Here is a 60,948-nt window from a genome sequence, read left to right on the forward strand (position 1 = left end):
AACTAGGTTTACAGTTATTCCTATTGAAAACAATACAATAATTAATAAATAATAATACAAGAATAAACCTTGTGTTCTGCATACTCACAGGGGTAAGCCTACTTTTGCTCAGCCTGTATTGTTCTTTTAACGTGTTGCTGAATTCTATCACACAGGTACAGATGCACGCCCACATTCAATACAGAAGCGATGTGGGTCTCTGGTTTCCCCCTTGTACCTTCTTTGTCACGTTTTCCACAATTCGGCATCAGAGCTATGCTGGCTTGGTTAAAGGAATTTGGAAGCCATCATTCTCGCTGTGCGCTTTGTGATTATTTGAACTGTATTAAAACCTTCTGTTCCCTGAATATTTAATAACATTCATCTGTGAAGCTCTCTAGACCTGGCACAACCATTTCTCAATTTCTTCTTAGGTGGTTGGTGTTTTTAGGTTGTCTAGCCCTTTAATGATTAACTGCGTAATTTATTTTTTCTTAGAATATATTTTTTTCCCAAATTCTCAAACTCTTTTCTGAGTATGGAATGAAAATATTCTTACTAAAAATGTCTATCCTTGGCTGGTGTGGCTCAGTGGATTGAGCGTGGGCCTGCAAACTAAAGGGTCACCAGTTCAATTCCCAGTCAGGGCACATGCCTGGGCGGTGGGCCGGGTCCCCAGGAGGGGGCACGTGAGAGGCAACCACACATTGATGTTTCTCTCCCTCTTTTTCTCCCTCCCTCCCCCTCTCTAAAAATAAATAAATAAAATCTTTTAAAAAATGTCTAGTTTTCTTGGCAAAAATGGTGTGGATCCCATTCGAATTGGGTGGTGACTCTGGACTGGGGAACTCTTGTGGGGTGGAATGAAGGGCAGTCTGAGCTGGTACAACCCTACTCCCTCCCCGTCTCCCCCCTCCATCTACCCCACCCCTGCCCTGCTTCCACCAAAAAAGATCCACTTAATATTTGGAGTTTTATTGGGGCTTTATAAAGATTTCATTAGGGTGTTAGTCACTAGAAAAAAAAAAGCCTGAAAAATAACTGACCCAGAACAGTGAAGTTGAAATAATGCATTTGAATAAGAGTAATAATATGACAGTGTTCCTGTCCCCACCCAAAAGTTTATTCATTCTGATCATTTTCATTTGGGGGATTTTAGGAATGGGTTCCTATATTTTATGGTACCATAGCAATAATTTTTAAGAAAGACTGATGACCTTGGTCAATGAAATATGTCCTTAACCTTGTTGTCTCTTCTTGTTCCTGTTACTGCTGTTTGTTCTTTTTAAAAATGTAGGCCAGGAGAAAGGGGCCTGGCTTTGAAAGACCAGAAATGTGAAGTTGGAGGGTGGGATTGGAGGTAGCCATTGTTCCTAGAGAAAATAATTTATGTAACTTCTAATTTAACAATGACATTAGGATCATGTGATCTGTAATATAAAAAGACATGGCTGCCATTACTGAGAGGGGAAAAAGGGGGTGGGCTTGTTCAAAAGTGTTTCTCTGTCCCAGTCTGGTCCCAGTTACCTTGGGGGAAACAGAGTGGGGTTAGCAGTGTCCTTATTATTCCCAGGGTATTTTAGAGATGTCATATTATTTCCATTGCTGGAATAAACAAGACGATGCTCTAGACACATTCAGTGCCTGCCGGTTGGGTAATGCTGGGTGCTTTTAGCACAGGAGGAAGGACTGGGGCTCTTTAGGCTGGAAGGGAACGGACTCAGGGGACCAGAAGAACTAACTTCATATTCCATAGAGAGAGAGATTAGGTGCATTTCATGTAGAGGCACAAAGCTCAATTGTAACTGAAAGGTAGAAGCTAATGGAGTACATATGTTAACATCACTCAAGGAAGAATGTGCTAGTGTGGCTAAATAAACCAGCTAGAATCTGGAAGTACTGAATTCTTTGTCACTGTAGGTGTTCAAGCAGATGCTGGATAACTGGGATCAGGGATATTGGAGAGGAACTCCATGCATCCTACAGATAGTGTTGAGCAAGAAATCTGAAGCCTTTTCTAACACTGGCATTGCATGGCTCTACAAGTGTCTGAAGTTTGCTTGAATGGCCGCTAGGTGTCACTCCTGTATATTTGCACTAGTAACATTGTTTTTTACTGGTGCAAAGTATGACTAACATAAAGTGAAATTTTATTAACAAAATGTGCATCCTTATTTTATGCAGCTCACTTTTAATAAATATAATAAAACTTAGATAACACTTGAAGCAAACATTTCCAAGATCTATTCTCAAAACTGGACTTTCTAAATTCTCTTTTTAAATGTTTTCCCATAGTCTCAGAACTTAATATAACTTGCCATAAAACCACTTTTATCCACTGCCATCTCTGAACCATTCATCTGTATTTCATGCCCATTGTTTTAGACAGGAACTATGTCTTGCTCTTTTTTACACGGCACAAAACACTGATAACATTCGTATACTACTACTAATTAATACCTTACATTTCTGTTGTGCTTATCACTTACACAGTATTTGTTTATGTTTTACCTCATTCGTGTGAAATAAAGTGGTTAGGTTTCAAAATATGAATAAATAGGCTGAGAAAGGCTAAGCAACCTTCCCAAGTCATAGGTGGCAAATAGGTAAGAGAATGCTCCCCAATTTTTATTGTGCTGAAATATGGAGACTCAGGAGGTGCTACAGACTTTATGTGTCTTGGACATTCACTCTGTAGTTTAGCGTGTTAAAGGCTCCAAGAATTCCTGAAGCAAAGGAACCTGTCAAACTTTAGCTCTCAAAGTCTTCAAACAGATTTAGCCACTATGTATCTTTCTCCTTTCCTTTCCTTTCCTTTCCTTTCCTTTCCTTTCCTTTCCTTTCCTTTCCTTTCCTTTCCTTTCCTTTCCTTTTTTCTTTCCCTTTCTCCTCCCTCCCTCCTTTCCTTCCTTCCTTCCTTCCTTCCTCTTTCTTTCTCTTTTCTCCCTTCCCTCTGTCCCTCCCTCCCTTTCATCTATCATCTTTATCATCTTATTCTTTTTTTTTTTCAGAATGTAAGTTAGTAGCTAACAGAATACTAGCTTTTCTACTGGCAATTCCTATAAGTGGTAATATCAATTTCAAACTATACTCCTTAAATTTAATTTACCAGCAGTGTTTCATAATGTACAATGCATCAAGAAAAAAATAACTTCGAATTTTTTTATAGCTAAAAAGAAATTCAGCTTATCAAAACAGATTATTCCCACCACCAAACGTTCTCTGTGTGGAGATTGTATTTGTCTCTTCTTAACACTTTGGGCAAACTAAATTAAATAAAAGCCCAAGTAAAAGTTTTCACTTCCTTTGTATTCCTCTGACTCCCCTGGCGAATGCAACCGGGGTGGCAGTGTTGCCTGGGGTCAGCTCACTCTCCTGCACTGACTCTGCAAACTTAGATGCCGTGAGGACCCTTCTTCTTGCTCGCATGGTTCCTGTCTCCCTGGCTTTAGCATGTACTTGGAATGACTGCATACATTTGATTAGGGTGTTATTGTCTGGCATCTGTTGAAGCAGTCAGACAAATGGCCAAAATTCAGGATATACACTCTGAAAAGTTAAGCATTCCCTGAAAATGAACTTAGCAGCAAGAAACTATTCCAGTTAACCTGACTTGGCTTTATATGGCAGCTAGAATGAGAGGAGTCCTTACTTCACAGGGGTGAGAGCAACAGAGGACCCGTCCTACATCACTGGCTGACTGCTTTCCGAGCTACGAGGTTCCTCACAGCAGCCTTCACGTCCTTGTTCCTCAGGCTGTAGATGATGGGGTTGAGCATGGGGGTCACCACCCCATAGAAGAGGGAAATAAACTTGTCTGAAAGGTCCTGTTTGTCTGCTCCCAGTGGGTCCTTGGATTTCGGTTTCCCATACATGAAAAATAAGGTCCCGTAGAAGATGACCACGACCGTGAGGTGGGCAGAGCAGGTGGAGAAGGCCTTTTTCCTTCCCTCGGCCGAGGGGATCCTCAGGATGGTAGTAATGATGAACACATAGGAGAAAGAGATGAACAGAACTGGGGCCCCCAGGAAGATCACATTTGTCACCTCTATGCTGATCACATTGATGGAGATGTCAGCACAGGCCAACTTCAGGACAGCCAGGATCTCACAGGTGAAGTGGTTGATGATGCTGTCTTCACAGAAGGGCAGCCGAGTTAACAAGGTTGTGTGCATCACAGAATTAGCACCACCAATAGCCCAGGAGCCGGCAGCCATGGGCACGTAGACAGGCTTGCTCATGACCACGGGGTACCTCAGGGGGTTGCAGATGGCCACGTAGCGATCAAATGCCATCATGCTCAGGAGCACACACTCTGTCCCTGCCATGGCATAGGAGAGGAACACCTGCACAGCACAGCCTGAGAAGGAGATGGTTTCCTGGGGTGTCAAGAAGCCATCCAGGGCCAGAGGGACTGAGGAGGTGGTGTAGCAGATGTCCAGGAAGGAGAGGTTCCCCAGGAAGAAGTACATGGGCGTGTGCAGATGGGAGTCAAGAAGGGTCACCAGGATGAGGACCCCATTGCCCAGCAGGACCACCAGGTACATCAGCAGGATGAGCACAAAAAATATTTTCTCCAGCGTTGGGTAGGCGGAGAGGCCCAGGAGAATGAATCCTACCATGGGGGATGTCTGATTGGATTTTTCCATGTGATATCCCCTCTGTCATCAGCAAAGTACAAAGCAGTACATCAGGCTTCCCAGAGAGGAGTCCCAGGCATCTGGTGTGTGGTGACGTCCCTGCTGCACGACAGGAGACCATATGTGTGTAAGAGGAAAAATAAGTGAAAGAGGAGGTAGGGGCATCATTGGCTCAGAGCTGAGAGGTTCAGAGCTGGGACAGAGCTTACAGAGGTAGGACTTGAACCCAGCAGAGCTAATCCCCATTCAAGGAGGGCTTTTCTTCTGCATTATGTTTAACAGCTGGGAAATGCTATGAATTATTTCTTTTTAATGTAAATGTACTGAAATGTCATTTAATCTGAGCTTTCTGAGCTCCTCAAAGGGGTAAATTCCCAAGCTGAGCCAATTGTTAGAACTAGCAAACTTTCAAGCCTCTTTAAACTTTAATTGCATTTGGAAGAAACTTGTGTAAAAGTGTTAATCCACATCCAGGCAGAAACAAGCCTAACTAAAGGCTCAGCCATAAGGAGGATTACTTCTCAAGTGGGCCTGCCAGCAGCGACACAGATGTGACTGTTCTCAGCACCGGGGTCTGCCCCGTTTAGACGTTTAGACGTGGCCGATAGCAGTGCGGGGGGGAGGGGGGGAGAGCTTTATGAAGTCAGCATGAGGATTAATTGGAGGGATTGAACCCACACAAGATGACAACTATGCACCTTACCGACCGGTTACCTCAATTATATATTAATCACCACACTGATCACATCCATTGGTTATTAGGGGATATGGCATTAACTTATAATCCATCTCACAAAGGAATTTTTCTTTGTCTTTTTATGTTTATATTGGATTCTTGTGTGGTATTCTGGCTCTCTGACCCCGTTCTTTGCTCCACACAGATGGCATTTAGGAAGACTTGGATGCCTTTGTATAGAGGATTGCTTGTCTCTTACCTGAATTGCCCAGTTCCTGAATTCAGAATCCTCATTGATAATATTTCTATAGCTCCTTCTGAATTTCAGTGGTGTGTGTGTGTGTGTGTGTGTGTGTGTGAGAGAGAGAGAGAGAGAGAGAGAGAAAGAGGGTGAGTGGGTGGGTGATGGAAGATGAGTGGTTAATATTAATGAGCATCTACTTCGTGCCATATTCTTTGCAACATCCCACAGCAAAGATACTGTCATTCAAGTTTTATAAATGAAGTAACCAAAGCTCAGAGGAGCTAAAGATTTTGCTCTGTGGGATTGAATGACAGAGCTGGCATTGGATTGCAAGCCCCAATTCTGAGTTATTTCTATCAAACAGCTGCCTCACTCTCTTGGCATTCAGATTTTTGAAAGGCTTTCTCTCTTCAATACCAGCTCTACATGTTCTCCGATCTGTCTCATGGTTTGTCCAGCACACTGTTGCTTTACTCATGGTGGAGAGTGGATGTCACATGTGCTGTCAGGCAGTGCAGCTCCCGCCTTGAACTGAACCCAAGGTTTCTCAGCCTCAACACTATTGACATTTTTGGCTGCAGAATTCCTGATCATGGGGAACTGTCCTGTGCATTGCAGGGTGTTTAGCAAGTTTACCACCCTTGGCCTCTGACCACCCGTTGCCAGTAGTACCTGCTCCCTGAGTTATAACAACCAAAACTGTCTCCGGACATTGCCAAAGGTTTCCAGGAGGAGAGGGGAGTGCAAAAGTGTGCCCAGGAGAGAACCACTGATCTAACCCAGGAGACGTTTCCCCATTATGACATCATGCGTTTCCTTGCATTTCCTGAGCAAGCCTATTACCCTCCCGCCCCATCCCTCAATGCAGCACATCAGGGTGGGCCTGTTTGCTCAGTGCAGGCCCACTCTGGGCGCTCCACCGTGAAACTGCCCCAGCTCATCTCACATTCCTCCCGGCGGCTCTCCCAGCTCCTCTGGACAATGAAAAGGAAACATTACAGTCAGTGTCACAAGCAAGCTGCAACAGTGACAAGGACATGTTGTGTCAGAGAGGCCAAGGAAAGAGGGTTCTGTTAGAGAAGCCGCCCGGTCCGCTCCCATCAAACAGCTTCATCACACAGAGGCTACTGCCCATGAGAGTGTGGGGTGGGCACGAGTGATGCACAGGACTGGACCCGCATGAGAGCAGTATCCACGGACGTCTTAGTGTCTGTGATGTGGAAGTTGCTGGGTAAAAGCTGGTTCAAATGGAGTGAACGGGATAGCTGGGAAGACCTTGCACCGTGAGACCAGGGCTGTGGGACCTGCCCCTGTGTACCATGGCTATTCTGTGTAGCTGGGGCAAGTCCTTTCTCCTCCCTGGGCCTCATTTGCCCCAAGTGCATCACAAGGAGGCTGAATCAGGTGCTTTGCAGGCTTTCAATCTCTGCCATAAAGTGGCTGGTGCTGTGCCCAGCAGGCAGGGAGCAGTCCTTGGTGAAAGTGGCTGCACACTCGTGTGTGTGTGTGTGTGTGCGTGTGCGCGCGTGTGTGTGTTGGGGAGATCTGAATTTTTTGTTTCATATGAAGGGATGGTCGACAGGAAACCTAGGGCATGTCAGCCTTTGGAGGGGATTCAAGATGGAAGAAAACAGAGAGCTCTTATACCAACAACATGAGAAGAGGGAGAGGAGGGAAGGGAAGGGAGGGAGTGGGTCAGGAGGCAGGCAGGGAAAGCAAGGACAGGAAGTGAAGCTTTTACCTTTGTAGCTGCATCCTGTGGACTTGGCACCTGGGCTCATCCTGAGGACAGGGCGTTACTCGTTACTCGTGGTCTCCATCCCACCTCCTGCAGCCTGTAGGCAGCTGGAGGCAGAAGGGAACACGGTGTGGTGAAGAGCCCCGTGCACTCTAACAACACCCTTTCTGGAGAGCAGTTTGCCAGGAAAAGGAACAATGCAAAAAACCCATCACCACATCAGTTCCACCTCTGGGAAGAATTCTAAGGAATCGGTGAGAGTGGACGGCCAACATCTCTCAATACGGAGTGAAGTCGCAGCAATATTCGTGGGTGAAAATAGGAAACAGAATACCAGTCTACCAATAAGTGCCTAAGTAAATAATGCCGTTTCACATAATGGAATATTAGGTAGACATTCAAGTGACTTTATAATCTTTACACTATGGTATTATTATACTATAGTGAAAAATTTTAAAGGGAGCATACAAAATTGTATACAGTTTCGATCTCAGTGAGGTAAATGGTATATGTGGATGAAAGTGACTGGAAAGAAATTGTAGCAAAATCAAGATGGGAGGGATCCTTCTCTGTACCTCTTCAGGATTGCCAATATTTTTTAGTACAATAGGCACAAGTGTCCTTGTATTCAGGAGGAAAAAAAAAAAACAGTGTTTACAGAACGAAAGTGAGAAGAACGGAAAGAACCAGCCACAGACCAGGAATCAGACAGGCGGCGTGTGGGTCCTGGCTGGCCTGTCTGCTCACCCTCTGACCCTGGGGCAGGCCCATTCTTCGGAGAAACCTCTGCAGAATGGGGTGGGGATCCTGCCTGCCGACCTCCCTCCCGGACTCCGGACTCCGTGTGACCAGCAAGGTCAGGGCAGGGGCTTGGTCAATGGTGAGCCCTGGAGAGCGGGAAGGACCAACCGCCTCGCACTTCCTCTCAGCCACACCTCCTTCCTCCAGCATCTGCTGCAGGAAGGTTTCTTGGAGCAGAGGCAGGGCGAGGGGGAAAGTCCACCTTTGGGAAATGCTCTGCAGAAGGTGTGACCACTGCCTTTGTCCCCACCACAACCCCGTTCTCCCCACCTGCATCCTGCTGTGGCCACTTCTCTGAGATCCTGATCCCAGACACGATTCTGAACTGCTCACTGCACCCAAGGCCACACCCTGGATGCCAGAGACAGTCCCCAGACATTCCCCTGCCTGACTTTCTTTACCTCTGAGACTCTGTTTCTTCTTTATCCTCCTAAATCCTTGTAGAAACAGCCTCTGGTGGGCTTTCCTTTCACACTCTTCCTCCTTGTTGTGCCAGCTGAGTTCTGGGCATCTCAGCTACAGACTGTTCATGTAGAGGACCCGTCAGAAATCGCAAGAAATCCCAAGGGTGCATTTCCCCAGCAGTGAGAGGAGTCCACGGCAGCCGTGGACATCAAAAGGGACCCTGCTAATCCCAGAAGCAATTTAAAGTTCGGAATGTCAAGTGTGCACAGGGTGCAGGCCCTCAGCATCACTGGGAGCTCCTGGGAGCACATCCCCCATCCCAATTAGAGGCATAAACTAGGACACGGCCAGTGGGAGGTGGGGAGGAGCACACAGCGGATGTCGGCCTCCTCCTGAGCTTTCCTTGGGGTCTCGGGAAAGCTAATGTTCACTTCAGTATGTACAGAGCAATTGTCCCAAGTTGAAGTCCTAGGTATTCAGAGCGGGGAGGCAGGACAGATGTCTAAGAATAGCAGCAGCTGCAGCAGCAGCAGCATGAGCTGCATTCCTTGAGGGTTCCCCCATGCCAGTCAGCACAACACGCACTTTACACGTATATGTTCAGCACCGCCCAGCAATGCGTGTGTATTCAGTATCCATTTCCAGTCTTCCCTCGGTTATTGTGTTATTTTCTCTCTATTTTTTCTTTTATTTGAGGGGAGGTTTAAAAAGTTAAACAATTTACCAAAGGCCATGTGTCTTTTGAATGGTGAAGCTGGAACTTCAACCTCAATGCCTGTGATTCTCTTTGTCATCATCATCTCATCATCATTGTCATCATTATTATGATCGCTGTCATCATTATTAGTAGGTATTGTATGTTCTTGCAATAAAATTTAAAAGGTATAGGAGGGTAGATGATAAAAATTAAACCTCTGTCTCCAGTCACCCTCGAGGCTCTGATATTAGCAGTTTCTTGTATGCTTTTGCCCCCAGAGAGAGCTTGTACTCACACTAACAAGTATTTTGGAGACAAACTTAGCACAAATGCACACTTTCTTAATGTGTTGCTTTTGTCAGCTTAGCAATATACTTTGGAGAGGTTTTCTGGAGAAAAAAAACCATAGTGCTACCTCATTCTTTTATTATTATTTTTTAAACAATACTTTTTATATCAGACATAAGGTGAAAATATTTTTCTTTTTTTTAAGTATTTATATAGAGAGAGGAGAAGGGAGGGAGAAAGAGAAACACTGATTGGTCGCCTCCTGCAGGGACTGGACCTGCAACCAGGCACATGCCCTGAGTGGGAATCACTAGGTGACCCCTTGTTCTGTGGGACAGCACCCGAACAACTGAGTCATGCTGGTCAGGGCTGAACGTATTTTCCAAACAAAACTATAAGTGAAAAAAAATACAAACAAACATGAGAAAAGAATATCTAAGAATCATGAACATTCATATTTCAATCTTTAAGACTGTTTTTTGAATTAGAAGCCACAAAATGTTGGAGGTGCTTAAATGGCAGCTACAGCTGCAGCTTATGTGGTGACTGTGAGAGATGCTTACGGTGAGGAAGAAGCCCTGGCTGGCGTAGCTCAGTGGATTGAGCGCGGGCTGCAAACAAAAGTGTGGCAGGTTCTATTCCCACTCAGGGCATATGCCTGGCTTGCAGGCCACGCCCCTAGCAACCGCACATTGATCTCTCTCTCTCTCTCTCTCTCTCTCTCTCTCTCTCTCTCTCTCTCTCTCTCTCTCTCCCTCTCTAAAAATAAATAAATAAAATCTTAAAAAAATAAAAATAAAATTAGCGCTCCTTAAAAGAAAAAAAAAAAAGAACCTGCACCCACACAGAGTGAGTGCTTCCTGTCAGTGACACAGTGCACAAACGCGAGGAACGAACGCCAACACCTAAGGCTAATTGCTCACTTACCACAGTAAATTGTTTGACGTGGATGGACTCATTGAAGAGGATTAACACGATTCCCGTTTTTGAGACATGGAAATGTTAAACAATTTTCCCAAAGCCACACAAGTGATGAATCCACTGCCTCATTCTTTTAAATGGCTGCACATATGTATTCCATTGTAAGGATGTGCCATTGTGAATTAACCTGTCTTATATTGATGGACATTTAGATTTTCCAATCTTTTTTATTAAAGATTTTATTTATTTCTTTTAGACAGAGGGAAAGGGACAGAGAAAGAAGAGGGAGAGAAACACCAGTGGATGGTTGCATCTTGAGCGCCCCCTACTGGGGATCTGGCCAGCAACCCAGGCATGTGCCCTGACTGAGGATGGAAGTGGCGATTCTTTGGTTTGCAGGCCCACACTCAATCCACTGAGCCACAGCATGGAGGTGATTTGTGATGTAAATTATGGAATCAACTTATGAAATTGTACAATAATTAGTTTTGGGATTTAACAATTGGAATTACACTGACTCTATAGATCAATCTGGGGAGAACTAACATCTCTATAACATTGAGTGTTCCAACCCATGAATGGGAAACATTTCTCTATTTTATTTATTATCATGCCAAACATTTTTTAATGTATAATTTTATGCATAAGGATCTTGGAGCTCTTTTGCCGGATTTATCCTTATATGGTGATATTTAATACAAATTTATAAAATATATTTTATGTTTAAATATATAAGTATATATTTATATTTCTTTGCATTAAAAAATATTTCATAACTTATTGTGGGAATATGGAAATGCAATAGAATTTTTGTATATTGATTTAGTGACTGTGGACCTTGCTTAACTCTCTTTTTAATACTTGTATCTCTAACTTATTTAAATTTTCTACATATAGGTAATAATGACATCTGTGAGTAATGACAGTTTATTTTTCTTCTTTCAAAAATGTTAGACTTGTCTTTTTTTCTTGCCTCACTGCACTGGGACTTCCAGTTTGATGCTGAAAATGTTTATCATGAGAGGGTGTTGTTTTTTCAAATGCCTTTCCTGTCTCACTTGATACAATCATGTAGTTTTTCTTCTATAGCCTGTTACTATGGTAGATTGCGTTGACTGAACTTTGAATACTGACCCAACCTAAGGTGTTCAACCCCCCAGCTTGATGAAGCCATCCAGACTCGTAGCTGGAATTATACCATTGCTCCATTGTCACTGCTTACCTCTGTGTGGTTACCTCTGATAACTCTGTCATATATTAATCTTTGCAGTTTTGGTGTCAAGGATTAATTAGAGTTTATTGGCCTTATGTGTTTCATCTTTCTCTGCTGTGTTTACATACAATGTCTATCACATACTTTCAGTTATTTAAAAAAATGTTTATTAGGAGAACTTTCTAAATATAGTTTCTTTTCTGGAAAGATTCTGTGGGGGTGTGCTGTTTCTATGTTTTCACATGAGAGCGAGTGTCTTTTTAACCCTTGCATCTGTTCGTGGTCAGCTGTGTGCAGAATTCCGGACTCACAACCCATTCCCCTCAGAGCTCTGGAGGCCTGGTCCTGCTGACTTCCACATCCGGGCTGCAGGCAGGAGGCCAGTGCCCGTCAGGTCCTCATCCCTGTTAGGGAACCGGCTTTTCTTCTGCAGAAGAGTCTATAGAATGTTTTAGTGTACATTAGTACTTATTCTTGGATTTATATAGGTAAGTGTCTGGCCAAAATTCTTGCCTCCTGATTGATAAACCTTTTATGAGCAGAATATCTACAACATCTGTTCAGTGAAATGCATTTTTCCTCTTTATCATTTGTCTTTCATCTGCTTTGTCTTCTCCCCATGAATTGTATAATGGACTCTTTTGGTCTATCTTTCATGCCTTTCATTTTTTCTGAAATAACTTAAACCTCTATTTTTTTCTCTGAGTCTAGGAGAGCAAGTTATTTTTCATTTTAAAATTCATGTTAAAGCATTGTCCTATCTACTTGTAAATATTTTTACTGAAATTTATTTGATTAATAATGTAGTTTTTTTTTAAGATTTTAAAAAAGTTTTTATTTATTTATTTTTAGAGAGGGAAGGGAGGGAGAAAGAGAGAGAGAGAGAGAGAAACATCAATGTGCAGTTGCTGGGGGCCATGGCCTGCAACCCAGGCATGTGCCCTGACTGGGAATCGAACCTGCGATGCTTTGGTTCACAGCCCACGCTCAATCCACTGAGCTACACCAGTCAGGGCAATAATGTAGTTTTTTTAACTTAAGAAAATATTCTTATCTCTCAGTCATCTTTTCTCCTAGCCTCTTTTTTTTTTTTACAGAATATGCTTGTTTTCCTGATTCAACAGCCCCTTGAATTTCACTGAGAACACTAATAAGAATTTTCTTTAACATTTACACTGTCTTCCTGCACGAACTCTTTTTCAGCAAAGACTGGTTGTTTTGGTTGTTAGTTTGTTCCCTCTCTATTGAACTACAAGTTTCCATCAGCTATCAGAAGTCTTCCATTCTGCTCATTCTTTTCCCTGGACTTCTAGATTGCTTAGTATTGATTAGTTGGCCTGGAATTCCTCACCTATTATGCGGGTCTTACGTGTCTCCTGGTGAGCATCACATCCACCTCCCTCTGACCTCATGTGGCTTTGGGGATTCTTACAGAGAAAGCAAGTGGTGGTGGCTATTGGCTGCATGCTTGGTCCAACAGGGTCAGGTGGTTCATAGAATTAATTGGATCCTCCTTGACACACATCGGCTTCCACATTACTCTGATGACCCATAGGAGGCCAATGCTATCTAGGGACAGAACCCAGAGATGGAAAACATTTTTAGAAAGGGAAAAAACAAGAAGCCTGAACCTTTGACTCTTGCATCTTTGTGGCCACATCTTCCTCACCACCCTCTCTGCTCCCAGAGTTGAATGTGGGGACCTTGATTAAGGAGAAGGGAAAGGGGCTAATTATGGAGACATAGGGAGGAAACAATTCAGAAAACAGTTTTAAGAATTAATAAGGAGAAAAAACAATGAACACAGAAATAAAAATATTAGTACCATTTAATATAGAATAGGAAGAGTTGAACACTAGCATAAAAGTGAGGACCCATTCAATATATTCAAAGAAAGCCAGCAAGGAACCATTGAGTCACAGACCTTTAGACCAGAGCTTTTTATAAGTTAAACAATAAAACTTGAAGAGTTGCTTTTCCTTGACATTGATTTGTTCACTATACATTACAGAGAGAGAACTATAAGGCTTTACCAACTGGAATAAACTTTTGTGGAATTGCTTATAGGATGATGTGAAAAAAGTCCCATAACATATTCCCTTTTCACAAACAGCCACCCTGTGGAATCAGATTTACCTGTGTAACCCCTGAGGCAGTTGGCCCTGCATCTGGTCCTCTGAGATTCTCAGGTGAGAGCAACCAGGGAAAAGAACCATCAGAACTTCTCCAACATCACTGGGCGAAATGTTTGCGAAATACCAAGTTTCGCACAGCAGCCTTCACGTCCTTGTTCCTCAGGCTGTAGATGATAGGGTTGAGCATGGGGGTCACCACCCCATAGAACAGGGAAATAAACTTGTCTGAAAGGTCCTGTTTGTCTGCTCCCAGCGGGTCCTTGGATTTCGGTTTCCCATACATGAACAGGATGGTCCCGTAGAAGACTACCACGACCGTGAGGTGGGCAGAGCAGGTGGAGAAGGCCTTTCTCCTCCCCTCGGCTGAGGGGATCCTCAGGATGGTAGTAATGATGAACACATAGGAGAAAGAGATGAACAGAACTGGGACCCCCAGGAAGATCACATTGGCCACCGTCATACTGATCACATTGATGGAGATGTCAGCACAGGCCAACTTCAGGACAGCCAGGATCTCACAGGTGAAGTGGTTGATGATGTTGTCCCCACAGAAGGGCAGTCGCATTGCTAGGGATGTCTGCACCATGGCAGTGGAGCTTCCAGCTGCCCAGGAGCCGGCAGCCATGGGCACGTAGGCAGACTTGCTCATGATCTCCGGATACCTAAGGGGGTTGCAGATAGCCATGTAACGATCAAACGCCATCATGCCCAGAAGCACACACTCAGTGGCTCCCATGGCAAAGGAGAGGAACATCTGCACGGCACAGCCTGAGAAGGAGATGGTTTTCCTGGGGGTCAGGAAGCAGTCAAGGATGAGGGGGACTGAGGAGGTGGTGTAGCAGATGTCCAGGAAGGAGAGGTTCCGCAGGAAGAAGTACATGGGCGTGTGCAGACGGGAGTCAAGGAGGGTCACCAGGATGAGGACCCCATTGCCCAGCAGGACCACCAGGTACATCAGCAGGATCAGTACAAACAATGTGCTCACCAGTGTTGGGTGAGCGGAGAGGCCCAGGAGAATGAACCCCACCACCGGGGAGGTCTGGTTGGACCTGTCCATTGTGCATCTACTGTCACCTGCAGGAACTCAGAGAGCCAGCTTCGTGGTTCTCTGACGCCCAAAGTGGCCAGAAAGCCAGTGAGGAAACTCACTTTGCCGAGCAGCTGGAGAACCACTCTGGCAACACGGGTGGTTCTCTTTGCTGTTCTAAGTAAAATGCAGAGAATTACATCAAAACCTACTTGAGATATTTGGCTATCCCGTAGAAATGTTTGAAATGTCACCTGATTGGATTCAACATGCCTAATCACAAGATAGGAATTACACATTTACTTTATGTTACGCCACGTGTGGCTGATTCCTTTTAATCAATTTTGTGAGAAGTGTTCTATTTCATTTGTAGTTTTTTCCCTTTGGAACATAAACCTGGTTCAACTAACTGGGTTTCATCCTAAATTCCCAACCATTTCCCTCTCCGGGCACTTTTGCATATGACTTTCCTCCTCTTTCACAGTTCACTCAGACAGCGTACAGGCCCCTGAGCTCTTCACTTGCTCCTGCCTTCACTCACGTCCCAAACTCCTCTGGAGCAGCTGCCAGAAGAACGGGCCTCCGCCCATCCCTCCGTGTGCAGCGATCCTTAAGTCCCCTGTCTTCTCTGGGCCTCGCTTCCCTACTAATACTCACTTTGGAATGTGTTATTTTTAGCAGTATTCCATCCCAGGGCCCAAGCGACCTCATGAACATCTCATTTTCGGACTTTCTGTCATACCACTGAGGTGTCCTTTCCCTTTCCCTTCAAGTCACCCCTCACGCCACATGGTCTCGAGGGACGAAGCCAGCAACGGGGCTGGGACCACAAGCGTGTACACATTCTTTTAAATGTGCTCTCTTACCTTTTCCTGGTAAATAGGTGGATACAGAAGGTTACTTCTCTGAAAGTACACAATCTGGTCTGAAGTGGCAGTCAGAGGAGTTACAGCCTGAAATGGGTGGAAGTAAGTTTTCTTGCCCTTGGATGAAATCCACGTAGGACCGTCTATTGTGTACCTGAAGCCACTTAAAAACTGCCTTGCTATTGGGATTATATGAGTCTCTGAAGTAATTTAAAGTTTAGAAACGAAAGTGACAAAGTTCAGAAACTTTATACACTCGGGATTATGTCCCCAAGATCCAATTTATTCTGAAGTCCCTCCAGAAATTCTCCCCCCTCCCTCACTAAGAATCCATCCTGCTGTGCTACTGGACGCACCAGAGAAGAAGGGTCATTCCCGTGCTGCCAGAACGAACGCCAGCCCCCTATCAGTGACAGCTAGCACCCGGCGCCTGTTAGAGCCTCATAGATGCGAGAGGACGTGACACCCTGGTGCAGGACAGATCCCTGGAGCTCAGGAGTGCCCTTGGCCATTTCCACATTCAGGATCTCAGGGGTTGGAAAGAAGCAGGTGACCGGAAGGTGCCCTCTTGTCTGTGTCCCACCCTATAGATTCTGAACCCCTACCATAGGCCAGGCCTTTCAAGGGCATTGGGAGGGTCATAAATGAGCCTGGTCTGGGCTCCTCCCAGGAGACTTTCACAGCAGCTGTGGACTTGCAGAAGGCCCATTGATCGCAGAAGTGATGTCCTGTTGTCTGCGTCTTTATCACCTGTGTATGCACGAGTACCCCATAGCTGTGCTTCTGTGAAAGCAGGGCTGGTTCTCTCTGCTGGGATCTGTGTCTTCCACCTCCAAGATCCCAGTGGAGAGCTCTGACCACCCAGGCAGCAGACCAAAGCTCCTTCAACCAGGAACACTGTTTTCTGAGATGCTATAGTTTCTCAGCCTCATTCTAGTTTCCCTCTTCTGTTCAATACCAGTACTGGAGATGATGGGTGGCACATGTTAAGCTCTTGTTCCACAGATGTCCTTAGTGTCCAAAAGGAACTTGCCCAGTGTCGGGAACAAATAAAAGCCTTGGGCGATCCCTCCCACTTCTTTCACAAGTGACACACACCTGCCACGTGCATCAGCTTCTAAAAATCTTACAATCAAGTACATGCCGCACTCACGGTCATGAATCATTATACCTTGCATTGATTTTTTTTCTTCTGTGAAATATAAGGAAAAGTGTAAAAACTATATGTGTAATATTTAAGGAAAATGATAAAATACACACCACGTACCACCACAGGTTAGGAATTTGAATGTTCCAGTGCCTTAGAATCCCCTCTTATTTCTCACTCCAATTACAGTCTCTCTTGTTTTTTCCAGGGGTAATCGCTATGCTGACTTCCACAGAAATCATTTTATTTTAGGCCAGACTTAATGGTACCTACCTTACCCCATGATCCCCATACTCTGATGATTCAAACACTAGCCTCTAGGTGCTGCTGTGAAGAGATTTTGTCAATGTAATAAAAGTCCGAAGTCAGCTGCTTTCAAGAATATACTATCCAAGTGGGCCAGACCCAGTTAGATTAGCCCTTTAAAGCAGAGAGTTTTCTCTGGCTAATAGCAGAGGTAGAAGACAGATAGATTCAAAGCATGGGGAAGTATTTCACCCGCTATTTCTGGATTTAGGGATGGGGGTGGGGACCATGGCAAGGATAATTATTCCGAGAAGCTGAGAGTGACTCCCACCAATAACCAGCAAGGAAACCAGTACCGTAGACCAACAGCCCCCACCCCCCAAACTGAAATCTGCCAACAATCTGAATTTTCTGAGAGCTCACCCAGACTTCTCCCTTACAGAACTGTTAGGTAATAACTGGATGTTGTTTTAAGCTGCTAGTTTTATGGCAGTTTGTTATGCAGCAATAAAAAAGTCAATATATGCTCTCTTGATTTTCTTCATAGTTTCACCACCTACAAATGTATCTTTGTATAATGCATGTTCCCTTTTATAAAACTTAATAACAATTATAAGCCTAGCTTTTGATGTAAAGGAAAAAACTGCCACTATCCGGGGGAAGACTCACCTGAGAATACAAGTTTAGGGTTTTCACCCCTTCAGGGGAAGTCAGGCATGGCTGTTGTGTGGCCAGACACGGGACACCTGGTGGAAACACCCTCAGAGGAAGTGGTTGCTATATGTGTTCTGCTGCTAAGCTCTCACTGTGCTTATTTCCCACTCTAGGGACAGGCCAAAGTGGAATATGTATATGGGGTGAAATGAGTGTCCTCAGCCAATGCAAGCAGCGAGCCATGGAGAGAGAAGAGGGAGTTTTTATCAGTGCATGGTCGAGATAGAGCAAGTACAGGAAAGAATGTGAGAGGGAAAACCAGTGTCCCAGCTCAGAGGCAGTCAAGAGGAAGGAGTTCTCTCTTAGCCTCTTTGTTCTATTCAGGCCTTCAACTGATGGGTGACACCCACCCACATGGAGCAGGAGAATCTGTTTTATTCAGTCCATCAATTCAAGTGTTAATCTCATCCAGAAAGATCCTCACAGATACACCCAGAATATGGTTTGACCCAATATCTGGGCACCCCATGGCCCAGTCAAGTATAAAATTAACCACCCTGGTATGGTATGGAATTCTAGGAACTTACTGGAAATCATCTTCCTTCTGAATTTGAAGCCCTGCTGGTGCAAAGTCAGAAGCCTTTCCAACTCTCCATCCTTTGTAATGAGAGTTGTTTCCTCCCTGGAAGGACACAGTTCCCAGGCTCTCAATGGCGCCGTTGTCCCTCAGTCCAGAGAGCTGTTGTTTTACCCCTGCAGGAAGCAAACCTTTTGTTGGGGTAGACATGGGACAGTTGGCCAATGTTATGGAACGAGGGAGGGGTTTAGGGACTGTGTTTTTAAATATATTTTTCATTGAATCCTTCTTGTTTTAGTAGTGCCCCCTTCTCCCCAGTCCCAAAGGTGACTTCCACTATGTTAGAAATCTGGTTGTTGCCCAGCCCTCCTGTAAGAGGGTACAGCCAGGGGGTCCAAAAGAAGGATTTGTATTGGGGTCCAGAACTCAGGGTGTCCAGGAAATATTAAAAATATGGGATGTCCTCAACCCCACCAGTCTGAACTAGGGGATGGGACACGGAGAGCAGGGCCACTGAGAGTTGTTTTGCATAGCAACAGTTTTGCAGATAACCTCTAGAATGGTCATTTAACATATCTATAACCTTTAACTGGTTTCATAGTATGTTAAATAGCTCTGGCCTTGCTCTGAGCCAGGGAGATGGGAGTGACTTCCACCCATAATGTAACTGGGAAGCAACTCCCCCTCATTACAGAGCCTGCGTCAGAGCTTGGAGATGATTGGCTCCATGCTTGCCCGGACTTACTAGGGCAGCTCAGAAAAGCTGGAAAAACATGGGAATGCTGGCAAGTGTAGTCGATTGTGGGAGGAGTTGGAAATGGGGCTGCAGAGGAAGACTAGCACTGGGATTTAAACCCAGGCTTGGCAGCCATGACAAGAATCACCACATGGCTCTGATAGAGAACCATGTGGCTTTGGGGCTCCCTTTGCCATGCAGCTTAGGAAGCCAGAAAGCAAGATGTAGCAGTGATGCACAGCTCTTTCTTAGCAGTTTGGAAGAATGCAGGAGAGATGCTGCAGGAAGGCAAGGGGTGAAAGGACTCTTGCTGGTGAGCCATGAGAAGGTGCCACATGATTTTGGATTGAGAACTAGAAACCCCGGCCACACAACTGATGGTGCTGGGAACTGAGGGAGGCCTGCCAGCTGAGCACGGGTTACTGGGAAGAACCAGGGGCTGCCTGAGCCACAGGCTTCCATTTCTTTTCCTGAGATACGGTACCCCGGACTGGGCGACGTGGGGAAGGAAGGACTGTGTGTGTTTGTGGGTGTTTTAAGGGACTTTGGGATTTTAATGGCTCAATTTCATTGAGCCATTACTCTTAGTCTGTATAACTTGAATAAATAATTCCTTTTCACCAATCTTTAACATGGAGAGCCCTGGTGATGGGCAAGGCAAACCTAGTGCAGGAGGACCCCAGGAGAAGGGGGGTCCATTCAGTAACATTGTGCTACCCCTTCTCTGGTGGCCAATCAAGGAAAATCATGGGAGACCACATGTGCAGTAGCTTTAAAGTAATACAACTACTTGTACATGTGCAATAAAAATCCGCCAAAACTAGCCAGGAAGGATCCGCCTGTAAGAATAAAATCCTTTCAGCCCATGAGGTCAATCTCTCTGCTTAGAGTTGGCCTGCTCCCATTTTCTCTGCTACAAACTCTGTGTTCGGTTCAATTCTTTGTCCTGATCACTAAGAACCTGGTTACCTGTGCCCACCTGTGACACTCCTAGTTTCTGGTTTAGGACTTGGTTCTATCAAATCCACTATGGAAAAGACTACTTATCCATACATTTTTCCACCCTTCAAAATGTTATCATTCTGATGTTTCCCTTCTTCCTTTTAACCTTGTGGATTTTGTCATTGCAAAAAATTAAACAAAACAAAAAACACACCCCACTTTATTGTAGTTTTTGTGGGTTTCAGGAAGGAGCAAAATCAGATGTATGTGTTCAGTCCTCCTTTATGCCTCAGTCCCGATTCCATGCAGTTTCTAACATCCTCTTTTGTTTTCTTATTTATGTTAGTTATTGTTTCTTGTCTGTTTCTCTCCTGCTAGGACGTAAGCTTCACAGAGGCAGGGCTTCTTCCTGTGTTGTTCACAGATGAATCCTACGTGTAAAAATAGGGCCTGATGCACAGCAGGCACTTAACGAATAGTTGCTGAATGAATGACTGAATGAATGAATGTTTGATCCACGCCTGTTTTCTTCTTTGCCCCATGTTAGCTCTTCTTTTTCTGTTTTATCTTCTCTTTACCTCATTGATTTTAATTTCTAGTTTTGTACACATTTTAGGACGTGTATAACATTAGTACAGTAAAATATTTATATGCTTTATAAACAAACCGAATTGTAAGGAAGCATGACTTTAAAACCCAGCAGGCCCTTGACCCCAGGTACCCAGGCTACAACACAAATGCTGGGATAATCTGGGATTCATTTCAAAATAATCCAGCAGAGGGCAAAGTAATCCATGAAGGTGTGGATGAACACGATTGGCCATGAGCAGACCATTGTTGGATTTGAGAGATTAATACCTAAGGATTCATTTTATTTGTCCACTTTTCTATAGGTTTTAATTTGCCCATAAAACAAAAGAAATATAACTCCTCCAAGTTGTAGCTCATTCATGTATTGCAGCCTCTACTTCTTATTCACGTGAGTTCAGTTCTCTTTATGCGTCCGATTTGTCATCTCTGCAGACCAGCTTTCTCTCTCTTACAAGGCACATGGCCACATCAGTTCTGGATTTATATGGCTCCTCAGTTCAAGAGTCCTATGCCAACTAACAAGGGTCTCTATATCCAAACCCCAAATTCCTTGGAGAAAAACTATGATGATCCAAATTTTGGTTAAGAGTCTAATCTGTGGCCAGGAGCAGGGGTATGACCATCCTTTCACTGGGTGCTGGGGAGGAGACATTCTGCCTCGGGCAGGGCTTCCCAGCTCATGTGCCCCAGGCTCCCAATATGCCCAGCTCAGAGACCCCCAGGATCACTAAGTAGGACATGTGGTGACCTAAGTCCCCAGGTGAATTGCTTTCAGCCATTTATAGACTCATCTACTTACCCCAGGGTGCCATTCAAATCCCATTATTTTCTACATATTATTACCAAGAAAAAGATTGGGAAATATTGAACTAGGGAGGTGGGCAGTGTGGGAGTGGTAGGCAGATGCCCAGGAAGTGATCTACACAGTATAAAACAGATTATAACCATATAAATAGGGGAGCTGGAATCTAACCAAGGTCTGTTTCCAAAGCTTCTGTTGCTAACACTACACTATACTGCCTTACCCAACCATTCGATGTGATTTTTGCTAAGTATTTCCAGTGTTCATAGATTACATAAAAAGAGAACACGTGTTGCTTGAGCATTGGAGTAATTGGTGTAGGGGCAAGCCGTTTACATCCCTCATCAATCAGACATTGGATACAGGCTGCCCCAAGGAAGGGGTACGACGTTGGGAGATCAGCTTTCTTTTAGCTAAGAGCCCTCTTTAGCCAATTCCTGATGATGGACAGCTGAAGGCCATCTACTGGCAGTACTTTCAGCAGTGGAACACCTCCTTCAGCCCTGTAGGAAGACCTGGGTGGGATAAGGCATAGTTTTCCAAGTCAAAACTGGCGAAATGAACTATGTGGAAAAGGAATTTTGTTCTGCAGGTATGCTTCATTTTTAAGCCAGTTCTTGACGTGTAAAGGCTGGAAATAATGTCATCCTCTCCGTGGTGAGCTAGAACTGCATAGAATGACTCCATGCTTAATAGGGAAGGCAAAGTCACACCACGTGGGACAGATAATGCTGTCTCTGAAATGGTGAATCAGGAATGTGCCCCACGTGCTCACTCTTACTGGCTGAGACTACTTTAGAGCCCACACAGGCAGGGACCAGTGTGCATGTTTCTGCCAACATGACCAGGAGAGCTCTGTGGGGCCAAAGAGAGAGTTGCTAGCTACATCTCAGGCAGGAGGAACCCCAGTCACCTAAGCAAGTCAGGAAGAGAGCTTTTTTTCCCTCTTTTTTCACTAAAATGTTTTGATTCTCAGGAAAAACAAAATGGTTTTCCAATTGCAAGGAAAAAGAAATGTTCAAAGCTCTCTGCTTCACAAATTTTGCCCTTGTTAATTTCACTACTGAGATCCTCACACATTTTATAACAGTGGGGAATTGTAATCTACCCCATCATTCTTTTGAATTGCTTCTGTAAATGCTTACTCTGGCTAAGATGCAGCTTATAGATAAACAGTGTGTTTGCATAAGGCTCCAAAAGATACAGTTTCCGAACTGCAGTCATTCCAGCTCTGGGAGTTTTGCTAACCTTCAACCATAAAACCAGGAGGTCTCACCCCAGACCATCACTTGACCAGTTTTGAGGTCCTTGTCTGAATGGACTGTGCTGCTCTGCATGCAGAGAACTTTCCATCCCCCTCCCCTTGATCTCTTTGTTCTGCTTTCCCCCTCCCTCGGTACAAAAACCTCTGCCTGCACTGAGATGTTAAGATGGTTTTTGAGGCATGAACCTGCCATCTTCTCAGGTTGCTGGCACCTCAAATCAAAACACTTTCCTTCTCACTGGCACCCACCTGTCTCACAAATTTGACTTTCATGATAACAGGCAGCTGAACCTGTGGGATCATTTTTCCCAGTTTCAATTTTGCCTCTGGACCTCTTGTCCAGGTACCTTACTTCACCTTCTGCGGGTCTTCCTATTCTGACTCCTGCTGTGGCACCCTGCTCTGCTCTGTCCCAGTAGGCCCACTCTCTAACTCTCCAGGCTATAGAAACTGACTCTGTGCTTAAACAAAGCTTACTGAGCGCAGAAAAAAAGGAACCTTAAACCTGGATGGAATTAATGAAATCCAGCTATGAATGTTCCCAGGCCTAGATGCCCCACATGTGTGTTACAGAATCCAGCTAACTTGCCTTCAGAGGAAATGCCTGACAGGGAATCTACATGGTTTCAACTTCTCTGAGTCTCAGGGAAAGGGAGAAGGCCAGCTTTATTTTCCTCTCCACATTTGGCCCTGCCTCCAAGAAAAATAAAATTTGAAGATGTGCCATTTCATCCATAATAAAGATAATCTTTTATACTGTTTTGTCATGAAGTTTTGCCCCACACTATCTCCAAAGTAGGATTTTGAATCTTTACGTAACACAAAGGTACACCAAACTGTTTTTTCTCCAAAACAAAGGAGCAACCTGCTTACAAAGGTGAACTAAGACTTGCCCAGAAGATTCCACCTGCGTTCTCTCAAGTCAATTTCCCATCAGGGTTTAGGTTTTATTGTTTACAAAAATAGGCCCAGTTACAGCTACAATTCTCCATTACACGTATAATTTGATTTTCTGGTAATTACTCTTTACATGTATATTCTTTGGGAGATTGGTATGTGAAGCAAGCCAAGAGTCACAGAACAACAGGGACGTCTGTTCTCCAAACATCACTGAGCGAAGTGTTTCTGAAGAACCAGGTTCCTCACAGCAGCTTTCACGTCCTTGTTCCTCAGGCTGTAGATGATGGGGTTGAGCATGGGGGTCACCACCCCATAGAAGAGGGAGATGAGTTTGTCTGAAAGGTCCTGTTTGTCTGCTCCCAGTGGGTCCTTGGATTTCGGTTTCCCATACATGAACAGGATGGTCCCGTAGAAGACGACCACGACCGTGAGGTGGGCAGAGCAGGTGGAGAAGGCCTTTTTCCTCCCCTCGGCCGAGGGGATCCTCAGGATGGTAGTAATGATGAACACATAGGAGAAAGAGATGAACAGAACTGGGGCCCCCAGGAAGATCACATTTGTCACCCCCATGCTGATCACATTGATGGAGATGTCAGCACAGGCCAACTTCAGGACAGCCAGGATCTCACAGGTGAAGTGGTTGATGATGTTGTCCCCACAGAAGGGCAGCCGAATTGTCAAGATTGTGTGCACCACAGAAGCAGCACCACCAATAGCCCAGGAGCCGGCAGCCATGGGCACATAGGCAGACTTGCTCATGACCATGGGGTACCTCAGGGGGTTGCAGATGGCCACGTAGCGATCAAACGCCATCATGCTCAGGAGCACACACTCGGTGGCTCCCATGGCAAAGGAGAGGAACATCTGCATGGCACAGCCTGAGAAGGAGATGGTTTCCCTGGGGGTCACAAAGCCATGCAGGACCAGAGGGACTGAGGAGGTGGTATAGCAGATGTCCAGGAAGGAGAGATTCCCCAGGAAGAAGTACATGGGCGTGTGCAGATGGGAGTCAAGAACGGTCACCAGGATGAGGACCCCATTGCCCAGCAGGATCACCAGGTACATCAGCAGGATGAGCACAAAGAATATTTTCTCCAGCGTTGGGTGGGCAGAGAGGCCCAGGAGAATAAATTGTGTCATAGAGGCTGTCTGGTTCGCACTTTCCATGGTAGGTCTCCTCTTTCAACTGAAGAAAATACTGAGATTTAAACTTAACATTCTTTGCCTCACATAGGCACAGGCCAATGGGTCTTGAGTTCAATCAGGCTGAGTGATTAGAAAACAGTTCTGAAAGCCCATAGTCTCCATTTCTTTCCAAGGAAAAGAAGCAATAGGGTGTCAAATTTACAAAGTTGAAAATGGTGATTCTGATAACTTAATGTTTTTAATCAGAGACAAGACACATAATGCATTCATTTTAGTGATTCTACATCTTACATGGCAATTTCTCAGTAAACTTCTATCGTAGAAAGGACTTTAAGTTTGCTGCATGTTCTTCCACTGTGCAGGTACTAGTGATATGATTAGTTGTGAATACTTAGTTTATTTCTTCTCTCCAGATGATTCTCACAGAAAACACACTCTCATTGTTCCCAATATCTCCTTTCTCATGGTCAGCACCAGCTCCAGGGCTTTCCTTCCTTCCATCCACCCATCCATCCATCCATCCATCTGTCCATCTTTTTGTCTGTGTCTGAACATCCATCCACCAAAACACTTATTAATCACCCAGTATGTAGGTATGACCATTCCTTTGAGGAACAAGGGGGACTCATGGACCAGGCTTAAGTGGACTCACAGTCTGGCAGGGAGGAGAAGCAGCAGAGTTTAGGAGAGGCCAGAGCATCTGAAAGGGCATTTGGGGTATTGGTGGGAATAGGGATCATGGAAGGCCCCTTTGGAGTTACAGAATGCAGCTAGGATTTTAAGGACAAAAGGAGACTGGACATGGAGAGATAGAAGCGTCTAAAGAGGAGAGGTCTCCATGGTAACTCTGCTCTGGAAATGCTGATAGGACCTTAATAGTTTGAATGTGATGTTCCAATAAGATGGACAGGACAAGCTCCAACAACCCACAGTGGATCACAGCTTCTGGAAACCTAGTTCTCTTAGGTAACTAAAGCAGCGCTTTTTTATCTATCATCTTACTGGCTCACCTTCCCTCTGGATTAGTGTCCACATGAGGATTAGTGGACATTAATAGTCCTTGAATCTTTAGGCTCAGCTGCTTAGGTATGCCACCCAGACTAATATCCTGTCAGTAATTATGCTCCCCAAGTAATCTAGTCCCACGCTCACTCCCATTCTAGGTCTTTCTCTGCACCATACTGAAGCATGGCTTTTTGGTTTGGGCTTGATATCTTCTAACAATAAAGAATATACATTACCAAACAGTGTACTCCATTATTTGCAGAGCTCTGGAGTATTAGACAATTCCTTATATTGAACCAGGCAGGCAGCTTTCTGAGATTTTCTCATTCATATGATAGTGGTCAGCTTCCTTCTGGAACTGCACTGAATTTGTGGAAAGTCATCAGGTCTGTAAGCCACAGATCGCGCTGTATCCTGCTTAACCTTCTAACCTGCTGTATAGATGTCAGTACTTCTTCCTTCTCTTTGACCCTCAGGTTGCCTTCTTTGAGTTGGGACTGGAAGAGATGAATGATGTTCAAACTCTTTAAGAAAGAGAACTTTAGTTTTCTTAAATTCAGAACCCTCAAATATAAAACAGGTTCCTTTTGCTGAAGTAGAGAAGGAAAGCTCAAAAAGTCTGGGCTGCTCAGCTTGTGAGGCTGCTTCAAGCCCAGGCCACAGTGACACACAGCTCCAGGAGATGACACTTACGACATTGTAGACAGCATAAATGATACCCTCTGGGGCACAGCTCCAGGACAGCTCCAGCCACTTCCGTGGCTCTAATGAGAATGGTACTCGCAGGAGTTGTGCAAAAGGGGGCTCTGAAACCATGGGACCCTCTCATTTCTCAAAGGCTCTCTGAAGTGTTACGAGTTCATGAAAAGAGACTCGAAAGTTTCATAGGTTTCTTGCCACCTTGGTTTTTCTGACCCAGGAAAAAGGGTTCTGCACGGCCCTCATTCTTTGTAATACCGCTGAAATTGTTTCATTTCTTCCCTTCTCAAGCCCCAACCCCTTTGAGAAAAAAATCCAGAAGCTGAAAATGTCACTGTGCTCATAAAAGATTTAGGATTACTCTTGTAAGAACTCTCACTTACCTTGATCAGGAGCCTATTGAGAAAGGGTCCCTATGTCTTGGGAACAGACATGGGCCAGAAATAGCACCACTGGTTTGAAAGGCCCAGGCTGAGATATCCACCTCTTATTTGAAGAAGTGGTGAAGCCAGTTTTTCCTGCTCTGCCTTGGTTCTGTGTTTTAGGCAAAACACCCAAAGGAACGCCAGCATATGTAGAAGGAAACTTGAAATCATCCCTGTAATTGGAACGACCGTGTTCCCTCGAGTGATTAAAAGTTTGGAAATGGAGTTGTAGAAAGTCAGAAAACTTTTTATACTTCTGAGTCAATGTCCCCAAGATCCAATTATGCTGAAAGCACTCCAGAAAGACTTCTTTTTCTCCTTCCTTTTTTTCCTGTTGGAACTTTCCACTCTTAAGCCACTGGAAGGACATCAAGGGAAGCATTTTCATGGCCTGATGGAATTTCTGCAAACTTCAAAATGCTTAACATCCTTGGAAAAATCAGCAGGAAGATAGGAATTATTTATAAACATGCTGCGCTTATGACACATGGAACCAGCAGCTGTGGGCACAATAGTTCTAAACCAAGTGTTCAAGGACGTGGCTGTGCACACTTTGGGAGACTTCAAGGAGGAGGTAGTTTCTGGCCAGGTCTTGAGCAATGGAGGAGAATTTGCAAATAAAGAGATAGGTAAGGGAGAGGGGAAAGGGGAAGACCATGTTGGGGACACAGCTTGGCACAAGTCTTAGGCTTGAGTATTTCTTCCACAGCCTCAGTAAGTCATTTGGTTAAAAACTTCAGGGAACAGGAGGTATTGAACAAAGTCCAGGGAGGCCACTTGATGCTGGTGGAACCTGGAAGGTGGGAGCAGCCTCTAAATCGGCCCCACTGATCTTTGCCTACTGGGAATTATGGCCTTGTGTAGTTTTCGGCCCATCTGTGACTTTCTTTTAACCCAGAGACCACCCTGTCTTGCTGGGTTTGATGAAACAAACTGCCAGATTGGAGAGACCCATTTGGGAAGGAACAGAGGGAAGTCTGTGGGAAACAGACAATGTAGGATCGAGGTCCTCGACCAACAACCCTCAAGGCACTGAATCCCACCAATATCCGTGGAAATAAGCTGGGAAGCAAACCCTCCCCAGTCAAACCTTCCAATGAGATCTGAGCCCTAGCCAGCATTCGGATAGCAGAAAGACCCTGCGAAAGACCCTGAGGCAGAGGACCCGGATAATCTGTGCTCAGATCTACATAATCTGTATTAGATCTCCACAAACCATAAACCACACAACACAGTGGTATCATTTTGACTTTAAATTTCTCATATACATGTTGAAGAAATTAAGGGAAAAATAGTTTTCTATTTATCCACGTATTTATAATTTCCACTGTTCTTCCTTCTTAAAAAACTGAGCTTTCATTTGACATCATAACTTTTCAACATGAAGAACTTCCTTCAGCATTTCATCTGCTTTAGATCTACTGGAAATAAATATTCTTAGTTTTATTTATCTAAGAGAACCTTTATTTTATATTTATTTTTGAAAGATTTTTACTGGTTATAGAATTCTGGAATAATGGTTTCTTTTCTTTTTTAAAAAGACATTTTTTAAATGTTTTTCAATTCCACTGTTCTAGCTGTCATTTTCTGATGAAGAGCCATCAGTCATTCAAATCTGATTTTAAGACTTTCTCTGTTTTTCCTCTTCAGCAATTTGACTATGATGTGTCTGTGATATAGTTTATCATTTTTATTTTTGAGTGCTATTGTATAATCTTATGTTTTTAAATTTATGTTTATACATGAGGGTTTCTGTGTTTCTTGAAGCTGTGTCTTTATGTTTTCCACCACTTCTGGGTTATTTTTGTCTATTATTTTTTGAAATATTTATCCGCCCTACTCTTCCTCTCTTCTTCTGTGACTCAAGTTACATATACATCAGACCATTTTTTATGATCCCAAAGGTCATGAGAACTCTTTTTTTCTATCTTTAATCTCTGTTTTTCAGGTTGAATGGTATTTATTGGTGTATCCTGCATTGTTTTGCTAAGTTTTCCTTCTGTCATCTCCAATAATTCAAAAACCTAGTGGGTTAGTATTTTTTACTCAAATATTTCAGTTTTTAGTTCTAGAATTTTCATGTTATTCCTTTTTCAGTTCCCCCATTTCTCTGCTGAGATTTCCTATCTATTCATTCATTGTGATTATATTTTCTTTTACTTTCTGGAGCAAAATTATAACTGCTTAAAAATGTCCTCTTCACAGAAATTAGATTAGTGGTGGCCTACTGTAGGGGAATGAGGAGGGATGGGGAATAATTGCTAATGGGTATAGGGTAAAGAAATGTTCTAGTATTTTTAAAGGTAATTAGATGTTCTAAAATCAGATTATGGTGATAGTTGCATAACTCTGAATATCTAAAAACCATTTAACTTTACATTTTAAGTGGGGGAACTTTGTAATATGTGAATTATATCTCAAATGAGTAATTTTTTTAAAAAAATACTTTATTTTTAAAGAGAGAGGAGGGATGGAGAAAAAGAGGGAGAGAAACATCGATGTGAGAGAGAAACATCAATTAGTTGCATCTCATAGCATCCTGACTGCACCCTGACCTCAACCAAACTGGCAATTTAAACATGTGCCCTGACTGGGAATCAAACCAGTGACCTTTCACTTTGCAGGATGATGTCCAATCAACTGAGCCACATCATTCAGGGCACATATAAGTGATTTTTAAAAGACTGACTAATGCTTGAATTCTGCCCCACACATGGGTAGTTAAGTAGCCATCCAGGTGCTTGGACAGAGTTTATGTGCAAAATTTGAGACTATTCCTGCATGGCTCTCGCCTTTCTTAGATTCTATCCACCTGCCACTTACACACACACTTTCATATGCAGTGGTTGCCTCAACCCCTGTATTCTGATTTCTCAACCAGTAAAATTGCTGGTTTCTATACAACTTTTAGCTAAAGCATGTGACAACAACTAAAGTCTATCTTTAGATGAAAATCCATAAAAACGGCAAACTCACCAAATGTTCTTCCTGTCTTCTATGTCTTGACTTCCCTGCAGTTTTTGGCTTCTCTTCACTTTCTCTGAACTGTTCTGTGCCTTAATATGGCTGTTTTTAAATTATATTTTGTCCAACATTTTTAATTGTTATACTTAAGAGGGTGGATCAATGCAAGCCACTTCACAGTTACTAGAAGCAGAACCTATAGTCCCACACTCAATTTCTGTCATTTTGTTTTATTTTGGTAAACTTTTGGCTGTCTCAAAATTCTTGCTCAAACAAGGATATAAATCAATCAGGCAGACAAATTAGTGGATGTACCCTAGTACCACACTACTTCTACCAGAAAGTCCTAGGTACTTGCTACTCAAAGTCTGGTCTAAGACCAGCAGTGACATCACTTGCGATATTGCTAAAACTGCAGAATCTGCAGCCCGTCTCCAGACCTACTGACCCATAACTGCACTTGAACAAAAGCCCCAGGGGATTTATAGCACATTAAAGTTTGGAAAACTGTCCTCAGTAATTAATCGACTTTCTGGAGTAACACAGAACCAATGTTAACACATCAGACCCCCTGTTTGGCAATGTTCATCACTTCTTGGAATCCACCACACCGTCATCTCCTAGGGTCACTTGGGTAGGTAGTTTCATTTGCCCCTCAGTTACAAGCACTACTCCCAGACTGGCCACATCCCCATAACAAGCCTTTTGTTGTACCCTCAGCTGGCTGCTTGGCTCTCTGCATTTTTCTGAAACCTGACACTCACACCTAGCCCCCTCACAATGTATAATGCACAATGCCTTCACTTCATGCAGGGTAACATTTGGTTTTCTCCTGTGAAGTACTGTCTTCTTTCTACCTCCACAGCTGTGATAGAGTCCTGTCCTTGGAAATACTGTGGTCATAGATTCGGTTTCCAGGTAATAGACTCTGAGGGCTTCACCATGAGAATTCTGCTGGGATAAAAACATTGTCATAACAGCCCTCATTGGGTAAAAGCAGCCTTATCTCCTTCTGATGACTAGGATCAGTTACATGCCATTTGGGTAGGGACTCCCATCCTTGCCTCCTGGTCTCTTGGCATAGGAAGCCCAGCATGACTGAGGGATAGCCATAGCTTAATACATGGAAGAAAATATGAAGTATAGAAGTTAGTTCTTCCATTTGTGGTCAGTTGATTCAGCAAAGGTGTCAAGGCAATCCAATTGGGGAAAAGATGGTCTTTTCAACAAGTAGTGCTTTAAAAAATGGATATTCGTGTGTTTAAAAAAAAGGATGATTATATTTTACTTGCTTATTTATAACCATTTTTTTTACATATAAGTTGAAATAAAGAACAAACTGACAGTAACCAGAGGGGAGGGGAGAGAGGGATAATGGGGGAAAATAGGGGAAGGTCCATCAAGGAACATGTATGAAGGACACATGGACAAAGCCAAAGGGGGTAGTATTGAGGGTGGGAGGCAGGGATGGGTGGGGTGGGGGGGCATGGCAGGGAGAAAGTGGAGACAACTATACTTGAACAACAATAAAAAATTGGAAGTGAAATGAAAAAAAATAATGAGACTATTACCTCACAGAATACAAAAAAAAATTTAACTCAAAATGGATATCACAAACCTAAATGTAAAACCTAAAATTATACAACTTCTAGTAGAAAACATAGGAGAAAACCTTTGTGACCTTGGGTTATATAAAGATTTCTTAAGTAAGACACAAAAATTCCTTTTAAAAAAGTGGTAAATTCTACCACAAGATTTAAATTTTTATTGTTAAAACGATACCATAAAAATGAAAAGACAAATAAAAAAGACTAAAAATATTTGCAAATTGTATATGTGATAAAGGAGTTGTGTCCAGGCTATATAAATAACTCCTATATGTGACTCAATAACAAAAAGACAAGCAACCCAATTAAAATATCTTCACTAAAAAAGTCATGTGGATGGCTAATAAGCACATGAAAAGATGCTCAACATTAGTAGCCATCAGGCAAATGAGATTGCTACACATCTACTGGAAGAGCTACACTGAAAAGACCGATAACACCAAGTGTTGGCAAAGATGTGGAGAAACTGGAATGGCTGTACATTGCTTGGGGGAATTAAAAATTATACAGTTACTTGGGAAAATAGTTTGGCACTTTCTTAGAGTTAAACACATGCACGCCATATGGCCCACCAATCCCACATATAGTGGTGTACATGAATGTTACTAGCAGCATCATTTATAATAGCCAGAGACTAAAAACAATCTAAATATCCACCAATGGGCAAATAGATAAACAAAATGTGGTACATCCATGTAATTGAATACTATTCCATAATGAAAAGGAATGAACTACTGATACTTGTTACAATTGGATGAGTCTCAAAAATACTATGCTAAGTGAAAGATACCAGACACAAAAGGCTTATTATATGGCTGCATTCATCTGAAATTTCTGGAAAAGGACAATTGTTTAGAAATAAGTAGATTAATAGTTACCTGGGGCTGGAACTGGGGACTGGTGCAAATGGGCATGAGAGAACTTCTAGAAATGATGTAAATGTTCTAAAATTTATTTGTGGTAATAATTGCCCAATTGTATAAATTTCCAAAAATCATTGGCCTATACCTTTATGTAGGGGTATTAACTAAATACCCCTTTAGTATTAACTAAAAATGTTAATACTTTTCCTCCTACCTTCTAAGTTCTTCTGGCTAGGCTAATAATCAAATTGGCATAGGCAGATTAACAGGAGAAAATCAAGTTTTAATGTGTGCACATAGGGAATTCACATAGGCATAATAACTCTATGAAAATTCCAAAGACAGTGAGGCAACATTGAGTATATAAGAAATTTTTGGACAAAGGAGGATGGAAGTGGGAAATAGGGTATTTAGATTTCAGAAGTGAGATGGTTTGACCAACTGAAGCTGATAGCAATCAAGTCAAAACATTAATTGAGAACAATCAATGTTATACCACACACAAGAGAGCCAATATACTCAAAATATCCAATTTCATAAAGTTATTGTTGAAAATGAAAAATACATCTTTTATTTTCAGAAAAAATTAAATGGACTTTTTGGCCAACCCAATCGTTTTCAGAGTACAGGTACTTTACCCCTTTGGTTAAATTTATTCTTACATATTTTATGCTTTTTGATGCAATTATAAATAGGAATATTTTATTTAAAAAAAGAGTTTTATTTCTTTATTTTTAGAAAGAGAGGCAGGGAGAGAGAAGGAGAGGGAGAGAAGCATCAATGCGAGGCTGCCTCTAGTGCATCCCCTGCTGGGGACCTGGCCCACAACCTAGGCATGTGCTCTGACTGGGAATCCAACAAGCGACCCTTTGGTTCACATGCTGGCACTCAATCCAATGAACCACACAAGCCAGGGTATAAATAGGAATGTTTTCTGAATTTCTCCTTCTGGTCATTCATTATTGGTTATAGAGACACAACAGATTTCTGTGCATTTACTTAGTATGCTTTCAAAAGTCCATTACATCATTCTCTTGGGCTAGCTCCTTCTAGATGGTGTCATATAATGTATCCCATAATCATGACCCCGCAACTATACTTTGCCAAATGAGTCCCTTGGTCTGATGAGATATAATGCAGGATCTCATGTCATTAAATCAAACCCTCCATGAGCTTTAGAGAGCGATGTTGGCTAAAGCCCTGCTGAGAAGGAAGGCAACCCGTACTCAGAGGAGGTGTTGATTTAGTCAAGATGAATAATCGCTGCCCCTTTTGGAATGGAACTCGTCTAATGCAATTAACTTACTACCAAGTGACTGATTAGTCTCTTCAAACGAGGGTTGGTTTCTGTTGCTGGCAGTTTAAACAGTCAACTGCTGAAGTGGCCCTGTCAGCCTCTGTGAGGGAGAACACCTGCTCTTTAGCCCACAGATAGCTTTCTGCAATCATGGCTACTCTGTGCCTTGTACCAGTGATAAGGTCAGATGGCATCAACCCCTTGAGTCATTATGTTGATTGTTGAGCCTGGTGGGGAAGATGGAGGCTCAGCTGTGCATGTCACACAGACAGCTGAGGAGGTGAGAGAAACCTGACTTGGCCTCAAGTGATGAAATACTCCTGTAAGACAGGGCACTGTTCTGTTCTTGTCGAGGGCCTGACTCTCCCACTAGACAAGGGAACCACAGATCCTGGGAAATTCATGGATGCGGCTGAGATACCTCACACTTCCCCTTCATTGAGATTCTTCAAGAGCAGAGGACATGCTCATGGTCACCCAGTTCTATGTAAGAGGTCAGGGATTTGACCTAGACCTCCTATATCATATCTACACCTGGACAGGTTCCAGATTTACAAGGAGATGGAATCCACAGAGGGCAAAGCCACTATAGCAGGAAGGGACCAATTATTATAAGACGCACTCAATATTAAGTTCAGAAACATTGTTTCAAAACTGATTTCTCTAAGGCTTCTGCCATGCATGACAGCCTGGCACTCTGTTTGCACATGGCATATGAAAAAGAATATTTTGTACAAGTTAATAATCATTAAATGTGACTTTTAGAACCCACCTCAAAGAAAGCAACAATCTAGATTAGTGAAAAGTAGACTCTAGTATGAGGATGTAGGGGGTCTGTTGGAAGCAAAAATGCAGGAATGTGGCAGGCCTGGGAGAAAGGGGGAACCAAGAACTGTGAACACGTGAGGGTGCCTTCATCATCTCCCATCTTTGCTCTCTGGCTGTTCTTTCTTTCCTCTTTGTGGACTTGGTTTCTCTTTGCCTTCTTAGTACACACAGTCCAACACAATCGCCCCATAGCTCCCAAGTTTGCATGTTATGGATCCAGGACTTGCTCCCTGAGTATGAATGACAATCTTCCAAAAGGAATCTGACTGATCTCGGTAGAGTCAGTGTTACATAGCACAACCATGAGTCCCCCATCTCTGTGGATAAAGGACAGAGATGACTGAGAGGAAAATAAATAACCAGAGAAATGGTACTATTGGCTCAGAAGCTAGAAAGCCAACCAAAAAGCTGCTACAATAATAAATCAGAACTGATTCAGTTAAATGTGGCACTGAATTCTGCCTCCAAATGTTATAGGGCTTCCTTGGAGGAATTATTTAACATATTTCATTAGTAATAAAAATATTCATTTGTTAATTGGGATGTTTGCTATTCTGTGCTACCCACTGTGAACACACACACACACACACACACACACACACACACACGTATATGCCTCATTTTCATTTAATCCCACAACTCCATGGAGTTGGTTTAATTGTCTCCATTTTACAAATTAGGAAACCAAGGCTATGCAAGATTAAGTAATTTTTCTATGTGCCTGAAGTTACAAAGGTAGAGGCACTTCCTCCTCACTCTGGCTCCAGCCCCCATGCTCTTAACTGGAAGGGTAACTTTAGGCATATTTTTAGCAGTTGGTGCCAGTGTCCAAATCCTGAAGGGACAGAGGAGACTGAGTTTGACCACTGGGGTTTGGACAGTTGTAAAAATTAACTTCGGGGAAATGAAGGGACTCAGAATATAAACTTTGCTTTGTAGCAATGATTTGTCTAAATAGAGACTGCTAGAAATTTTCTTCTTAGCCTACAATATCTGGAGTTTGATTAGTATTGACACAAACTCCTCCACAAATTTGAGTAGGAATAGGTGTGCTCTAAGTACAGTAAGAGAAGAAGCTCCCCCAAATTGGCTGTGGGATATTAAATAGGAAATAATTAAACAGGAAACACTCTGAGCTCAAGAGGCATTGAATAGTATCATTTGGTATGACTTGGTGTTCGTAATTTTCCAAAATGCAGATTGGATTTTAATTTAGCTAATGGACACCCATTAGCTAGTGACTTCCTCATTGCCATGCTCTCCATTACACAGTAGAGAAGAAAACAACATAATTGGCACACACAAATTGCAGTCAGCCTGCACATGAACAAAAAAAGTATATTTTTTTACAAAGTTTTAACTTTATTGCTTACTTTTTTGGAAAAAGAATGCATTTTAGCAGTCACTTATTCTTGGTTCTAGATGATTTAGCACAACCCTCTCCTCATTCTACAGAGTTTATGTTGCATCGTCAGTCCCTTAGGAAATCCCCATCCTGATGCACATTGTTTGGTCGGTTTTGTATGTCTATGCTTATCATGTGGGCATTTCCTGTGGAATCCTCTGTGTGCACAGAATCACAAGATACATTGCTTCCTCCCATTATCACTGGGCGAAGTATTTCTGACTCACCAGGCTCTTCACAGCGACCTTCACATCCTTGTTTCTGAGGCTGTAGATGATGGGGTTGAGCATGGGAGTCAGCACTCCATAAAAGAGGGAGATGAGCTTGTCTGAAACATCCTGTTTGTCTGCCCGCAGTGAGTCCCTGGACTTGGGTTTTGCATACATAAAAAGAATAGTCCCATAGAAGATGATCACCACAGTAAGATGAGCAGAGCAGGTAGAGAAGGCCTTTCGCTGACCCTCAGCTGAGGGGATCCTTAGGATGGTGGTGAGGATAAAGATGTAGGAGACAAAGATGAACAGGACTGGGACCCCCAGGAAGATCACATTGGCCACTGCCATGCTGATCACATTGATGGAGATGTCAGCACAGGCCAGCTTTAGGACAGCCAGAATCTCACAGGTGAAGTGGTTGATGATGTTGTCCCCACAGAAGGGTAACTGTACTGCAAGAGAGATCTGCACCAAGGAGTTGACTCCACCAGCCAGCCAGGAGCTGGCAGCCATGGGCACGTAGACAGCCTTACTCATGACTGTGGGGTACCTCAGGGGGTTGCAGATGGCCACATAGCGATCAAATGCCATCGTGCCCAGAAGCACACACTCTGTGGCTCCCATGGCAAAGGAGAGAAACATCTGCACAGCACAGCCTGAGAAAGAGATGGTTTTCCTGGGAGTGAGGAAGCCATCCAAGATCAGAGGGATGGAAGAGGTTGTGTAGCAGATGTCCAGGAAGGAGAGGTTCCCCAGGAAGAAGTACATGGGTGTGTGCAGGCGGGAGTCAAGGAGGGTAACCAGGATGAGGACCCCATTGCCCAGCAGGATCACCAGGTATGTCAGCAGAATGAGCACAAAGAACGTTTTCTCCAGCATTGGCTGATCTGACAGCCCCAGCAAGACAAATTCTGACACAGTGGATTGGTTGGCCACTTCCATTTTAGATTCTCTCTCCTACCGTCAGGAAAACTGAGGACAGCAAACACATGTTTATAGGGATCAGTATCTGAGGATACAATGAAATGCTTCCAGAACTCACCATTAAATGTACCCTTTGACACACCAGCTTATAGTATCAGTGTCTAAGAGATAAAATTCACTGTCTACTAAAGTGACCTTAAAACTCAGGATATATCACATCAAAAGCAGGAAAGGGACAGCCTGGAAATCTAATCAAACCATGATACATGAAAGAATTTCAGCTGGATCAATGATGTTAACACACTTGAAGGAAGGGGTGTGTAAAGATGAACCTACATGGGGACCATGAAGCATAAACCCAGAGGGTCAGCACTCACTGGCCCCTCTGGCCGGTCCTGCCTATCCCAAGATTGTACCTGTAGTGTCCTAGAGGCTGTTATATTCACTGATGCTGACCATTGACATCACCTTGCTGCCCTGGTTCTAATTCTGTGTTTGTATAAAGGCTTTTCTGATGGTAATTTGGCTCCATCTGTAGCCCTATACAGAAGGAATGTGATGGACACAGGCTAGGAAGTTTACTTGATCCCTGGTTTATACTTTGTTTCTTGGGAGTTTGTTTGGTGATTCCCCTTCATGACACTGTCAATAGGAGTTTCTGGCTGATAGACCATGGAGACCCTAACAGAAGCACTTCCACATCCCCCTCCTCTAGCCATGGCCTTTGTCCACAGCACTGCAGTTTCTTTAGTCCACTCCAGCCCTGAGGGTTGGGGAGCAGGAATACAATCCAAGGATAAGCATCCTGTAAGCCTCTCACCGTAAGCATCTGTGACATTGTGACCAGGCTCCATGCTTCTGGAGCTACTTTATAAGTCACAACTCCTAGCTCAGACCCTTTTCTCTCTGAGTTGACCATTATAGCCACTGCAATGCCACAGGAAAGCAGGCAGTTCTACCCAGCCTCACAGAGAGGTCAACTCAAAGGAAGTATTGCCTATTAGGATGTCCTTCAGTCACTACAGAGTGGTCCAGTACATCAGACAAAAGCTCAAGCCTGGACTGCTCATGTTACTGATGAGGAAACTGAAGTTCAGAGAGGTCACAGGCAGCGTGGACAGGGCTAGGACTGGAGCCTGGTTCCTGACCTCCTCCCTAGGGCTCCTTCCCTCACCACTCTGACTGTATTTTGGCTCCTCCATTTGTACCACAGCTTGTTTACTAAGAAGCAGAGAAGCAATTATGAAGTCTTGGTCCTTCTTACTCTTTCTAGAACATTTGTGAAAAAGATACAGGTGCCCCACCCTTGTCCAAAATATCTGCCTCATAGCAGGGCCTGGGTGGGTGGGGTGTCTCTGGGCCTCACACATTGCGTCTGTGACTATTACACTGCTGCTGGTTGAGGAAGGTCAGATGGGAGAAACAAGGCACAGTCTGAACTTATCCTCATGCAATTTTCAGAGACTGTGGACATCAGAAATATTAAGGGAAAAGAGATCTGTTTTTAGAGTTATTAATACCATTGGCTAGAGAGTCTAAGACTTGGCAGGAATGTTGTAAAATAATTAGCCTTGCCTCTTTCACCTCCCCAGTATGAGCCTTCTATGAAACACAATTTTTACATTTCTGCTTTGAACACTCTTTAGTTGTGTGAGTGCATGGCTCCCATTCCTTTGCCAGACAGACTTGATTGTTGGAAGTTTTCCCTTACTATAAGGAGCAATTTCCTTCTTCCAATGCCACCCCCTCTCCTCACATCTGCCTGCCCCCACATGGGTCTGGACTCCCAGGACTGCCTGCTCCCTTCCCCTGGAAGAACCCTTCAGAGACATGGCAGCTGTGACCAGGTCTCCCTCACAACCGCCTCTTCTCTTCCTCCCACCTACCTGAAGAAGCTCTAGCCACAGAAAGAACTTGGTCTGTGTCCTGTGTGGGGATGAGGCCATGCTGCAGGCAGGAGCTCACCTGGACAGAAGGTCTCATGGTGGGAGGAGGATGGGAAGGCCTCTGGCCTTGGAAGGTGATTGCTTCAGTGCCCACCTGGACCATCCCTGACAAAGCCCAATCTGCCAGGCTGTGCCTGGGACTGAGCAGCAAATCCTGTTTAGCTGTTCTGAGGCTCAGAAGTCCCTTCAAATTTCACAGCAAGGTAAAGAAATCTAGGGTTGACCATAGCTGAAAGGGCTCTTGTGTCTCCTTCTCAGGGGCCTTCTCCACGCCCAGTTTGATAACAAGAGAGATAAGGAGCACACAAGGAGTGCTTCCCAGTGGTCCTGGCAGTCACGCCCAGCCTGCACACTCAGGGAAGACACCCTCTGCTCTTTGCCCCTCACCCTCTCCCCAGGGGTTCTTTCATGGAGCCCTAGAGCAATTTAGAGCTCTGGATGTTTGGGGGCAGTTTTAGTCCCAGAAGCAATTTAAAGTTTGTTGAGAGTCCTCACAGGAGTTTAGGGCCTATGTCGCATAAATCCAATTACATAAGATGCAGACAGTTCTATGTAAATCTTAACTCTCACATCAAAGAAATGTGCCTAAGATTAGGAGGTTCCTGTTCTGTCTTTATCGACTTCTCTGGAAGTAAAGGGATAACAAAGGTCTGACTATGCTTTGACCACAAGGGCGTCTTTAGGGGTTCTCTGCACTTGTCTTTGCAAAACTAAATGTCAAAAACAAGAGGTGGAAGCTTTGCCTTGTTCCCAACAGACATACTTGTCTTTACATGCTCCAGAGCAGGTGGCCCTCACTGTAGTCCCCCAACACTGATCACAACAGTAAGATGAGCAGAGCAGGTAGATAAGGCCTTTTGCTGGCCCTCAGCAGAGGAGAATCCTCAGGATGGTGGTGAGGATAAAGATGTAGGAGACAAAGATTAACAGGACTGGGACCCCAGGAAGATCACATTGGCCACCGTCATACTGATCACATTGATGGAGATGTCAGCACAGGCCAACTTCAGGACAGCCAGGATCTCACAGGTGAAGTGGTTGATGATGTCCCCACAGAAGGGCAGTCACATTGCTAGGGGTGTCTGCACCATGGCAGTGGAGCTTCCAGCTGCCCAGGAGCCAGCAGCCATGGGCACGTAGGCAGACTTGCTCATGATCTCCATATACCTAAGGGGGTTGCAGATGGACATGTAACAATCAAACACCATCATGCTGAGAAGCACACATTGTGTGGCTCCCATGGCAAAGGAGTGAAACATTAGCATGGCACAGCTTGAGAAATAGATGGATTCCCAGAGGGTTAGGAAGTTGTCAAGAATGAGGGGGAGAGGACTTATGGTCAAGATGGTGGCATAGATAAACACAGATTGCCTCCTTGCACAACCACATAAAAATTACAGCTAAAATGTAGAACAACCATCACTGAGTGCCATTAGAAATCAAGTTGAATGGAAATCTGACAACTGGGGAATTAAAGAAACCACATCCATCCAGACTGGTAGGAGGGGCAGAGATGTGGAACAAGCTGGTCCCACATCCACATGTGGTAGATAAAAATTTGGGAGGGATATCTTGGGAGCAAGGAGTCCCAGCCCCATACCAGGCCCCATAGGCTAGGGTTCCTTCTAGTGCCAGGAAGATAAGTCCCCATAACTGACTGCAAAAACTAATGGGGATTGAGTCAATAGAAGAAACTTCTGGAGTTCCAAGCTGTTCCTCTTAAAGAACACACACACAGACTTACTCAGACTCATTCCCTCTGAGCTCTAGCACTGGGGTAACAGCTTGAAAGTCAACAGTGGAATATGGGGAAAAAATGAACTGACTGGCATAAAGATGAGAACTAAGGGGCAGCTTTCTCCCAGACAAAAAGGTGGGCAGAGGCTATTGTCACTTTTCTGAACCCTCCCCGCACAGAGCCATAGAACCAGCAGGCTGTTGCCATATCTGAGATTCCTTCAACCTGGATAACACTGTTTGCACCACCTTGGAGATCCCCAGAGGCTCTGTCCCACCCAAGCTGCTTTTCCACATGAATGGCTAGTTTTGGCTCATGCTTCACAACTTCCTAAATCCTCTCAAACAAGCAACAGCCAGCATCAGTGAGCCCCCAGCCCCTGTACCTCTTACTAAGTGGCCCCAGGCCTGGCACTAGCACCAACTAGCTGAGATTTACAGCTTGGCTTCACCTGTAAATCTCCAAGCCCAGCACAAGTAATAGCCATCTTAGATTGCTTTATAAGTCAGGCAGGGTGGCCCTGGGCAAAACACAGAGGTGGGCTGATCTTGGCCTGAACCACCCAGGAAACTCCAGAGCTGTGCACCCAGTGGACAGCTACAGACCATGTTGGAGCACCACCATCCTGCACCTGCACAGCTGATCCTCCTTGGAGGGCAGAGGTTGGTGGTCAGTGGTCATAACCAGTCCTTGCAGCTGACTGGCCTGGGTAAATCCCTCCCATTTACCTGCCAACAGCAATTAAGGCTCAAAAACAAGAGGAGAGTGTACTTAGCCCACATTAAGGGAACCTCAAGTACCCAGCTTGGGTCGTAGGGGAGGCTGTGCCACTGGACCATACAGGACACCTACTACTTTAGGCCACACTACCAAAACATGGAGTCATAGCATCTCTACCTAATACACAAAAACCAACACAGGGAGGCTACCAAAGCAAGGAGACAAAGAAACATGACAACTGAAAGAACAGATCAAAACGACAGAAAAAGAACTAAATAAAATGAACATAAGCAATCTATCAGATGCAGAGTTCAAAATACTGATTATAAGGATGCTCAAGTAACTTAGTGAGGACCTCAGCAGCATAAAAAAAAATACAGTGAGAAATGAAGGATACACTAACTAAAACAAAGAACAATTTATAGTCAAACAACAGTAGAGTGGCTGAAGCTGAGAGTCAAATAAATGATTTGGAACATAAGGAACCAAAAAACAACCAATCAGAACAAGAAAAAAAAAGAATCTCAAAAAAAAAAAAAAAGCAACTGAGGATAGTATAAGCAGCTTCTGGGACAACTTCAGGCAGTCCAATAATTGCACCATAGCATTACCAGAAGGAGAAAAGAAAGAGATAGAAATTGGAATTCTATTATACTATTGAAAAAATAGTATAAGAAAACTTTACTAATTTGGTGAAGGAAATAGATATGCAAGTCCAGGAAGCACAGAGATTCCCAAACAAGATGGATGCAAAGAGGCCCACTCCAAGACACATCATAATGAAAATTCCAAAAGTTAAAGATAAAGAGAGAATCTTGAAAGCAGCAAGAGAAAAGCAGTTAGTTACTTACAAGGGAGTTCTCATAAGACTGTCAACTGATTTCTCAGAAGAAACTTTGCAGGCTAGAAGGGATTGGAAAGAAATAGTCAAAGTCATGAAAAGCAGGGACCCACAGCCAAGATTGCTTTACTCAGCAAAGCTATCATTTAGATCAAAGAGAAGAAAAAGAGCTTCCCAGACAAGAAAAAAACTAAAGGAGTTCATTATTATCAAACTGTTATTATATGAAATGTTAAAGAGACTTTTTTAAGAAAAAAGAAGATCAAAACTATGAACAATAAAATGGCAATAAATACATATCTATCAACAATTGAACCTAAAAATCTAACTAAGCAAACAAGAAAAACAGAGACAGAATCATGGATACAGAGCACATTTTGATGGTTGCTGGATGCTAGGGGGCTAGGGGAATGGGGGAAGAGGTGAGGGGATTAAGAAGTACAAATAGGTAGTTACAGAATAGCCATGGGGATGTACAGTACAGTATAGGAAATGGAGTAGCCAAAGAACCTATGCATGACCAATTGACATGAACAATGGTGGGGGATTGCCTGAGGGAGATGTGAGTGCTGGGTGGAAGGGAGGGAAGAGGGGAAATCAGGACAACTGTAACGCATAATCAGTAAGATATAATTTAAAAAGAAGAATGAGGGGGACTGAGGAGGTTGTGTAGCAGGTGTCCAGTATGGGGAGGTTCCTTAGGAAGAAGTACATGGGTGTGTGCATGTGGGAGTCAAGGACAGTCACCAGGATGAGACCCCATTGCCCAGCAGGACAACCAGGTACATCAGCAGGATGAGCACAAAGAACATTTCCTCTAGTCTTGGGTGGACAGAGAAGCCCAGCAAGACAAATTCTGTCACAGCACATTGGTTGGATGCTTCCATTTCAAACTCTCTTCCATCCTTAGGAATACTGAAGGCAGAAAATACATGCTTGTTTTTGGAATACATGGGGGTCACAATATGATGTCCCTAAAATTAAAAATAAAGTCATTCTATGGAACTCAACTATAAAACCAAGTTATATAAAAGCTGGGCTAGGTGTCAGTGAAAAGCAGGAAGAATACACTCTAGAAACTTAATGAAACAATAAAATGAGTCGTATTTCTGTCTAATCAATGATATTAATATACCTATAGCAAACTGTATGCCTGTATATGCTGTGTGTCTCCAGCACTTTCCAGGGAAGCAGAGGTGTCTGAGTAACTCTGTCTTTCTCATATAATTGGGGTCCTCAAGCTATCACAGCTCAGGGACCCTGGCCATTAATATCACGTGGCCCTTTCTTTTGGATCTAGGTCCTCCTTGCCCGGCAAATTTCCATTATAATTTGACTTTCCACACAGACAGTCTTACAAAGAGGGCCTGTGCTGCCTTGAAAACATGAAGTTTCTTATCTCTTTAGCAGTTTTATTTCTTATACAGCATCTAGTTTATAGTTCAGTGTTTTGTCAGTTTAGTTAGTAGGAATAAGTCTTCTGATCTTGGCTCTTCTCTGAACGATCTTACCAGACTGAATTTCCAGAGCCTGTAACACGGAATGCCCATCAGAGTCTTCGGAAATCTGTTTTGTAAGTTAGTCCTTGTGTGTTGCGTCCCGTAACCACAACTGACTTGTCTGTACCTCTGCCACCCTGGGACTTGACCCAAGGAATAAAATCCTACCTGATGGTTAGAGCCCATTCACAATTCACAGCCCCAGCCTGGGCTAAGATGAGTTACACACCCTCCAGTGCCATTGAGAGGCTTTGCAGATACCATCCTCTGTAAATCTACTTAGCATCCCAGAATATCCAAAGCCACATTGCAGACCATCACAATTTTACTGCCAAAGAGATTAGGAACACCAGAAGTCACGAGGCTCTGCCACAGGATGCCCCAAACAGCACGGATCTGGTTATCTAATACTCCCAGTGTGCTGGTTAAAAATACAGATTTCAGGGTCCTCCTTTGCAGATGGTCTTGGAGATCAGTCGTTTTTGTTTTTGTTTTGTTTCATTTCATTTTGTTATGTTTTTCTAGTAAATAAACGTTTCCCATGTACTTCTGATGTATATCAGTCTTCGAGTCATTGACCTCTCAGTTTAGAGGTGGACAAACTGATGCTAGGAGAGAGGTTTGTGAATTGCATGTGGCTCTGAAGAAGAGACCATTTCTTCTCATTGGTAATGATACTGTGTCTAAAGAGGTTCTCTCAGGATATCAGGAATTAAGGGACAAGAGAATCATTTTTAGAGAAAGTCTCCTAAGTTATGAGGGAGCACAAAATTTGAGGCTTGGCAGAATCTTCAGGTATTAGTCTTCAATTCAGTCTTCTCCTGTAACCCACATTTTAGAGGGATCCTCTCTCTGGTAAGTGGTTTCTCAGGCTCTGCTCGAACATTTCAAAGTGAGGGTTCACAGCTTCCAACATTGTTGCCAGGAAGCCTGGGGTGTTGGAGTTCTTGGGGGACCTGGTAACTGCCTTTTCTAACTTCTCCCTTCCTCTACGGGTCCTAAGTTGGCCTCCTGGGCTCAAGTAAAACAGGCTGGCTCCTTTGTCACAGCAGCAGCCTTTGGAGCTCTGAGAATAGCTGTCTGGTCCCCTAGCCCAGTCCTTCCCCCAAACCTCTCCCTGCACAGCCCTCTTTACATCAGCCTCTTTTCTTCCCTCCTAAGTGGTAAAGAGCTAGCCGAGGAGGTCACTGACTCTTACCCAGTGTGGGATCTTGTCAAGGCTGGGTTGGGTCCGTTGTAGAGGACACCGGCCAGCAGTATACATCTCGGCTGCGGATGTTCGTCAACATGCGAGAAAAACATGCACAGAGACAGACAAGTTTCTGTGAAGAAGGGACTGGATGGCCACCCCCTCTAGTGGGGAGCGCGCCAATTTACCATCCAAACTGGCTTTTATTGGGTTCGTTTTGCATAAGAATTCAGGTAAAGCACAGTATTCATTGCAAGGAAGTAAGAATCAAACAATAGGTAACAAGGAACTCTGAGGGTCTATTTTGAGTCAGGGTCAAAGAGCTGTAAGACTTTAAGGAACAAACTAACTTCCTCCTTGGACCCTTCTCATTCAACTGAGAGCATTCTAAACAAAGAAGGTTTCACAGGAATTTACTTGTTCTTTCTTAGGCCGATCACCCGGGGAAACCACCCTTTCCAGCACAGGGCAGCACCACCCTGTCATTGTTTCAGGCTTAAGTGGAACAAGGGAAGTAAGACAGCCAAGAGATTAAGAGATTTTCTTGCAGAGCAGGAGGACTTGGGCTTTGTCAAAGCCAAAGGGCGAGAGTCCATCACCCCCTTTTGCCGTAGCCCCCAAAGTCCTTCTTTTGGGGGGTCTCCCACGTGATCGTGCCTGTCTTAGGTTGTTCCCCCCTTGGAGAATCTTACCCATCATTGGCTAACCGACCAAGCAGTGGGGTCCAGGCAGGGTGAGGTATGAAGGAGCAGAAGCGGCGCTCCTGTCAGGGAGATAAGCTTGTCTCCTTGCTGGCTTACGGTTCCAAGGGCGTCCCCTTAGCCTTAGCCTAGGTGGGGGTTACAGCTTCTAATACCAGGCAGGGCGGTTCCCAACAGTCCATTGATCGCAAAAATGCAGGCCGATGGAGTGGAGAAGGTGCCAGTTTACTGGAGCCTGGAGAAATAACTGCCTCTGGTGTTACCTGTCCATCTAGGTGATAACAAGCCATAAACCAGGCAGGTCATACAGATTGTATCTCTCAGAGGAGCTGTTCCATCAACACGTGGTTACACACTCAAATCAGCACATACTCTGTAACTGTTGTCTAACTTCCTGGTGTCTCTTAATGACCCTGGATGTAGAGGGGTCCAAAGTACAGCCACAGCTCATAAAAGTGACAGCTACTCACAGTGCCCTTGCCTGACCCTGGAGCTCAGTGAGACAAGGAGACAAAGGCTGACTCTTAAGGCTGAGGCTCAGCCAGGGCACTCAGGGCAGGCTGGCAAGCCATGCCCAGCTGCTGGGCCCAGGACCCTCTTCTCTGTGTTCCACACTGTTCTTGAGGATCCCATGATGACTCTCTCAGGAATTTAGGGCTGGGCTGATTTGGGCCACGACCTATCCCAGACGTAGTTTAAAGTTTGGTGAGAGGCTCAGAATTTAGACCTCACTCCATAGACCCCATTAGGCAATGTTGGGAAATGTACCGTAAGCTCTCCTGTCACGGCACAGAAATCTCAGCTTAGGACAGTCTCTGGCCAGGTAATCAGAGTTGTCCTGGGCTTTGTTCATAGCAGTTGGTCCAAGATGGCTCTGTCACTGGCCCTCAAAGAACCTAGAAGGGAAGTTCTGGGCCTAGTGATTCACATATTCCAGGGAACTTGAAGACCGACAGATTCCTCACCACCAGGCGTCTCCTCCTCTGCACTCAGCAACCCAGGGTGCATTCTCTCTCTCTCTCTAGCCTGTGTACTACTCTGAACTATCTCTATGCTACATATGCCATATGTGCCAGGCCTTCTGCCAGGTACCAAAGAGCAGGGGCAGGTAGGGGACATGTTTGCAGGAGAAAGATGCAGGACCAGCCTGGGATGTGAATAAGAGGGATGGAGGGGAGAGTGACATTGGGAGGTATTTAGGAGAAAGAAATGACAGGATTGAGAGCTAGATCTGGGGTGGGATATGCAGGAGAGAGAAGAGTCAACAAATGGCTATAAGAGCTGAACTTGACAACCGGAAGAAAGCCCTGGAGGAAGTAAGGAGAAGAGCTTGTCAGGGCTGGTGAGGGTAGCGGGACTGCAGGGCGGTTTCTGACATTTCAGTGTACAATTTCTATGTCTTTTGTGACCAGCTTCAGTCTTGTTTCTGGAAATAAACACATGGCAAAGAAACCATTTCTGTGATTGAAGAGTTTATGGCCAGTTAGATTGGTTTTATTTAAGATAAAGGGGAGATGCTAATATTAATAAGCATTGCCATTCATTTACAACTGTTTTCTAAACCCTGTCCTGTCTAATGCTTCCTGAAACCCCGTGATGGTTGGGATGAGGACCCTTGGACGTGAGCAGGTGGAGGGACCCTCCTTTGCTGGGCTACCACGCCTCGCTTTCGTGGTGTCAAATGCATCTTTCACTGCTGCCCTCTAAATGCCAGGTGCTTGCCTTCCTTTAGGTTTGGATTTCCTCCAAGGTTAGTATTGTGGTGTTTGTGGTAGAACGGTGTTACCAGTGGTCCTTGTGGTTGAACAGGCACTGGAATGCCAGTCAGGACCTGAGTAGCTCCTGCTGGCCACCCTCCGCCCCCTCTCCCACCATGGCAGAGCTCTGTGTCCCCCAACTCTTGGGGTCTGCCAGTTGGAAACTCAACCACTCTGGCCTTGCTTCTCTTACTCCAGCGGGGACCAATCACCCCCACTCTCCTCTGTATGCCCTGACTTCAGCATCTGTAGGTCAGGCTGTTTCTCACTGCACTCTCTTTGTGTTACCCTACTTTCTCCTTTCCCTCCCGCCTTCCTTTCATCAGCTGCTGACTGTGTCCTGGTGTTTTGCTTTCGTGCTGCAGAGAGACAGATCTAAGGAGTTTGTTCAGTTACCATCCAGTGTAGGCTGCCAGGCAGCCCATTTGCTGACTGCCCCTGGGGCAGGCGTCTACCTGGTTTATTCATGGGAAGCCAGTGGCCAGGTACTTCATGAAACAGAGCATTGAGACAATGAATGAGAACGCAGGTATATATAGTAAGTGAGGCTTCACTTACTAGGTTGAACCCTAGGTTGAAGCAGTGGATCAGGCATATGTTGCTTAGATAATCCAGAATTCACACAACAGAAATTACACACTCACTTCTCCACTTAGTGCTTACTGCATGGGTGGTCTCCCTTCTGTGAAGAGGCAAAGCTTTGGTGCCCTCAGTTTCCATGGGGAAAACTTTCCCCTTCTCTCTTTTCCCTTTTCCCTCTTCAGGGAAGTCCTGTTTCTCTGACTTTATAGCATCTGATTCCAGTCCTAGTATTATCTCCAAATGGTGGTGGCTATTTTCTGCCCTCAGAGAAGGTGATGTGTGATTCCTGATTCCTGATGGAATCTCCAGGTGTTTTGAGCAGGGTCGAAACCTGTGGACCAGGGATCTGGGTACAGACCCTGTGTATCCTGAGGGGCGTCATTTCCACCTTTGTCCTCAGGAAGCCGCAGTAAACAGGCACGGCCTTGGGAAATGCTGGTGTTGCTGGGTTCAGACCACCCCTGTGGTCATCTCCACTCGTCTGTGGCAAATTCACGGGAACACTGACACACACTCACACACATGGAATGAGGAGATTGCTGACATGCCAAGTTCTGCCTTGGCCAATTAAAAGTCAGATATCCCCTGGTTGGTGTGCCTGAGGTTTCCCTAGGCTGTGAAGAGAAATGAGGAGAAACATTTTCAGCAATACCTGAATCTCAATGCCCCGAGACCCCATGCACTGAGTTAGTAAGGGGTCAAGTCCAATGTTACTCAAATGTGACCGACAGGCAAAATTGGCATCACCTGGGAACATGTTAATAATGACGATTCCTGGGCCACTCCCTGGACCTACTGAATCGTATCTCTGAGTGTGTGTGTGTGTGTGTGTGTGTATTTACAATCTGTGTTTTAAAAAGTCTTCCAGATGATTCTGATGCAGAAGCACTGGTCTATCTAGGCTTTTCCTAGGATCAGGGTCCCAGTTAATGCAAGAGGAATGATGGTGTTTTTTATGAATTATCTAAATAGCTGCCTGTAATTCCTCTGTTCTTGAGTTAGCTGTTCTTTCTACCTTTGCTTCCCCCAACCCCTGACCCTTGACCCTCGACTGTCCATACCCCTGCTGACCTCCTGTGGGTCACTGGTCTCTGGAGACTTCCTCCTCTGCCAGTAAGAAACTTCCTTCACGACAGAGTGAATGAGTCTCTAGTGACTCAGAGGTCAAGGAAACCCTGTAGATATTATAAATTTGCATTTGGGGGAGGGGTCTCCAATAACCTCCCATGATAGTCGTTGGATTTGTAACTAGAGACAGGAGAGGAGTACAAGCATCTGCAGGGTTCTAGCCACGCTCCGTCAGTGATGAATGAGTCCATGAGTCTCCTGCTTAGACATCTGCCCATCTCTACCTGGATGTTCCTCACACACACTGTGCCCCAACCTGAATTCATCTTATTCCCAAAACCAGCAGCTTGGTCAAAATTCTCTACTACCGTAGTGTCATCATCATCCACCCATCACCCGAGCAAAAACTATTGACTCTACTCTCTTTCCTAGTTTCCATATCCAGCCAAATGCTAATATTATATTTTGCATCCACCAAATACTTCTTGAATCTCCCTGTTTTCACCGCCCCTCCATTACTTTCCTGGTTAATGTCCTTGTCTTCACTTGTGAAAAGTGTTTCCTTGTCTCTTCAGTCCCTGTCCTCCTTCTCCCAATCTTCCCTCCACCTTGTGCCCAGAAGGATCAACCTAAGATGCAAATTTGACCATGTCAGACCTTTATTTAAAACTCCTACATACCTTCTCATCCCCTACAGGAGAGAGTCCTAACTCCATGGGATGCCCCAAAAGACCAACCACAGGTCCAGCCCTGCCTTCCTCCCCATCAGCAACACCTGCCCCTTCATGCTCCAGCAGCACTACACTGCTGCTGATCTCTCCCCAGCCCTGGGCTCTTCTCATTTTTGTGCCTTTGTTCATGCAGCCCCTCCTGCCTGGGATGCTTCCCCACTGCCCTTCATCAGGTAACCTGCCATCCACTCCAGGGGTGTGCTGGTAAATGTTTAACAACTGGATCTCCAGAACAAACAAACAAACAAACAAACAAACAAACGCCTTGATCTGGATCATTTGCTGATTTCTGTGATATAAACACTCCCACCATGATGTTCAATTTTAAGCTACTAATGACGTCACTGATCAGCAGCTGGGAGGAGATACATGCAGTCTGTGAGCCAGCTCCAACACACTACTGACCTTGGATCACCTCCAGGAAGTCTGGCCCCGGCCTCCCTCTGGGCTTCACAGTAGTGTGGGCATTCTCCTGTCCTGTGCTTCCTACCTTGTTTGGTAACTTGCTTTTCGCCTCTTTCTTGCCACTAGGAGGTGCACTCCAGAAAGCAGAATATTACGGCCCTTTGTGAATAATCACCTGCTGAATAAAGGGATGGGTCCAGAGCATGGGCACACAAAAGGACACAAAGGAATGGACACAAAGGAACGTGCCCATGCTCTGGACCCATCCCTGTTCTAGGTCACATTCTGTCAGTGACTCCCATGAGGTCTCAGAGCACATGCACAGATGGTAGGAAGCTGAAAGGACCATGATTTAGATGAAGGTCAAGTGAAGACTAAGGAAGAACAGGGCAGGTTGATTCATGGGGCCTAATACAATGACCTGAAATTTTAAAGGGCAAGTGTGTCTTTCACTCAGAACTTCCAAAAAACCACTGTATAAGCACAGACCTAGAGTGATGGGGCATGGCTATATCCTAGGAGAAAAGACTTGGGGGTCTGAATGAGTCTTGTAATCAGTGACCAGCAGGCTGCTGGACTCTGTGAATGGGATTAGAGTGCTCAGAGAAAAGGCAAGGAGGGAGGGAGAAAGAGAGAAAAGGAGGCAAGGGGAGGGGAAGCAGGCAGCAAACCTCCAGCGCTTTCATCATAATTGGATCTTAGGAATATTATCTCAGAAGAATACAAACTGAGTACAACTCACTTTCCAAACTTTAAATGACTTGAGGGACTAAAACGGTCCCCAAGAGAAGACTGGAATTTAAATTATCTTCTAAGGGCACTGTCAGTCTTTTGGAGAATGTGCCTTGAGCACAAAGGCGAGGGGAGAGGACTGGCTGGACCCTTCAGCTGCCACACATTCTGAGCCTTCGCCCTTAGGAAACAAACCATTGTCGCTCACTATTTTTCTGACAAAGGTAAGCACAGATTTTGATCATACCAAAATCTCCATTAGCACAGCTGCATTTCTGCCATCAGATTTGATTGTAATAGCATGTGGGTTTGAGAAGGAGAGAGAGGAAGTCCCTTCACTGGGATAATGTTAATGTCAAGGAGTCCAACAGACCCATCAAACTGTGGGAATCTCTAAGGTCATTCCGCTTCACCCGGCTTTATGCAGAGGGGAAAGCCTTGCCCAGGACCCCATAGCTCGTAGCCTTCATTTCATACAGTTGTCCCTTCTTAATTAAAAATGGGGACCCCTTCTCCTTTTACACTTAAGAATCCAAAGCCCAGCAATAAGAAGCCATGTTTCTGGATCTGATGATGAAGACATGGAGGGAATATTTTCCTTACATGATCCATGTTCTTGGGAGAGTCTGGATGCTGGCTGACCGAGCGAAAACCTACCTAGGGCTGACTCATTGCCCCAGGACACACATCACAGGTAGCAGGAGTCCTGGACACCTGAGCCCAGAGCGTCCCGGGCAACTCGAGGATTCCAGATAGAGACTGTTCTCAGTACTGACCAGCTTTTGTAATCAGTTTCTGGATGGTACACATGCCTCTAAGGGATATATTAATTTTTTAAGGCCCTGGGGAAAAAATAGAGACTGCCCTTGTTTATCTTTGTGCTGAAGCCACACTATTTCTGGATATGTGGAGGGCTTTCTGTGGAAGAGGGGTTAAAGCTGCAAAAGAGCAGATTTTAGCTTAATATCAAAGGGGAACTACTTAAAGGAGCCTTGCTAGGAAGTTCACCACCACACCTCACATCACTCAGGGAGTCAGGCCAGGCGGAGGACTACGAGGAATGCAGTAAGGGGCTTTCTACTTTGGAGAGGGAGCAGATTGCTAAATGCACCCTAAGGCCTATTGTCAGTAGTGTTAGAGTGATTGTTATAGTCGATGATGATGATGATGACAACGACAATGATGGTGATGTGAGTACTTAGGTAATTAATTATGGTGATCACCACTTCCCCCAAATCCCTGTCACCACCTACCACTAAATTTTGAGCTCTTTGAGGTTGGAGCTATGCCTTTCATTGCTGTGATCCTGGCACCTAGATTTTATGCCTGGCCAGAGAAGATGCTCAATAGATGTCTATCAATATGAATTAAATTATTATGGCCCTGATTTGGTAACAGCTATAACACTAAGCACCAACAGGGGAGTGTCTCAGCCCCCCAGGAAGGAAGCGCCACTGCACACCGAGGAAGCGGCCAGATGGCTGAGAGCTCTTGGAACTATGGACATCTGGGAAGTCCATGATCATTTTACATACAGAGCAAATAAAACTGAGTGCCCAGCACCTTCACTGTTGCCTGAAAGTTCTCTACTGCTTCAGAACACACCCCAGTTCAGGGAGCGCTTAGCCGTCCTGGAAAGAAGGGCTGACAGAGCAGGACTCGAGGCTCTGTGAACAGTCTCAGGGCCAAGCCGGTGCCTCTGGTGCAGGCAGATGGAGAATGACGAGAAGAAAGGATGTTCAGTCAGGACTCTCCTTCAGCCTGGCCACAGTGCATGCAAGGCCCACTCACTGCCCTAAATGTGCAAAAGGACCAACAGCACGTTCAGACGCTGGCACTGTGTCTGGGCTCATTCTCTCCACAGGTGACACCACCGCAGAGGCGCTCGTGGCTCCCACTGGCCCCAAGGAAATGGACACTTGAGTTTCTGTTTTTTTCCTGTTGATTTTCTTTAAAAAAATTTTTTCAATTAAATGTATTGGGGTAACATACTGGCTAATAAAATTGTATAGGTTCAAATGTACAGTTCTATAATACATAATCTGTATATTACAAGAGTATTCACACCCAACGTCAAATCTCCTCCTGTCGTCATGTATGATGCCCTTTACCCATTACTACCTCCCCTCCACTCCCCTTTCTCTCTGGTAACCACCACACTGTTGTCTGGGTCTATGATTCGTTCGTTTGTCTTGTTTCTTCACTTGTTTCTGCCAGTTTTATAACCCACACATGAGTGAGATCATATGCTCTTGACTTTTTTTGTCTGACTTATTTTGCTGCTTTAGCTGATATTCTCAAAAATCCATCCATGTCGTTCAAACGGCAGCATTTCATCTCTCCTTGTGGCTGAGTTGTATTCCATTGTATGCATTACCTCTTCTTTATCTAATCATCTATGGAAGGACACCACGATTGTTTCCATGTCTTGACCACAGTGCATAGCGCAGCTTGGGGACGGGTGTGGCCAGGCCCCAGCATGCAGCGCTCCAGGGCCCGCACACGTCTGCAGCTGCGGCCGTGACAGCTTCAAGAGCACACCACCCACAGTTTGAATCGCTCTGCTGATTTTCGTTTATATTGTCTTGTCGCCTATGCGCCTTATTTTTTTTTATTAATGAGTACCAGATGTTGTGTTGGCACAGTTATTTGTGGAAGTGATTTAGAGAGTGTAGTGATGTTACTTTCCTTCAGAGCGGATTCATTTTTTGCTTCTGTCAGATATTTTGGAGCACCAAAAACCTGGGACAATCTCAGTCTTATCTCAGGGCTTGGGAAGATTTGAAGGTAGTTGTAAAACCTAGAAATGGGTGTTTCCTCCTGATTCACTCCTATTCTTGTGGTGCTGCCCTGGGGGCCAGGGGTCCTCTCCTACGGGAAGAAGTTTAGTTAGAAACAGCTTTCTGGTAGGCCTGGCACTTCAAAACCTGTTCCCCAGCTCCAGGAAGCGGGCAGTAGTGCCTCTCGGCCTCTCAGTGACACATAGCTGCAAACGCTGGTCTTACCTCTCTGAGTTCCTACTTTATCCCAGACTTATGGCCTTACGATTCCTTGTTGTTTCAATACATTGCTAATGCTTGACACAGATGTTTTACATAGTTTGTCCAATTTTTATCATTGCCATCGGCAGGAGAGTAAATCCAAATTAACTTGTTTTTTTTCTTACTGGAAACAGAAGTTAAATATTGACCTCTAACTACATTTTTCCTAGAATCCTATAGAGATGACCAAATTGTCAGAGCTATTTTCCAGTTGCTCAGCAGGGTGGGGATTTTTGCCCGGCTGCCCAGACACATTGGAAATCACAGAGAGTTGAGGCTGACCTTTTCAGTTACTGTGAGTGGCAGAATCGATACAACATGAACAGGTCCAATCAGACCACTACCGTGGTGGGGTTCATTCTGCTGGGCCTCTCCGCCCACCCAACGCTGGAGAAAATACTCTTTGTGCTCATCCTGCTGATGTACCTGGTGATCCTGCTGGGCAATGGGGTCCTCATCCTGGTGACCCTCCTTGACTCCCATCTGCACACGCCCATGTACTTCTTCCTGCGGAACCTCTCCTTCCTGGACATCTGCTACACCACCTCCTCAGTCCCCCTCATCCTTGACAGCTTCCTGACCCCCAGGAAAACCATCTCCTTCTCAGGCTGTGCCGTGCAGATGTTCCTCTCCTTTGCCATGGGAGCCACTGAGTGTGTGCTCCTGAGCATGATGGCGTTTGATCGCTACGTGGCCATCTGCAACCCCCTGAGGTACCCCATGGTCATGAGCAAGTCTGCCTACGTGCCCATGGCTGCCGGCTCCTGGGCTATTGGTGGTGCTGCTTCTGTGGTGCACACAATCTTGACAATTCGGCTGCCCTTCTGTGGGGACAACATCATCAACCACTTCACCTGTGAGATCCTGGCTGTCCTGAAGTTGGCCTGTGCTGACATCTCCATCAATGTGATCAGCATGGGGGTGACAAATGTGATCTTCCTGGGGGCCCCAGTTCTGTTCATCTCTTTCTCCTATGTGTTCATCATTACTACCATCCTGAGGATCCCCTCAGCCGAAGGGAGGAAAAAGGCCTTCTCCACCTGCTCTGCCCACCTCACAGTCGTGGTCATCTTCTACGGGACCATCCTGTTCATGTATGGGAAACCGAAATCCAAGGACCCACTGGGAGCAGACAAACAGGACCTTTCAGACAAACTCATCTCCCTCTTCTATGGGGTGGTGACCCCCATGCTCAACCCCATCATCTACAGCCTGAGGAACAAGGACGTGAAGGCTGCTGTGAGGAACCTGGTTCTTCAGAAACACCTCGCTAAGTGACTGTCACAGGCACCCGCACTGTCAGAACACAAGGCCCCTAAACTCTTCATTGCACTTGTGGGAAAATGGTAACCCAAGGGGGCCCTTGGGCTATCAGTGGAAAAAGCCTTTTCATTTCTGGTACTACTGATTAGTTTGTTGGCTTCATATGAAACTATACTGTGTCATATCAGAGCTATACTTTGCTGCCCAAATCTTCAATCTTCTGATACCAGAACTTGATGAATATCTATAAGGAGTAGATGTGCTTGAAAGAAACAAACATTTGAGTGGTACGGGCCCTTAGAGCACACTGTCTTTCCCTGGGTAGAACCACTGCTTACTCCATTCTGCTCTGGCCTCACGCCAGAGACTTTCACTATTTCTGATAGATGGATAAATTGGGAAATGCCATCTGCCGCAGCCTATAACAATGATCGTTAGCACCACGACAGGAATGCCACTCAGATATTAGCACTAGAAATAGCAGGACTTATTGTGAGCAGCTGCTTTGTTTTGATCTAATGGAATCTTGCCATTCACCATATTCTCCTCTTTACCGGCACTGCAGGGAAGCTCAGAGGCAGACACACCACCTCACTGCAGCAGGTGGTAGAGCGCTGCCTGACGCAGTGCCTGCAGCTCTCACACTTTCATCCATGCAACTGATGTGGCACATGGGTGGCAGTTACATACACCCAGCACACATTCCATATGTATGCCCACGCTGTGAAGAAACCCCCCAAATACTGGGGAGAAACAAATGCAAAAATCATTCTTAATCCCACCGTTAATGAGAAGCCAGCAGAGAGAGTTACTCCCCCGCATTAGTGGCCATGGGAACAGTGTAGCTCTCAGAGCTCCGAGTCTATGACTTTCTCCGATGTGCAAGGAATGTGCTGGAATAGTGTGTACTTACTGTATTACAGAGATTATTGTTAATGCACTTAAATTTGTGTTTGTAAAAGTGAGTTATTACCAAACTTTGGTCCTTTAATTATTATTAGTATATCACAGGTTATTTTTTCTCCCCTCCCTCTTCCTTCCTCACCCCCATGTTCAATCAGCTCCCTCTCTTCCTGGTTGATAGTTGCCTCCAAAATTGTATTCATTTTCTATTGCTGTATAAAGTCTATATATTTATAACCCATTTGAATTGAAAAAAAATTGAAGTTTGGAATCTATATTACCTAGTAAGTAATCGTATTAAATCCAACATCAGGAAAATCTTTGCATTGAAAATGGCATCTCTTTTAAGAATGGTGTACAGGGTGGGGCAAAAATAGGTTTATGGTTGTGAGTACACAAGACAGTTTATTCTTAACTATTGTAATATTTTCCATATGAACAACCGTAAACCTACTTTTGCCCCACCCTGTATGCATGTATGTGCACATATGTGTGTTTGTATGTGGTTTTATAACTGGTATGGGGAAAGATTAAGAACAATGCATTGATTTATGGCTGCTTGAGTTAAGCTTTCTCCCACAATTTACTACCGTAACTCAGTGATTTCCCGCACACTGGGAGCTCAAAAGAAACAAACATCTGAGTGGTAAGGGTTGGAGTACCACTTGTACCATTGGTACTCAATGGAGTACCACTGAGTTGGACTTTTATTCCAACCAGTCATTTCCCACATTTTGACTTCCTGCTGTGCAAAGAATACATAAATAACCCAAAATCTGTAACAACCATGTTTGATAAACCAGCATCCAAAAATGTTATCAAATATTTCAACAGGGGTAGAAATGAGAATTTGTATAACCCTATGCTTCCCCAAAAATATTTTTTAAATTTCCTTATAGTCTGGGCACACATTGTTTAGGCTCGGTTAGCCTCAATTCTGTTTAGTCTTCCTTTCTTGAATTCAACATGATTTCCCTACTCAATCTAAATGAATTCTTATTTAGGAGAAAATACGAGAAAAATTCACTTGGGCTTGTGCAAGCAGATCTTTGTTCTTCTATCAAAAACAGCAAAAGTAAGTAGGTTGGGATTGAAGTTGATGAAAGAGTCAGTGGCTCACAGCTGACACTGGCCACAGACTCGGGGACCATCAGAATTCCCAGGGGACCCTCTGGGGACCAGGGATGATCTTGGTTGTTCTAAATTACACCTGATGCATGGGGGTTAAGTCCAGGCCCTTAGTATTGTGGAAAGTCCATTAACATTCCAAATTGAATTATTACGACAGCTGTTGCTAGCACTCCCAAAGAAAATCAGAAAGCTATTCAAAGAGCAGCTGGGTGGGGGAAGATCAGGAGTGGGGTAGGCAGATGGCTCAGGTCAGCACAGACTGGGGTTGGTCACCCCTTGCCATGTCCCCCTAGAGGTGCTCTCAGCTTAGGCCAGGCAGTCAGGGACCTGCCTTCCAATTCTGTCTCCAACACCATTTGCCACTGCTGAGCTCTTGGCTAAGTTCTTTCCTTCTCTGGGCCTCAATTTCCTTGTCTGTAAGATGAGAGTTTATCACCGCATCCCTCTCACTAGGCATTGTTGGTGAAAACACCTGCGGAAAGCCCAGGGAGGGAGAACTGATGGCTCACACGCCACGACCTGCTACTCGTTGATAAGGGGTCTCCTCTGGGCTCGCTCTCCCATTGCTTTCCACAGTTCACGGACAATGACTCCAAACCGCTAGTGCCACCCAGAGCACTGTTTGAAGGAGACGTGAGTACGTGACTTTGGGCTTTGCGCCTTGTGCCTGCTGTAAACCGCCATCTGGTGGACATTTCTGCAAGACCCTGAGATTCAGAGCTTCTTGAACTTCATTGAATGTGCTCACTAGTCTCCGAAGGATGTTGTGAAAATACAGGTTCAGATTCAGTGAATCCGAGGTGGAGTCCGAGATTCTACGTCTCTGACGAGTTCCCAGGTGATGCCTCTGCGGCTGCCCTGCAGGCCACACTTGGAGTAGCAGGCCCCCGAGGACTTGGGACCAGGGCTGAAAGAAGAGGCAGGGAAGCAGCTCCTGTGTGGAAGTCTCCTGCTGTGAGCCCAGCCTTCCCGCATCCGCAACCCAGCCTGGTCCCTCTGATGTCTGGGCAGCAGTTTGCCCTGTGACCTCGCTTCTCTTATGGGTCTAAGAAGGATTGTTGATTTGTCAGCATGTTCATCTTTTTACTTGCTAGTAAAGTGTGGTGACTTCAAGATTCTTACATGCTAGACCGGAAACCATGCATTTCTACTCAAGTAGCTCTAAACGCACAAATGCAAACAGATATAAAAATGTGGTCAAATGCAAAATAAGAGGCATAAATAATATAACAGAGGAAAAATGACTGCCAAATTTTGCAGAAAACACAATTTTTGTATTTCTAAAAATAAACCAGAAAACTATTAGCAGGAATACGAGTTCAGAAACGTTAAAAAAAATAGAAGTAACTTCTCAAAAATCAATTGTATTTCTACATACCATCAGTAGACAGAGAAAAAAAACAACAGGAAGAATAGCATATCTACAGTAGTATTAAGTTCTAAAGAATTGGGGACACACATAATTCCCAACATAATAGACTGAGTCAATAAAAAGAGATTGTGTTATGTGAACATAAGGGAAGGCAGAGCAATTGGCCAGAGAAGTATTGCAATAAAAAAATAACCTCAATTTCTAAGGTGGAAGTTCTCAAATCGTAACCAACAGCAGAACTTCTTGGTATGCATACTTCTGGGCTCTGTCTCCAAAGATTCAAACTTCGCCAGGTCCGAGAAAAGGCCAATAGGAAACCTGAGTTTAGAAACATAGTTATTTAGTGTTTTTAACCCCTCAAAAGATTCTATTGAACTCCAGAAATTGCTAGTGAAGAACAATTGAACAATACAGGATTTTTTTTAAGGTAACAGTGTTAGATTTTTCCTATCAGATTTGAATTTAGTACAAAGTAACAGTTAGTGAACTATACACCATTGTTTTTTTAAGCTTAGTAAAGTTAGTGGCATCAGAGATACCAGAAAATTCCAACTACATGAAATTAATATGTATATGTTAAATCAAAATTAATGGCACAACTTTTTAACAGTGGGACAGCAACAATATTCAGCTGGATGAAGATGTGCCTTTGATCCATAGGTCACACCATACGCTGCCATAAACTTCAGTTGGATTAAAATTAAACATAAAACATCATCATGATTATAAAAAGCTAACAATGAACAGAATGACATATTTACTCCAGCTGTGGAAGAGAGCGTGAAAGAAGGTATCAGAATTAAAACAGACAAAACGCTTGAATAATTTAGTCTGAGCAAACAAGAATCGAACTGCTCCCAAATGGAGGTTTCTCAGGTATTTGATTTGAGCTTATTACATGTATATAGTAAATAACCTTTAACATGTGTTAAGACAACAGGCACATGCAAACTCGTTATGTTTTGGTTTTCTGACACATGGAGGTCACTGCCACGTTCCATGCGTGCTGTTGAAGGGACTGCCTTTCGAATGGTCCTCGGAATAAATCTTTCCCTGCCAACTCCGTGCATTTACTTTATCTTCTTTAAATGTGTCCTCGATTAGAAAAAGTGTAGTTCTGTGCTGATCTTTCCATTAGTCCAAGCCCATGCACATGTGCTTATGTATGATCGTACCAGGGAGTACACATGTGCACTGTTCTCAATTAAGTGTCGGGTGAGGCTCAGAACCATCCGCTTGGTGCATGTTCTCATCATGGTGTCATAACTGGTTGCACAATAACAAGTGAGCGTGTAAGTGGCCATGCAGTAATCATATCACATTGTGGATGGGATTGGAATTAACCATAAGCTTGGGGTGCTGCTTCTTTGGCTTTGCATTTACGATGAGGAATTTGAGCAGTTATACAACCTGATGAGTGAACCAGTATTTTTTTCTGATTTTTAATGTGTAACTGCTATTTTTTAAATTAATAAACTTAGCTTTTTAAGAGAAGTTTTAGGTTCACAGCAAAGTATAACAGAAAGGAAAGAGAGTTTCCATATACCTCTGTCCTCACACATGCAAAACCTCCCCCACTATCACCACCCTGCACAAGAGTGGTACCTTGGTTACAGTCCATGAACACAACTGACATATCATCAACCAGAGCTGGTAGTTTACATTAGCACTCATTCTTGGTGGTGTACATGCTATGGGTGTAGACAAATGTATAATGACGTGTGTCACCATTATAGAGTACAATTCACAGCCCAGAGAATCCTCTGTGCTCTGCTTCTTCATCCCTCCCTCTCCCTAACCCCCGGCAACCACTAACCTTTTTACTCTCTCCACAGTTTGCCTTTTCCAGTATGTCATGTAATTGGAGTTTTATAGTACGTAACCTTTTCAGATTGGCTTTGCTTAGTAATATGCTTTTAAAGTTTCCTCTGTGTCTTTGTTTTTTGTTGTTGTTGTTTCAGGGAGAGAGAGAGAGCAGAAGGGAGAAAGATAAGGAGAGAAACATCAATGTGCGAGAGAAACATCATTGGTTGCCTCTCACACACACCCACTGGGGATCCTGCCTACAACCCAGACATGTGCCCTGACCAGGAATCCAACCAGCAACTTTCAGTCCTCAGACCAGCACTCAATCCACTGAGCTACACCAGCCAGGGCTAAGCTTCCTCCAGGTCTTCTTAAAACTTAAAAAAAAATTCTTTTTTTTTCAGAGAGAGGGGAAAGGAGGGAAAGAGGGAGAGAAACATCAATATGAGAGAGAACCAGCGACCTTTTGGTTTGCAGGCGATGCCCAATCAACTGAGCCACACCAGCCAGGGCTCCTCCAAGTCTTTCCATGGCTTGACAGCTCATTTCTTTTTAGCGCTGAATAATCCTCCATGGTCTGGATGTACCACAGTTTATCTATCCACTTTCTTACTGAAGGAAATCCAAATTTTGCCCATTATGAATAAAGCTGCTGT

The 60,948-nt window shown here is 44.4% G+C and overlaps 5 protein-coding genes and 1 pseudogene across 5 annotated transcripts; 1 reads left to right on the forward strand and 5 right to left on the reverse strand.

Annotated features, from left to right (window-relative positions):
• Nucleotides 1-3,668: 3,668 nt before the first annotated feature.
• On the reverse strand, nt 3,669-4,628 carry LOC123820086 (olfactory receptor 2S2). Its single transcript, XM_045840800.1, has one exon. The coding sequence runs from the start codon at nt 4,626-4,628 to the stop codon at nt 3,669-3,671; it is 960 nt and encodes a 319-aa protein (XP_045696756.1).
• A 9,206-nt stretch (nt 4,629-13,834) lies between these two features.
• On the reverse strand, nt 13,835-14,794 carry LOC123819991 (olfactory receptor 13C7-like). The gene has a single exon (XM_045840637.1). It carries the CDS (start codon nt 14,792-14,794, stop codon nt 13,835-13,837), a length of 960 nt encoding a protein of 319 aa, XP_045696593.1.
• Nucleotides 14,795-23,696: 8,902 nt separating this feature from the next.
• On the reverse strand, nt 23,697-24,656 carry LOC123820000 (olfactory receptor 13C7). The gene has a single exon (XM_045840649.1). The coding sequence runs from the start codon at nt 24,654-24,656 to the stop codon at nt 23,697-23,699; it is 960 nt and encodes a 319-aa protein (XP_045696605.1).
• An 11,272-nt stretch (nt 24,657-35,928) lies between these two features.
• Nucleotides 35,929-36,885, reverse strand: LOC123819995 (olfactory receptor 13C7-like). The gene has a single exon (XM_045840645.1). It carries the CDS (start codon nt 36,883-36,885, stop codon nt 35,929-35,931), a length of 957 nt encoding a protein of 318 aa, XP_045696601.1.
• A 2,722-nt stretch (nt 36,886-39,607) lies between these two features.
• On the reverse strand, nt 39,608-42,999 carry LOC123819595 (annotated as a pseudogene).
• Nucleotides 43,000-54,135: 11,136 nt separating this feature from the next.
• On the forward strand, nt 54,136-55,095 carry LOC123819999 (olfactory receptor 13C7-like). Its single transcript, XM_045840648.1, has one exon. The coding sequence runs from the start codon at nt 54,136-54,138 to the stop codon at nt 55,093-55,095; it is 960 nt and encodes a 319-aa protein (XP_045696604.1).
• Nucleotides 55,096-60,948: the final 5,853 nt, after the last annotated feature.

This window comes from Phyllostomus hastatus, unplaced genomic scaffold (genome assembly GCF_019186645.2).
Source record: "Phyllostomus hastatus isolate PE091 unplaced genomic scaffold, TTU_PhHast_1.1 phas_contig_34, whole genome shotgun sequence".
NCBI lineage: Eukaryota > Metazoa > Chordata > Mammalia > Chiroptera > Phyllostomidae > Phyllostomus > Phyllostomus hastatus.

Coding starts and splice junctions, on each gene's coding strand:
- LOC123819995 (XM_045840645.1), bottom strand. CDS start 36,885: ATGGAAGTGGCCAACCAATCCACTGTGTCAGAATTTGTCTTGCTGGGG.
- LOC123819991 (XM_045840637.1), bottom strand. CDS start 14,794: ATGGACAGGTCCAACCAGACCTCCCCGGTGGTGGGGTTCATTCTCCTG.
- LOC123820000 (XM_045840649.1), bottom strand. CDS start 24,656: ATGGAAAGTGCGAACCAGACAGCCTCTATGACACAATTTATTCTCCTG.
- LOC123819999 (XM_045840648.1), top strand. CDS start 54,136: ATGAACAGGTCCAATCAGACCACTACCGTGGTGGGGTTCATTCTGCTG.
- LOC123820086 (XM_045840800.1), bottom strand. CDS start 4,628: ATGGAAAAATCCAATCAGACATCCCCCATGGTAGGATTCATTCTCCTG.